Source organism: Kogia breviceps, chromosome 5, assembly GCF_026419965.1.
Source record: "Kogia breviceps isolate mKogBre1 chromosome 5, mKogBre1 haplotype 1, whole genome shotgun sequence".
NCBI classification, from domain to species: domain Eukaryota; kingdom Metazoa; phylum Chordata; class Mammalia; order Artiodactyla; family Physeteridae; genus Kogia; species Kogia breviceps.
Window position 1 is genome coordinate 141,084,689 of NC_081314.1, and position 71,672 is coordinate 141,156,360.

The 71,672-nt window shown below is 49.2% G+C and overlaps 1 protein-coding gene across 1 annotated transcript; it reads right to left on the minus strand.

Annotated features, from left to right (window-relative positions):
- Positions 1 to 1,167: 1,167 nt before the first annotated feature.
- CLDN14 (claudin 14) lies at positions 1,168 to 41,349 on the minus strand. The gene is made up of 2 exons (XM_059064075.2): positions 41,275 to 41,349; positions 1,168 to 2,038 (listed from the first exon to the last, which is right to left on the minus strand). The coding sequence occupies exon 2, from the start codon at positions 1,992 to 1,994 to the stop codon at positions 1,284 to 1,286; it is 711 nt and encodes a 236-aa protein (XP_058920058.1). The 5' UTR covers positions 1,995 to 2,038; positions 41,275 to 41,349; the 3' UTR covers positions 1,168 to 1,283.
- Positions 41,350 to 71,672: the final 30,323 nt, after the last annotated feature.

A 71,672-nucleotide genomic window follows, 5' to 3' on the forward strand; every position in this document is an offset into this window, starting at 1 on the left:
TGCCCGGGAGCCTCCCCTTCTACCTCCCTGATCCCGGGGCCAGAGTCTCACCAGGCGATGCCACGCCAGTAAGCCCAGCCACGTGTGGATGACACTCTGTGGCTCGCTTCCCTGCAGACAGTGACAGATGGAGCCCTGGTGGCCCTATTCTAAGACCCCTTGAGAATGCTGGGGCTTCACGTAACAGACCTCAGACTCCGCCCTTCCACACGGCAGGGTATTTCCTTCCGTGTTCACAGGCTCCCTGGGCTAACGGGAGAGCAGTGTGTGTGTGTGTGTGTGTGTGTGTGTGTGTGTGTGTGTGTGTGTGTGTGTGTGTGTGTGTGTGTGTGTGTGTGTGTGTGTGTGTGATTTAGATCACAGCCCCGAGAACAACATCAGTGTCCTTAACGAGGTCAGGCCTCAACCTGGCCCTCGCAGCAGTTCTTTCCAGCTAAAAGAGCAGTCAGCAGCCCTTGTACCTGCTCTGATGTCAGCTGCCATCATACTTCTGTTCCCAGAATAGAAGCCAGTGACATTCTGTGCTTGGGGTGAGCAGCCTTCCTAACTGGGCCTCTTGCCAATGCCTGGAAAGCCAAGTGAACAGGCGTGTTTCACTTTGCCTTTTTTTTTTTCTTCTGACTTTTGCTGCCTTACTAGTAGGGGCTGACTGCTCACCGGTAGAAAACGACATTGTCCTTCTTTGGTGGTTTATGGCAATTATCTTTTTTTCAAGGAAGCCCTGTGCTTCCTGCCTTGCCTCTGAGATCGTGCCGGGACAGGGCGACAGTTGTTGGTGATGTGGCTTAGGCATCTTTCGGATGAACATCAGCCCCGCCCTCCTCTGATTTTCCTGTCCTGTGTGGGCAGAGCCCGGAGGTGAGCTCACTATGGTTACCAGCATCTTAGCAGACAGAATAAGGGCCTGGAAACAGACACGGATATTGTCAGTTTCAGAGACAACCGCATCCAACAGGTTTATTCCTGGCTTGCAAACAAACCCCACTGACCAAACTCCCAAGTCGCTTTTTATTCAGCTGTCATTAAATCACCCACATAAATACATATAATAAATACAAAAACAGGAAGGATTTTTTTTTTTTTTAGTCTTTGGTATGTAGAGCTTTTCTCCTCATCTTATTTCCCCGCCTTCCCTGCATCCTAAGCCCATTTCCTCAGGTTCACATTATCCCTTTGGACACCAAAGCAGCCCAGAAGTAAACTTGGTGCCCGGACCTTGAAGCGGTCGGCAGCCTGGGTCCCGGCGCCTCCTGGGGGCCTGGGGAGGGACAGGCCGTGGGGACTCACACATAGTCGTTCAGCCTGTACCCGTTGTGCGAGGCCGAGGTGGCCGAGGGGGGGCGGTTGTCCTTGTAGGCGTCGGGCGGCCGGTAGGTGGGCGCGCTGGCCGTGCCGGCCCGGGGCTGAGCCTGGGAGGGCCTGGAGGGCTCCTCCTCCTGGCAGGCCAGGCAGAGCAGCGTGCCGCCGATGAGCGACAGGGACGAGGAGATGAAGCCGAGGTACAGGGCCTGCCCGATCTCGAACTTCATGCCGCTGGGCAGCAGCGGGTTGTAGAAGTTCTGCACCACGTCGTTGGTGGTCCAGGACACGGCCACCATGCAGAGCAGGCCGGCCAGGAGGAAGAGCACGCCGCCCATCACGGCGAACGTGGTCTTGGCGGGGGTGCCCTTGGCGCAGCGCGTGCACTTCATGCCGACCACGGCGCAGGCGCAGGCCACGCCCGACAGCAGGCAGGAGATGACCATGAGCGCGCGCGCCGCCTGCAGGTCGCGGGGCAGCGCCAGCAGCGAGCGGTAGATCTGGCACTGGTAGATGCCCGTGCTGTGCCACACGCACTCCATCCACAGCCCCTTCAGGTAGGACACGGCCGTCAGGATGTTGGTGCCCACGTGCGCCGTGCGGCGCCAGTGCGGCAGGATGGTGGTGATGAGCGTGCCCACCATGCCCAGGAAGCTGAGCAGGAAGCCCAGGAGCTGCACGGAGGCGCTGGCCATGACCTTGCTGGCGGTTGCCGCTCGCTCAGGCGCCCGCAGGAGTCCTAATGAAGCGGGGAGGCGGGGCGGGGGGAGAGGAAACGGGTTAAAGATTATCTCGATGCATTTGTTTCTGCCACCGAAACGGCCATTTCCATAGGCGGTCGGGACCACGATTAACATGTTTTTAAAAATAGTTGCCGAGACTTGATTGGGTGAACGAATAAAGCGGCTCGCCTAAGACGCTTTCCCTGGAAGGCCAGAGCTAGAAGGGGTGAGAGCCGACATCTGGCTGGGCTGGGCTGCGCTTTCCCAGGACCCCAGGGAAGGACACTCCAGAGACCCCACTTCTCTCGGTGTTTACCAACCGCACGTGGGAAGTTTCGTCTTGTGTCTGCCCTCAAACTCTGCTGCGTTTGAATCTCACTTCATTCTGTTTGATCAGTAATCACTAAGGTCGTTAAATCAACAAATGCACTGGCAAGTGTTAAGGCGTGTGCTGCTCAAGACTTAGAAAATAGCTTAGACTGCCTGTCAGGATGAAACATTTTCTGAAAGTGGGAGACTTCCCCATGAGCTCATAGGAGGGGGGTTGGCACCATAGGCGGGTCAGACGCTGCCTTCCAGGATCCCAGATGTGACCTTAGAGATTATCCACTGACGCCAGGGGAGACGAATGACCGAGGTCATCAGCTCCTTCGGTGCTGCAGCCAGGACCACAAACCAATGACCCTCCCCTGCGGGCAGGCTACCTCCTCTCACACCACTCTGAAGAGGGTGGGCTTATCCCAAGACAGGCTGCTACTGAACAATGTAACCGTGGCAAAATCGCAAACACTTCTTGGACCCAGCACGTATGTGGTACGTAGTGCCAGGCGCATCGGGGCTACTCGGGAAATGTTGGGAGGGAGGAAGGAGAGAGTCAGGGAGTGGGGAAGGGAGGAAAGGGGGATGGAAGGGGGGGAGGAAGGAAAGGAAAAAGGGAGGGAGACCAGAACTGCCCGGGTGGACACCACGAGCTCCTCTCTCCTGCCAGGAGTAGAGTAAGGGGCAAAAGAAGAGAATCCCACCCTCTGAGTGACTCGGGGCCTCTTTGTCTTCAAAACAAGGGAGCTGGACTTCATGGCCCCAGAGTGTCTTCTGATTCTGAAGGGAGGAAAAGGGAAGCTTCTCTGCTGGTGCCAAGTCACTTCAGCGGCCCAAACTGGTGAGAGTTCGGAAGGCAAAACCCGCTTCTTCCTTCCTTCTCAGAGCAGTGTTCTGCACTTAAGCGCAGGAAAGCTGCAGGGAGCTAAAGTGGGCCGGGAGGGCGTCGCCCAATGCACATTCTCCTGCGAGCTGTTTTTGGGGGTGCCCCAGGCCCTCTTGGCTTTAATCCTGGGTCCACTGTAAGGAGATCTCCCACTAAATCACGGTGAGGGATTTGGTTAGTAACGGGTGATGCTTCCATTGGAGGCACTGGAGATGATCTTTAGATCTGTCCTGCTTAACAGACAAACGAGATGACAGTGAGACAGCGTGGTGCTGGACAGGACATCAGTGGTCTGTGGGGGGACGAGGTCGGGGGTTTTGCTGATGTTAAAAATGACTGTTTGCTCAGGACCCTGTGCTCTTCACTCACACCTCGAGCCGATCGGCCACATGCGTCTTCCTAAGGCTTTCCTTAGGAAGCCTTCTTCCCTCCATGCAGCAAGCAGTCATTGCAGGTGCTGGGCTGGTGGGGGGCGGGGTAGCGGGGGGAGATCCCACAGTCCCTGCTGCCCAGGGAGGGGCAGGTGTCCTGTGGTCACCGCCGGGCAGGCGGCGGGGCACCAGAGCTGCCGCCACCCACCTCCGGGATGCGCTGGGCACCCGAGCAGAGCTGACACCGAAAGCGCCAATCTACTGGGCCTGACTGATGCTCAGCCCTGGGCTGAGCGCTCGCGCACACCTCCCAGTTTATTGCCCACAGTTACCCAGTGAAGCAGCAGCGGTTACCTCCCCTGTTTTTCACGTGGGGAGACTGGGTGCAGGGGTGAACGTTCTTTTTCTGGCCTGGCTAGTATTTTCCCCGGTTTAATCCTTCCTTTCTGAACGCAGTAGGGCTCAAGTTAGCGTGAGGGCCTAGGGGTGGCGTATCCTGGGGGAGTTGCCCCTCCCCCCGTGAAGATGTCCTTTTACAGTGGTTCAGGTGGCCAGAGTGAGGGACTTTCAGTGCTGAAATTGGGACAGTCCCAGGCAAACCAGGACGGTCGGTTCCTCCAGGGAGGCTGGAGCTGCGGATTTCTCCAGATGGCCTCTGAGATCCTTTCAGTAACGCCTGAAGGCCACCTCCAGCCTGGTGGCCCCGCTGTCTGTCCCTGGCCAGGGCCTTCAGAGGCTCCTCACAGCTCTTGCTTGTCAAGGTCAATCATTAAGCCCACTGAGCCTAAAGAATGTGGCGTAAAAGCTAAGCCTGCTGACCCCATTAGGCTAGGGAAGTGCACCAGAAGTTTATTGGTTGTCTAAATATTTATGGAGAGCAAGGACTGCTAATTTTAGAAACCATTAGGTTGCTATATTTAAACTCCTGCTTGAAGGACTTGCTAATTTAAGAAGCGAATGTTAATGAGCCCCCAACTCCCAGCCCCCAGCCTCCCACCCTTTTCCCCCTAGTTACCAGCAGCTGCTACTGGTGTTAGGTCATAATTCAACTTCCCAGCAACCACTTTTCACTTTGGGGCCATTCGATGGAAAAACAACCTCAAGCGAATGAATCTCCTTGGAAACCACATAAAACTCGTCGCCGATGCTTCGGAAGGAACTTGCCCAAGCATGGCCTCCAGGAGGGCAGCAAGGAGGGTCCAGCTGGCCTGCAGTCGGCTTCGTCCACAGGCTGCCCTTTCCCTGCAGACGTGTGTGTGCTCGTGGAAACATTCGCTAGAGAGATGTGCGTCCAAGACAAATACGGTTCTAAGAATCAGGTTCCAAAAAAGACCTCGACAGGCTGGGTGGGTGGGGCTGCATGGAACAAGGCGACGCATTGCAGGAACGGACTCCGGGCCTTGCGTTTGGGTTCACAGAGCCCCCAAAGCACGCTCCTGGGTGGGCAGTCTGTGGCTGTCACACCTGGGAACAGCATTTAGGGCAGCCCTTCCCAGTGACTGCTTCTCAGGACGCCGTGCTAGCAGGAAGTCTCGTGGCAGACAGAAACGCCAGCTAGGTTGGAGAAAATCGGGTAACTAACGGTAGGACTTCTCATCGCTGGTAATATGCAAACGTAATTGGGAATCTCCCAGAAAAGTCTCGCGTGTGGCATCTCCTAAGCTTAGTGGACTGGACACTTCCTGCCCCGACTTTGCCAAAGGACAGCTTAAAGTCAAATCACTTTGGCAGGTGGACTTAGAGGATGGAAGTCTGTTGCAAGTTTAATGGAGCAATGATGAGATAGGGTTGACTAAAAAAAAAAAGATAATTTTGATTTGGGGGAGGGTTGAACGAGCACAAATACCGCGGCCAGCAAGATGCTCTGGTGTGTCCCCAGTCGAGTCTCTGCAAACCCCAGGGCTGTAAACTAACGTGAAATCTGTGAAAGGCAGCTGTGAAAAGCGCCAGGGCTGCTGTCGCCCCCTCACACTGGATCTGGTTTTATGAGCACCAGATCTGAAAGGCGAGGGGTTTTGTTTGTTTGTTTCTTTGCGGTACGCGGGCCTCTCACTGCTGTGGCCTCTCCCGTTGCGGAGCACAGGCTCCGGACGCGCAGGCTCAGCGGCCATGGCTCACGGGCCCAGCCGCTCCGCGGCACGTGGGATCCTCCCGGACCGGGGCACGAACCCGCGTCCCCTGCATCGGCAGGCGGACTCTCAACCGCTGCGCCACCAGGGAAGCCCCATGAGCTACATGTTTTTAAAGGAAGGAATTCAAAACAAACAAAACAAAACAAAACAAAGAAAATGAGGCAGGAACCCAGAGCACATGGTGGATTTTCTTCCAGGCTGCCTGGACCCCAGCTGTGTCAACCTTGGAGCTTTGCCTCTGAATTAGGCATCATTGCAACAGCAGTGGCCGGTGGGGAGAGCCTCACGGGATGAGGGACAGATGAGTTGTCTGCCCAGCCCCTGCTCCTGCTTCTCTACTAACCCCGTGTCCCTCGGGCCCTACGAGGAAGAGCTCTGCTATGGACTCGGGCGTCCTTTGTCTTTTCCGCGCACACTGCTGACGGGAATGTCAGCCCCGGGGCAGGAGCAGGTCGCACCTTGAGAGACAGGGCCCCAGCCAGGTGTGTGGAAGGTTCTATACCCACAACCACCTGGGCAGAAGAGTTGGATGATTTGGCCTCTCGAACCTCATTTCAGCTTCTGACGAGCCTGCAGTCGGAGTGGATTTAGAGCCGGGTGGGAATGGGCCATCCCACGTACGGCTGCCCCATGGCCTCCTGACACGTGTTGGATCCACCGTGGAGACGGCTTGGACTTTGTTTCCTAGAGCTTTATTGGAAAGGTGAAGAGCTGCCTTTTAAGGAAGATGGTCATTGGACTTTGAAAGAATGCAGAGTTGCCTCAACTTTGATGTTCAGCAATTGAAGAAAATGTCTGGTTCAAAAACTTGTAACGCTGAGAGGGATAGATTGGGAGTTTGGCATTGACATGTATACACTGCTATATTTTAAAAAGATGACCAACGAGGGTCTACTGTCTAGCACTGGGAACTCTGCTCAGTACTCTGTAATAACCTAAATGGGAAAAGAATTTGAAAGAGAATAGATACATGTATATGTATAACTGAATCACTTTGCTGTACACCTGAAACTAACACAATATTATTAATCAACTCTACTCCAATATAAAATAAAAAATTTAACCAAAACCTGTAATGTCCTCCTTGTCACCTCAGTATATCAGTAGTTCAGATATTTCATACATGCTAGACCTTGGGAACTAAGGATAAACTCAAGGGAGATTTGGATTCATCTAAATGAGCTACATTAGCCACACTACCCAACAGGAGAAAAGAAAAAAGGACCTTTATGCTCTATCAGTATAAAATAACTCCAGCCAGTAATTCCTAAATGACATGTTGGATGCTTGTTTCCTTCATAGTGTACAAAGTGAGTGGATCTCTTTCCTAGAAGCTTAGGTATACTCCAGAGGTGCTATTTTAGTACATCTTCTTATACAAATATATAAGAATTATAATAAAAAAGTGATCAAGTAATACCTTGGAAAAACCATTTCATATTCATTGAGGATGGGCTGGACTGTGGGTGTTTTGGCTCTAAAAATGAAGTTTCCTTCATTATTATTCCAAGCTTTCTGGAACTTTCCTTGGGTTATTTTTCAGACTGGCAGGCATCTGTATTTTAAATTTATGAGGACTTCTATGCCATCTACACACGGTGTGGAAAAACCACAGTCTTTCCATAAGAGGCAGAGACCGAATAACTATATAATTAACTTATTACTGCCATGAGAGTTGGGGCTTGCTAATATTATTGGGGAAAACCAAAGTGAGATATCTTGTACAAATCATATAGAAACGACAATTTATAGGTTAAAACTTCCCCTCTATTTTGGATGAGTAAAGAAAAATCTATTTTTCATAACAAGAGCTGGTTTGGGGAAAAGCCTGTGTTAATACCGTATGAAAATCATGGTATGTGGTTAAGTGCTTGCAGAGGCCATTTTCAACTCAACGAGATTGAACAAACTACTGATTTAGTGAAAACTATAAGCTTAAGTTCCCGCGACCATAAAAATTCTAAACCATTTCCCAGGAGGCATTATCTCTCTAATTTCAACTCACCAGAATTTCATTAGAATCCATTAAAAATGCAATAGATCAACATGTTAAAATGACGTGATTGAATTTCATTGAATAAAAAACCCTGGTGCCTTTGCATATGTGTTTTTTCTGACAACATAGTTGTGTAGACTTGCTGTGTTGTTTTCATTTTCAGGGGACAGGTGACTAAAAATCTGCTGTGCAAGAAAAATATTAGAAAAGCAAAAAACACCCCCTAGGGTTGTAGGGTTTTTTTCAAAAGTGTTAAATGATGATTAGGTGACTAATAGTTAAAGTGTTCTCTAGGAAGGCTTTATATAAGGGATGCAATGGGTTGAATTGTGTCTCTCCAAAAATGTATGTTGAGATCATAACCCCTAATGCCTCAGAAAGTGACCTTATCATTTAGAAATAGGGTCACTGCAGAGGTAATTTTTAGTTAAGAGGAGGGCATACTGGAGTAGGGTATAGCGCTAAACCGTTAAGACTGATGTGTTTATGAGAAGACGGCTATGTGAAGACAAAGACACCATATGAAGATGGAGGCAGAGATTGGAATGATGCTGCTACAGGCCAGGGGGTGCCAAGGAGGACCAGGAGCCGCCAGAAGCTAGGAGAGAAGCCCGGAACAGACCCCTCCTCACTGCCCTCAGAAGGAACCAACCCTGCCGACCCCTTGATTTTGGACTTCTGGCCCCTAGAACTGTGAGAGAATACATTTCTATTGTTTTAAGCCACTTAGTTTGTGGTGCTTTGCTACGGCAGCCCTAGTAAACCAGTGCAGGGGATCACTGAATGGTGGCCTAGGGGAGTGCAGAAAAAAACCACTCGTGTCTGAACATGAGAAGAGGGTTCCCTTCCAGAGCAGGCACTGAGCATGGTGTGATGGCTTCACATCTGCCACAGAAAACAGCAAGGCATCGGTCAGCTTCATGTCTGAAAGCGTGGAGGGTAGAATCCAGGGAGAGGGAGAGAACACAGGGAAAGAGGAATTTGGAAGGCCTTCTGTAGCTGTGAAAACTCAAGAGCGAGTGCCAACTATAGACAGTAACCCATACGGTGATCAGATGACTCAGCTTCTCCAGCTTGGAAAAGCGTATGAGTCCACCGATCCCCCAAAGAGTCTGAGGGGCTCAGTTCTCCACTTTGTGTGTAATTGGCTGGGCTGCATCCAGAGACATGGCAGACCTTTTCAGGCTGGATGTCTGGTTTTCTTAAATCAACATGTTTTGGTCTCACAGACCATACAAACCCAAATTTGGGGTGCCGGCAGGTTTGGATAAGGCAACTCAAATGGCTGCCCAGGCTTTCCTTTGGAAATCCACTAGAGCTCAGTGGGACCTCCCTTTAGGACTTACGTCAAAACAGAAATGAAGTAAGTAACAGGACATTGTCTCAGCTGGGCTGGAGACCCCTGTGAATAAGGTAACTATTTGACGGATTTTGTAAGCCTGTGAAAATGATTTATTTGAGCACTGAACTGGGATTCTACAGCAGTGACTAAGAATATGGTGTCAAATGAAAACATAAGACTGAGATTTACAAATGCTAAATCAAATACAGCTAAAAAATGATGTTTAATGCTCATTCTCTGTAAATTCAGCCTTTCAAGCCCAGGTGCACAGAAGCTGTGAGTTATTCATGATAAGAATAAAAACAATCACAGCTAAATGTCCTGAGTGTTTGTGATGTGCCAGCCCTGTGCTAAGTGCTTCCACCGGCGCGAACTTATTTAATCCTTCAACAAATCTACGATGTGTGTGTCGTTGTCCTTGTTTACTGATGGAGGAACTGAGGCTTAGAGAGGTTAAGTAACTTGTCCCAGGTCACACCTGGGCTGAACCAGGGATCCTAATAGGAGAGTCCTGTGATCACCCAGGTAAGAGATGCTGGCAGTGACAAAGGTAGATGCTGAGAAGAGGTTGGTTTCTAGATACATTTGGAGGTGAGACAGGTAGGGTTTGCTGATGGCTTAGCTGTGGGGTGTGAGAGACAGGGGTCAATCATGGCTCCAAGGTCTTGGGCAACTGGAAGAATGGAGTTGCCATTTATTGAGGGTGAAGATAGGGGGAAGTGGGAGATCTGGGTTTGGAGGGTGAGGGCAGACAAGAGGAGTCTTGTTTTAGACATGCTGGGTTGAGATGGCTGTCCCCACCCAGCAGGGGAGGGGGATACTGTGGCTGGATGTATGAGTGCAGAGTTTGGGGAGGGCACAAAAGTGGAGAAGTCCACTTGGGACTCAACAACATAGAGACAGGATCGAGGGAATTCCCTGGCGGTCCAGTGGTTAGGACTTGGTGCTTTCACTGCCGTGGCCCAGGTTCAATCCCTGGTTGGGGAACTAAGATCCTGCGGAAAAAAAAAAAAAAGAGAGAGAGAGAAAGAGACAGGATTGAAAGCTGTGAGACTGGGTAAGAGCCCCTAGGGAGTGAGTGTAGCCTCCTCTGTAGAGGAACAGGTGCCTGGTGACTGATTCCAGGAACCGTCCAACATCAGAGATGGAGGTGATGCGGAGGAACCAGCCATGAGCCACAGGGCGTGGCCGGGAGGGAGGAGACAAGCCAGAGGGAGAGCGGTGAGTGAGGACAGAGATCCAAGTTGGAGGGAGTGTCAAATCATCAGATAAATCACGTCATCTGAGCATGGAAATCATGGTTAGCAACCTGAAGGACATCGGAGACCTTGACCAGCTCAGTTTCAGCAGCATGATGGGAGTGGCTTCAACAGAGAGTCGGGATAGGGGCACAGGACATAATGAGCCCAGAGAATTCCTTCAAAGACTTGGACCATCAAGGGGAACCAGGAGATGAGGAAGCAGTTTGTAGGGTGGGGGCTCTTAATCTGGGGTCCAGGGCCCATAGAATTCAGGGTACCTGTCAACTTGGATAGAAAAAAAAAGTTGCATGATTGATTTCATCAGCTTCTCCCTGAAAAGCCTGTCCTTGTGTTATGAATAAAGGCAGCCACCTACAGCGATCTTCACGGTGCCTGTGAGTTGGTCCCCGACAGGAATCACTCATAGTTTGCATTGCTTTACAGGTGTTGCAGACACCCAGAAAGATCATTTACCATCGTTGCTATTTCAAAACTATGGTAGTTATAAGACCCCTGCTAGGTCTGGTAATGTAATGCATTGATAGAGAAGCACATAAGTTACTATGAACAAAATGATTTTAAAGTATTCCGATAACTGTATTTCAATGTAATTGGCTTCCTTTATAACCCTGCGTATTATTTTATACATTTAAAAGTATTGTTCAGGGACTTGCCTGGTGGTCCAGTGGAAGAGAATCCACCTTCCTATGCAGGGGATGCGGGTTCGATCCCTGGCCAGGGAACTGAGATCCCACATGCCGCGGGGCAACTGAGCCCGTGCGCCACAACTACTGAGCCCGCGTGCTCTAGAGCCCGCGAGCCGCAACTAGAGAGAAGTCTGCAAGCCGCAACGAAGATCCCGCGTGCCACCACTGAGACCCAATGCAGCCAAATAAATAAATAAATGCTAAAATAAATCAATAAAAGCATTGTTTGGAGAAGAGATACATAGGCTTCACTAGATTGCCGACGGGATCCAAGGCAAAACAAACGACAGCCCAGTAAACGACAGCCCCCCCAACAACAAAAGAACAAAAAATAGTTAAGCACGTCGGCCAACAGGCTGTGTGGTCAAGACAGGATCTTTGTTTTGTTCTGTCGCTGATTTGAAGATGAGAGAACCCGAAGCACGTTTGCCTGCCTTTGGAAATGATCTGGTAGGAAGGGAAACGTTGACGATATTGAGGAGAGGTCCTTGAACAGAGCACAGGGCGAACCCGTGCACACACCCGGAGAGGCCAGTTGAGACGGGAGCAGGAAGGAGGCGGACGCGCGGAGCCTGCGGGACGTGGCAGGGGGAGCGCTCGGCGACGTTCTCAGATTGTCCCAGTTTTCTCAGGGAAGGAAGAAGCAGTCTGATGCGTTGAGAAGGAAGAGGGGGCAGAAGGTGTTGAAGGTTTGAGCGGAGAGAGAAGGGATGCTGCGGTCGCCTCGGAGAACGGGAGCTCAGTGCACTAAGACAAGGTCAGCAGGAGATGCCCGTGGGAAGCCAGTGGTCATGAGGCTTCAGTGACCACAAGCCGCTGTACAGCCTTCTCCAGCACGGTCAGCGGGACCGCGTGGCCCCGGAGTGGGCAAAGGGCTGGACTCAGCTCAGTGGGGATCTTTCTAGGAGAAATGGTGAAGGCAGAGTGGAAGGGAGATGGGTGTGTACGCAGAGGGGTGAGTGTAATGGTGGGTGATGCTGCGGAGGAGGGGAGGGAGGACAGGCAGGAATGAGCCGTAAGGACAGGAGATGGTGGCCGGAGACTGGGACACGCGTCACTGTGACCTTGGCGGGCAAAGGTGAGCAGTAGAGTAAGACAGTGGGAAAGGATGGAACCACCGGGGAGGGTGGAAGAAAAGGACCACCGGGGATCTGAAACCACCATGAATTCCTTAGGGCAGTTTGTAATCTGATTGTGTCACTGTTGTTGGAGAGGTTACACCTCCCTGAGGACTGACTTCTTTTCCGCCCGTGAAGGTGAGAGAAAGAGGAGCAGGGCTAGAAAGAGGAGCAGCACACAAGCTGAATGTCTGCTAAGTACCCTCTCCGTCAAGGTCAAGTCAGTCTTGGCCTAGCTCTCAGTTCTGCCCCTTATGACTTTCACCCACCGGACTGCCGTGGGATACACGTACTGTTCCCAGAATTCAGCCTGCAACATCGTTGTTTTCATAAGCCACCCTCTTTCCTGGTCCCCGAACACCCTGTTCTTCTCTGTAGAGCAGGAGAGAAATGCAAGATGGTAGCTTTGCACTTCTGAGGATAGACCCTGAGACAAAGGGGAGAGGAATTATACCAGAACCTATCCGGGAAGCGCACACACTGCGTGCTGGTACGTGTGACCCCAGACAACTCAACAAATAAATTGTGGGCCAGGTCTCTGCAGGAAGGGAGCTTCCTGGTGTGTGTGAGAGGTATGGCTGGACCTCAGCCAGGTGGGAGGCAGCTCTGCTCTGCTTTCACCCTCCTGGTCCCCCAGCTCTGCGAATTCCAGCCAAGGAGCCCGAATTCAGCCGCTGTCTGCTCTCCTATTGCACCAGCATCGCTTGGAGAGCTTTAAAAAGACCCCGATGCCCCAGCCACCCCAGACGGCGCGACTCACTGATTGGGGTGGGGTCTGCACATGGGGGCCCTGGAGCCCCGCTCACACCCCCGGTGACTTGGAGGTACACCCAGGTCTGAGGACCGCTGTCTTAATCGACGTGACTTGTAAAGGTCCTATCAGGAGCTTTAAAAGAGTTTCTGCTCTATTTAAAATAGATAATCAACAAGGACCTACTGTCTAGCACAGGGAACTCCACTCAGGGCTCTGTAATAACCTAAATGGGAAAAGAATTTGAAAGAGAACAGATACACGTATATGTGTCACTGAATCACTCTGCTGTACGCCTGAAACTAACACAACATTGTTAATGGACAATAAAAAAAAAAAAGAAAGAAATACAAAGTTAAATTTACCAAAATCCACGCGCCCCCCCCCCCTCCGAAAAAAAACCCAGCTTGAAACTGTTTGGCCGAGAGTCAGAGTACCAACGTCTGCTCTGCTTGCTGGCTCTGCTGGTTGATTTGGGGCCTTCTCTGGGGTCTCCCAAGGTGGGGGCAGTTATGCTCATCTACTCACAAGCCTTTGCCCTCACCCTGCCTCTACATCAGAACCTCCTCTCCACCCACAAGTCGTACCTGTGCTTGAGCCCCACACCCACCCTTGACCCTGCACCTCCATCTACCCCCATACTTCTTCTTCGACAGCCAAGCATCTAGAAAGAGGCAGTTTCCCTGTTCACCCCTCTGCCATCTGGCTCCTGCCCTCCCAGCCCTTCCCCCTCCACCCAAACCTGTTCTTACCAGCCGGGTCCTCTTTCAGTCCCTCTTGGGCACTCGGCCCACCTCACGCGTTAATATCGGCCAAGAAGTTACCCCACGGGGCATTTATATTTTCCTGGCTGGCCCTTGAAAACAAAACTCTCGCTGGCTCCAAAGAGTGATGCTTGCAGTGGCCAGAACACGGTAGGGGTCAGTGCTGGAGGGAGGCCAGTGCCACTTTGATGTGTGTGTTTTGAGACCGTTTAAGAAGTTTAGAATGAATCGGGTCAGGTCTGAGGTTTCAGCTTGCAGAAGCCCTCATGAGAGCCTTGAAGATGAAACAGTACAAGATGAAAACATGGGGCCCCTTGTTCAAAAATCATTCAGGATTTCAAGATGGCGCCCGCAGAGCACCAAGCCAAGCAGGCGCCCTCCCCAGCCCAGGGCCCCACGCGGCTGCGCAGGTGGCAGGCCCGTGCAGCCCGGACGCTGAGAATTTCCCCCCTTAAACCAAAGAGTACATCTAATTGGAACGTTGAAAGGCGTAAGAGACACTTCTGCAGTGTTCTGCAGAAAGAAAAATATGGTTTCATATGTTTGTTTTTTCTTCATTTAAGTGTAGCCCAGATGCCTCTGTAAATATCTGCCAAGGAGCGGCCTCTGGAAAACAAAGCTATTGCTTTGTTTTGTTTGTCTGCTGTGCCCAAGAGAGGCGGCCAACAGCAACAGGCCTGGTGTTCTCAATCTCAGCTTCCATTTCTCTCTTGCTCCAGGGAAGCTCTAGGTGTGTGGGTGTGGGTGTGTATACACCCAAGTCCGGGGTGAACCGCTGCCTCTGGGGGGCTTGGCTCTTCACCCCGGAGACTCTGTTCATAGCTTCCCTGCACCCTGGCGGGGGACCCCAGCCCCAGGCAGAGAAGAGGATGAGGTATGGGAGTCCCATCTGCTCCCTTCTTGCCTTCAGCCCACGGGGGGAGGGTCTCTTAGGGCAGGCTCGGGGCGCCCTCCCAGCAGATGGCCCCCAGTGGAAAAGTGCTGTGCACGGCTGCCATTGGCCTCCCAGCAGAAAGCCTGTGACTCTGGCAGCTGCTTGTCCTGCAGACAGTGTAAGGACTCGCCCTGGAGTGAGGATTATGAAGATCAGCTGGAGGGAGGAATGCTGGAGTTTAAAAGCGCCAAGAATCACTCCTGAGCTGGCAAGGTTGACTGTCTGAAGTTTTTAAAAAGACATCAGGAGAAGCCTTGAAAATAGGCTTTTAGACTTCTTGTTCTGTGTCATGCAAGATATCCTCTGATCCAAGCAAGACAATGATTTTTTAAAACCAAAAAATTTGATATATTCGATTTTGATGACCTTTAAAAGAAGACTAGGGCTTCTCTGGTGGCGCAGCGGTTGAGAGTCCACCTGCCGATGCGGGGGACGCGGGTTCGAGCCCCGGTCTGGGAAGATCCCACATGCCGCGGAGTGGCTGGGCCCGTGAGCCGTGGCCGCTGAGCCCGCGCGTCCAGAGCCTGTGCTTCGCAACGCGAGAGGCCGCAACAGTGAGAGGCCCGCGTACCACAAAAAAAAAAAAAAAAAAAAAAAAAAAAAAAAGAAGCATTGGTCCTATTATATAGAAGGATAAGTAAAGCACAGTAAGCTTTAGAGATCCGCAAAGCAGACCGAGCCAGATCAGAACGGAGGCTGGCTTCCGGTCAGACTGATTTTTTGGGCAAACAGCTCAGCTGTCTGGGACTCACTTGGCCATCTACATCGTAACAGCTGCTTCCCAGAGCTGTTTAGAAGATGCTAAGATACTATATGTATAAACCTGTAAGCCCTGTAAGGAAGGACACCCAGTAAGGCAAGGTGTGTGCTACTGAAGTTTTATCATTATTAGAGATAAATGTGTTCCGACTCCACTGAAGCCAACCCAGCAGGAGACCAGTAGCTGAGATGCTGGGAGAACTTGATGACAGGGCTGTGCTCTGGTTTCCCAAGACTTTAAACTTAGTGGTTAAGAGATTTTTGGCCTTGGGACTTCCCTGACGGTCCAGTGGTTGAGACCTCACCTTCCAATGCAGGGGGTGGGGGTTTGATCCCTGGTCGGGGAGCTGAGGTCCCGCGTGCCTCGCGGCCAAAACACCAGAAAACATAAAACAGAAGCAGTATTGTAACAAATTCAATGAAGACTTTTTAAAAAAAATGGTCCACATTAAAAAAAAAAAAAATCAAAGAGAGTTTTGGCCTTGAAAACGGCAGGAATTAAATCTCTCGGTGGGACTGTGCAGTCCAAAGCCCTCCTGCTCAGCCGCGGGGGATGCGGGATTCAGGGTAGTTGAAGGATCAACTCACGGATCCGATTGCCTGGGATTTCCCCTCTTCGGTACCACGTTTTACCCTCGTTACGAGAGATCTATCACTTTCCCTCCCCTTCTCCAGTGTTGTTGGGGGGGCGAGGGGGAGGGGGAGGGCTGGGGGCAGGATACGGCTCCCATGTCTGGAGGCTCTGGACCCTCACAGTGCCCAGAGGGGCAGAGACAGCAAGCGCCCCAAGATGACCATCTCCTGACACCCACAGATCCGCTCCTCCCAGCCCAAGGCCCCGCCAGCGATGAAAGAGTCCTGTGCAAATGCTCAGGAACTGGACTCTGTCCCTCCTGCCTCATTAGGAGCCTGGCTGTCCCCATACCTGGTGCTGGGTTCCCCAAAGCCCAGGTGCCCTTCTGTAGGGGGTGATGCCACCCACCTGGGGAAACCCCGCCCGCACACAGACCCCCCACCCCACCCCCCGGACAAACGACAGCCAAGCCCAAACCCTCCCAACTTGTCGCCTTGCCTCACACTCACATGCAGAGGTCCTGGCGACCCAGCTGCCTCGCCAGGTCCCTGGCTGCTCTGGGAACTGGCTGGGCGCCGGGCGGCGTGACCCACGGACTCCCCAGGGACGCTGCCACCCTCCAGTCTTCCCTCTTCCGCCGACTGGAAGCTTCAAGGCCAGGGCACTTGAGAGGCTAGTGACTAGACAGTTACTGGGTCCTTTGGGAAGGGCCTGCGTGGGCACACGTGTCATTTGCTCGGATGAGTTAACCATCCAGCTGCCCCCTGCACGGGTAAGACTGCTAGGCCAAGGCAGACATTCAGGACCGACCAGAAATGCCATCGCTGCCCTTTGGAAAAACGCCCGATACACGTGAGCACCGTCACCTCCTCCCTGAAACACCCTCTGGTGGCTCTCCTGGACAGGACAAAGCCTGCACTGCCCAGCCCGGCCCGCCGGCCCACTCTCTGCGTCCTCGTTCGGCCACCTCCTCGTTCGTGGCCCCCCAGCAGACCGCCCGATCTGATGACGCACACGGCTCCCCGCCTGTTCCCACCCGGCCTGCTCTGAGCCGGTCACCCGGCCCTCGTCTCCATGCTGCTTTGGACTTTTGTGCTATTGAGCAACGCAGAATTTCTCACCCTGCCGGCTGCTGGGGGCCCTGGGCGCAGGCCAGTGAGTTTTGATCAATGTGCAACTGTTTTTTGTTTTGTGTTCTGGCTACAGTTGCAGATATGGGTGGCTGGGTGGGCCCTGGGCACAGGTGGAAAAAGGAACGGGTTGCTAGTAGTTTGAGATGAGAGACATCAATCATGAAGAAGGTGGCTTTGGGGGGACGTTCAAGTATGCCTTGAGAACGCAGCGGGGCTGGGATTGTTATTCTGAAAGTTAGGACTGCTCACGAGGCTGGCCGAGGGAACTGGGCCATGCTGGGATGCCTCCAGCTACTTCCAGTGTGCTGCGGACCGGGCTGGGATCCGGAACGGCTGAGAACCACAATTAACCCGTCACACACATCGGTCCCTTCCCCATCGATTCCATCACGGATGCTCTAAGGGCAGCAGCTCGGCTCCCGAGTTCCTTCCGCAGCTCCTCAATCGGTGCGGCTCTGGTTGGTGCTTAGAAAAAGACACAGTGAAGGAACTCAGGTGTGGGCGAATGGCCCTGGGTGTGGACCCGAGCCTGTCCCCGTGTCCCTGGCAACGGGCTTGGGAAGCCCGAGATGGGAGCATTTTGTCGCTGGGCGTTGGGAGCGGCGGCTCAGAAGTGTCTGTTAAATATCACTGGTTGAGGATTGACAACCCCAATCTACACAGTTTTATTTAGTCTCTTCTCTGGAAATAACTGTCTTAAACAAGATCATCCTTAGTTTGGGGTCATTCATAGGCCCTGATCCTCTTCTATGTAGAGGTTTCCCACTATATCTTATATACTAAAATGCACCCACATTACCTATAATTTTATGCTGGGAGTTTTTGAAATTATTTTTATAATTTTGCTTTTGGGATGATTTGGCTACAAGTCATACATTTGATTCACAACTGCCTTTGATTTCTTGATATTGATTGTGTATTCTTGGGCAGTCTTGTAGAGAGAGTAAATGTAAACCCCCAATTCTGGTAAAATATCATGATATTTTTAGGAATACTGCATTTAACAATGAAGTAGACATAATGTTATGTGTTGTACCCTTTTGTTAAAGCTTGATTTTCTCTGGAACAATTCATTTCTATTCTGGGCTGAAGTGTGAAAGCTCCCACGCCAGTGGCCCTGGCCTGTGGCTCCTGATGGACAAAAGAGCCCTTCCTGGGCCAGAGGACAAAGTCACAGGGACACTCAGTGACTCAATTGAACGATAAAGGTATCGATTCATTTAAAAAATTTTTTTAGTTTTAAAAAAGATATTTTATTTATTTGGCCTTATGGATACAATGGAAGCCAGTAGATATTTCAAATTAAATGGATGGATGGATGGATGGATGGATGGATGGATGGATGGATAGATGCTGCATGAATAGATCATCTTTATTCTATCTCAACTGGCCTTTGAAGCTTGATTTATTTTTTTCATTCCTCATAGAGCCAGGCTAGGGTCTGACACACATTAGGAAGTTGGTAGAAGTTTGTAGAATAATGAATTAGTAAAAGGAATGTTACAATTTTCGGTTACTATTTTGGGTCCCCTTTGATTTGAGACACACACCAGCGACTTGAGTCTGAGTGAGCGGATTCAGCTATCTTGCTGGGATGGAGGCCACTGTAAAACTTGACCTTGCTCAGTTTATTGACAGCATAACCTGTCAGACACACAAGACTTCCATGGAATCCTTTCTGTGTGGTTTCACGTTAACTTTGCAGAGGTCCGACTTTCGGAGAATTCCTGGTATTAATAATAGCAATGATACCAATTGTACTGAACTCATTGTGGGCTGGTTTTCATTTTAAGCACATCACATATGTTTACTAATTTTCTCCTAAAAACAGCCCTTTGCTTTAGGTACTACTATTAACACCTGCCCACCAATTTTATGGATGGCGACATGGAGGCTCTGAGAGGTTAAGTGACCCACTCAAGGTCGTACTAAGTGGTGGAGGTCGGATTTGAACGCAGGCAGACTGACCTCAGCACCTGGGCTCACAACACTACAGAGTTGGCCCTCGCTATCTGTGGGTTCTGTATCAGCAGATTCAATCCACCATGGATCAAAAATATTTGAAAAAAAAATTTCCAGAAAGTTCCAAAATGCAAAACCTGAATTTGCTGTGTGCTGGCAACTATTTACATAGTATTTACATTGTATTAGGTATTATAAGGAATCTAGAGATGATTTCAAGTATACGGGAGGTGGGGATTCCCTGGCGGTTCAGTGGTTAGGACTCTGAGCTCTCGCTGCCCAGGGCCCCAGGGAACTAAGATCCCACAAGCTACGCAGTGTGACCAAAAAATAAATAAAGTATACGGGAGGACGTGCGTAGGTTATATATGCAAATTCTACACTGAGCATCCTCGGATTTTGGTTCAGGGGGGAAGCTGGAACGGTTCCCTGCAGATACCAAGGGACAGCTGTGTGTGTGCCATGCTGAAGACTAGCTGGCAGCTGCAAGCTCTCCTCGAACCCCTGCTACAGCCTGCACAGCTCAGCATCACCCGCCCGTCTGCACGGACAGGTGCATTTGTTTCTGTCTCGGCTCTGCCTCCACCTCAGCTGCGTTCAGGGGGCCTGTGGGGAAGCTGAGTCCCTTGGCGGCTTTGCATGTCACAGCCCTCAGGCCGCACCGTGAGCAGGGAGGCATCGCTCGCTTTCAAACCATGGATCTGCCTTCGTAGGAACTGCCCGGCTGGGCCTGGGACTGTTCCCAACCTTCTGTCTGGGGTCGCAGGGTCTGTGTCCAATGAGGTCCAGAGAGCAACGCTCAGGGCAGCTGCCCCTTCCGAGACCTGTTTGGAGCCACCCGGTGAAGGACAGGGGCATTATTCTCTACTATGTGCAACGAGGGAGCACAGGTCAGCCTGGGAAAGGAAGCCCCCATCTTTGGATAAAAGAACATGAGCTCAGGGTTTGGTGAGGATGTGGCTGAATGAGTTGATGGAAGCACCTTGTCCAGCACAGGGGTCTCCGAAAGACGGTTTCGTCATCCCTTTGTGGAGAGGGCTGTGGTGGGTACCGGCTTGCTAAGGTGCTGGTTTGGGGGCTTGGGAACTTTTGGGGTCCTGGCGTGGATGATGGCCTTATCTGGGGCAGGACCATCTTGGCGGCGGAGACTCCTTCCCTGCCTGCTGTCGGCTTAGGTGGGACGAGAAGCGGGGACCGGTCCAACTGCAACCAACGAAGAAACAACCGACCTCATGGCCGTCCCCGTCCTGCAAGGGGCGGAGGGGGTGGGGACAGGTACCGGGGCAGGGCCGTATCCGTCGCAGGGATGGGTTCTCTCATCTCATCACTGAGGAGGCCTCAGGACTTGCTGACCCGCCAGGTGGGGGAGGGTAAGGGCAAGGCAGACCGTCCATCTCAGACACAGTCTGGATTTAGAATTGGGGGCTTGGACTATTTTGCAAAAAGATATTTTCTTTAGGAAAATACTATGTGGTGGTGGTGGTATGAACTGGGAGATTGGGGTTGACCTAGATACACTAATATGTATAAAATAGAGAACTAATGAGGACCTGCTGTAAAGAAAAATAAATAAAAATCAAAACAAAAGAAAGAAAATTCAGTGGAACTGTCCCAAAGATAAGTGAGGTCAGAAGAGGGTGAGAATCTGATCATTTACAGGTGAGTGTCTGTTAGATTCTGGATTTGAAAGCTCCGTATTTGGGGGTTTCAGAGTGTACTTCCTGACCTAAAGAATGAATTGCAAAATCAGATTTGGAGGAGTATTACTTTTTCTTCAAGCGGGTAGCCTTAAAATTTGGCCAGTATATTAGTTTCTTGGGGCTTCTGTAATAATGGACCACAAACTGGGTGGCTCACAATTACAAAAATTTATTCTGAAGGCCCCAAGTCCAAAATCAAGGTGTTGGCAGGGCCACGATCCCTCTGGGACTCTTGGTAGAGTCCTTCCTGCCTTTTCCAGCTCCTGCTGGCGGCCGGCAATCCTTGTGTTCCTTGTCTGGTAGCTGCACCCCCTCCAATCCGTGCCTCTGTCCTCACATGGCGCTCTCCCTGTGTCTCTCTCTTCACATGGCACTTTTCTAAGGACACCAGTCATATTGGATTAGGGGCCCACCGTCCTCCAGTCTGACCTCATCTTAACTTATTCCATCTGCAAAGACCCTATTTCCATATAGAGTCACATTCACAGGCACCAGTGATTAGAACTTGAACATGTCTTTTTGGGGGGTTCAAAATTCAACCCACAAAAGCTAGTGATATATGTGGCTCACTACTTACTACTATTTCTGTTATGTGGGATGAGACTGTGAGTTTCATCAGGACCAGGAAAATCTCATCTGTCCACAGAGACGTGAATACAGCTTGAATCGACAGAACCAAAGATGCTACGTCAGCAACTGCAGCAGTCAAATGCACTTCCAAATACAATCCAAAAGGAAGATGCTCTCCTAATCCTATGCTTTGTTTTGTTTTCTGACACTGTCCCTTTGGCTGCCTTGGGACACCCTCTCATCCTGAGATAAACGACGACAAAGTGACATTAAAAGGTAAACCAAGTAACCGTCTGGAAATCACACAGCCTACTGTGGAATAATCCCTCATTTCTCATCAACAATCAACTGTAATATGTGCATGTTTCTTGCAATAATCCTTCATAAATGACTAATGTCATGAGTCATTACAATAGTCCAGTTAGAAGGAGGGTCAGATAGAATTTTACTTAGTAAGGACATTTCCAAATAGAGAATAGAAAAGTTAATTGATGGCAAATGTACTTAACAGGCAAAAACAGTGGGGAAATGAATTAAATAGGTTCCAATTTACAGTTTTATTTGCAAAAGTGAGGTATATCTTAGTTCAGGCAGGGCCTCTTTGGGCTGTCAGAGCATAAATATGTTGGCTAATGCTAGTCAGCTGGTATGAGAAGTTTCTAAAATTCAAACAACACACTTGTGAAACAGGACCCCAGTTTGACTTATCTGGTGTCCATAATTGAGCTGACAACAATGTCAGCAACAGACATTTCAACATAATCCTGTGTTTGCTAATTGCTCTTTTGTACTCAGGGCACGGGAAGATTTAACCTGTTGGACGAGACAGATACCAGTAACTTTCCAGCCAAAGAACCAGGGATCATCTGATAAGTGACAACCAAAACATTATGTCTTACACTATAAAGAGGTCAAAAGAATGGAAAGTGGGCACTCAAAGAGCAATCTGTATAGCCAAGTTCATTATTTATAATGAGCCAAAAGACAGAAATAACCCAAACGTCCATCGACGGATAAATGGATAAGCAAAGTGTGGTCTCTCCGTACAATGGAATATTATGTAGCCTTCAAAAGGACTGAAATTCTGATATATGCTACAGTGTGGATGAACTTTGAAGACATCATGCTAAGTGAAATAATGCAGTCACAAGAGGTCAATTATTGTACGGTTCTGCTTATATAAGGTCCCTAGCGTAGTCAGGTTCATAGAAACAGAAAGTAGCAGCGGTGGCCAGGGGCTGAGGGAAGAAAAGCGTGGAGAGTTAGTGTTTAGTGGGTACAGAGTTTCATCTGAGGAAGACGAAAAAGTTCTGGAGATGGATGGGGTGACGCTTACACAGTGTGACTGGACTTAGTGCCACTGAAGTGTACACCTAAAAATGGTTAAAATGGTAAGTTTTATGTTATGAATCTTACCACAATAAAACAAACACACAGAAAACGAGAGAACAAACTGGTCTGACTTTAACCCTTGTGAGTTGGGCCACGCCACCCAGTGGTCTTGGAGCAGCCCATAAGTTTACACGTAAGGAACTTCATTGGAGAAAACAAGTGTTCCCAGATATTAATCCACATAACACTTCCCTCCTATCTCTGGAACCAAGCAGGACCCTATGGGGCTCTCCCAGGACAGACACCCCTCCCCCTTTCCCTCTGCTTTAGCTCCTCTCTGAAGCACCTAGATAACAGTATCTGAGGCACATTTCCTGAGTTGTTTTACAGATGCTACAACCACCACCAAATGGAAGACATTGACTACTTGATGACCACGAGCACGTGGCCCCCGGCCCTGCTGGAGCCTAAGGACGGATAAGGTTAACCCCTGTGACACCACCCTGTCACCTCACCATCAGCCAATCAGAGAAGTGTGCACGTGCTGAACACATAGCCTGTGACTCCCCTCCCTCACCTGGGCTTTAAGAAGACTTCCCTGAAACCCATCGGGGAGTTCTGGCTTTCTGAGCACAAGCCGTCCCGGACTCCTTGTACAGCAGCCCCACAATAAACGCTGCACTTGCCTTCATCGCAACCTGGGTGTCCGTAGGTTGGCTCTACTGTGTGCCAGAGGGTTCGGTACTGCCAAACTTGGTTCGGCAACGTCTCTCTTCTAGCTAATTCTGAGAGCCAAATGCCAAATCCAGATCCTGGCCCACCTAGAAAGATGAACCACTGTCAGAGGATTTAAGGCCACAAGGCTGTGACCTTCCTGCAGCAAATGCTTCCTTCCTCAAGGGCGCACCGTGGCTGCACCGTGGTCACACCGCTCAGCCTGGGGCGGGCAGGCCCAGCAACCCAGAAGGAGGCAGCATGTAGCGGGGATGCCGGCTGCAGGACCCAGTGGGTGGGTAGCATCTCCTGGGGCTGGAGAAGACCACCAGGTCATCCGCCTGCCATTCTGGACAGAGGCCCGGCCAGCCCTGGATTCCTCCTAATCGCTACCCCTTAACACACAGAAAGGGCCCTGCTGCCAGGCGCCACACCTCCGGGGTGCCTCACGCCTTGTAATTTACTAAGTGCCCTTCTACAGACCCTTATTTAATCATGCAGACACCTCAGTGAGGCAGCTATTATCATGGTCAGGCATCTGATCCAGTCCTCACAGCCAGTCAGAGAACGAGCCGGGCCTCTGATCTAAGCCCGCAATTCTCTCCTCCACAAGCTGCTGGCCCAGTGTCACCAACCCTCCCTCCAGCTGTTAGAAAAGCCACTTGGTTTGGTATCAGGGTGATGGTGGCCTCATAGAATGAGTTTGGGAGTGTTCCTCGCTCTGCTATCTTTTGGAAGAGTTTGAGAAGGATAGCCATAATTCAAAAAGAATCATGTACCACAATGTTCACTGCAGCTCTATTTACGATAGCCAGGACATGGAAGCAACCTAAGTGACCATCGACAGATGAATGGAGAAAGAAGAAGTGGCACGTATATACAATGGAATATTACTCAGCCATAAAGAGAAACGAAACTGGGTTATTTGTAGTGAGGTGGATGGACCTGGAGTCTGTCCTACAGAGTGAAGTAAGTCAGAAGGAGAAAAACAAATACTGTATGCTAACACATATATATGGAATCTAAGAAAAAAAATGTCATGAAGAGCCTAGGTGCAGGACGGGAATAAAACACAGACCTACTAGAGCATGGACTTGAGGCTATGGGGAGGGGGAAGGGTAAGCTGTGACGAAGTGAGAGAGTGGCATGGACATACATACACTACCAAACGTAGGGCGGATAGCTATTGGGAAGCAGCCGCATAGCACAGGGAGATCAGCTCGGTGATTTGTGACCACCTAGAGGGGTGGGATAGGGAGGGTGGGAGGGAGACGCAAGAGGGAGGAGATATAGGGATATATGTATATGTATAACTGATTCACTTTGTTATACAGCAGAAATGAACACACCACTGTAAAGCAATTATACTCCAATAAAGATGTTAAAAAAAAAAACTAGCAAGATTTGTAGATGTAGACAAGCATTGTTAAAACAATTCTGAAAAAGAAGAATAAAGTTAGAGTATTCACATAAAAAAAAAAAGAAGAAGAAGAAAAGCCAGTTGTTACAGCAACTGGGTTCAAGGTGGAGCTCTGCAAGCGGGCGTCGAGAACCTCGATCGAGATTCGCTGAATGAACAAGTGTGGATCTCAGCAAAGCTTCCTGAAAGGTCTTTCCTCCACCCCCGAACCTAGCTTACATCCGTCACAGCTGAGGAACCGGGATGACCTGGCCGGGGCCTAGCTTGCAACACCTTCAAAATATCTTGGTTGCCCTCAATCAGGCAGCACATGGATGGGAAATTCAGAGGCTCCTGAGACACATTGCGATTCTATCGGGCCCTTTTCCAACGGGTGAGGAACACTCTTGAATATTCAGTTTGATGAGCCTGGAGGGGCGTTTGTCTGCACTCTCTCCTCGGCCTCTGCTTCCTGCTCCATCCTCTCCCGTTTCCACACACACACGCACACACGCACACACACACAGACCCACACTTTTTCTCGAAATGACTTGGAAGCAGCAAGGCCGAATCTTCCCAATTCCCTGTAACTAAGGTAAAAAAGGAGAATAACTTTGAGCCAGAGAAGCAGCTTCCTTTCCTCACGGGAAACGAGGGGGCTGCAGGTCCTCCACCATTTTCAGTCCCAGAGGCTGGTTGGTGGCTCCCCTGGGCAAAATTATCAGGGCCACACGGGGACCACAGGGCACATTTCCAGTCCCTGAACGAGGGGCCTCCTCACAGCCTCCTTTCTAAGGCCCGTGTCCTAAAACAAGGCGCTTTCATTGCTGTCTTCGGCTCTTAAGAGTCCGGGATCTCCCTCCTCAGCCAGAGGCCTCTTCCATAAAGAGGTTCGCCAGAACACAGACCGTGTGCGTGAAGCTTGCAGAGGCAGGACGGCAGGCAATGTTCTGTCTCAGAGAGTCCACGAAAATAAAGAAGGGGGGCCAATGTCAAACTTAACGCGATCATTTAGATTTCCAAGCGCTTTGGGATCTTTTTCATGTTGGTTTCATGGAAATTTACATTTGCGGTGAAGACTGTTTGCTGCAGGATCTTACTGTGCTGGTGTAGTCCAGCAATAAAACCCGTCTGCCTGAAGTCCTTTTTGGAACCAGAAGGGGTATAAACAAATAAGCAAATGGTCATGGAAGACCAGGGGAAGGCGGACGGCTGTTTCAGAAGGAGTGGGTGTGAATCCAGAGCAAGTGCTAAAGGCCAGTGTTTGCACGAGCTGCTGACCTCCGAAGGGATGTGTCCAGACAGTATGAAAACACAGACGGTATTCAAGGACATAGGGTATGTTTGGGAGGACGGATGAGGAGGAAAAGGCACCACTCTCTTCCCAGGCCCCCGTTTTGTGCTCGGGGTTTTATCACAGGAGTAAGAATGCTACTAGGAAGCGCTAACCCATGAGTCCCTGCAGCGGACTGAATAGAGGCCCCCAGACTCGTGTCCGCTTGGAACCTTATTTGGACACGGTCTTTGCAGAGGTAATTAAGTTCAGATGAGGTCACACTAGATTAGGGTGGGCCCTAAATCTAACGGCTGGTGTCCTTAAAGGGAGAGAAGAGACACACAGAAGAGAAAACCATGTGAAGACGGAGAGAGAGGCTGGGGTGATTGCACCAAGGAATGCTGAGGAATGCCAGGAGCCTGCAGAGTCTGGAAGAGGCAAGGAAGGATTCTCCCCTACAGCCTTCAGAGCCTTCGGGGAGATCGGCCCTGCTGACCCCTTGATTTTGGACTTCTGGCCTCGAGAACTGTGAGAGGATAAAGTTCTGTTGCTTTAAGCCTCCTAGCTTGTGGTCATTTACTATGGCAGCCTCAGGAAACTCATGCAGCCTCCTTTCTGGCCAGGAACGGTTTAGGCTGGAAGGGATTGGGCATATTAGGACCAAGAACGTGGTCCAATCCTTGGCCCCTAAGGTAGGAGCTGAGGTCCAGGGCAGAACTGATCTTGAAGTAATAGTTGTTGAGCTAGTTTTTTGTTGTTGTTGTTTGCTTTCCTTCCACCAGAGGAGAGACGGAGACTCTTCTGGGCTCGAGGAGTAAGAAGACAGCCTCAGAGTGACCTTCAGGGTCAGCTCCACGGACAGGCAGGGTCACCCTAAAAGTCCCAGCTGAGCTGGGGGTCTGCGAGTAGAGACGGCTGCCCCTCTGACTTCCGATGAGGCAGGCCATGGAGGAGAAGTAGCCAGAAGGGCTAGGTTTTGGCTTCTGATCTCCAGTAGAGGTTTTTAACGTCTCCAGCAAGACAGTGTTCTTGAAGGCCAGGCATTGGCGAGAGACGATTTTCAAAATTCCTTTAGCTCCTATTACCATGTACAGATATAGGCGCAGAGATGTGATCTCTGAGGTTCTTATAATCCAGAACACTCAGGACATTGCGTGCAAGTTTCTGCCACGAGGAACAGGGTGGATGAGGGTGGAAGGGAAGCTGAGGAAGGGGAAAAGCCAGTGGTCACACAGTTGGCCCCATTCCCCCCAGACTGAATATTCCAGGTGGGAGCCCAAGGAAGATGAGCTTTTCTCTTGCTCCCTGTTTGGAACCTTGGAGGAGTTGACCCCCATCCCAGCACGGAGGCACGTGGGTGTTGGGGAGCCCGGCGTGGTTGCAGGGAGATGGGGTGAATGCGTGGTACCAGGATTCCTGGATGCCTGCATCTCCTCTGCAGCATGGAGGGGGCCCAGGGATCCTCTTATGTCTCCCACACCAGTGCAGCATGTAACCAAGGTCTGCTGGGAGCCAGTGGCTGTGAGGGGGCCACCTTGGCCAGGGATGGAGTGGACATCCCGCCAGACCTAGGGGATCTCCAAGGTGACTTGGTCACACGTGAGAGCTCCCAAGTCTAGGCCCTCAGACCCTTGCCTTGAGCAGGGACATCAGCTGGATGCCCAAAAGGCCGACCCAGCCCACATGCCTCTGAGTGGATACCTGTCAGCACGCTCACCAGGACCGGCACAGCTGCCTGGCAGAAGGGACCGGTGCAGGGACGGGACAAGACCAGGAGAGCTGTCTCCTCCCCAGAGGGACCAAGAGCTCCCCTGTGCACCGGCTGCCATCTTGGATATGAAGGTGGGGAGGAGAGAACCGCACTGATGAGAGCTGAAGTCTACCAGTAAGTATTTCCTGATGGAGCCTGTTTCCATAGAAGGTGATCGTTTCAACCAGAGGACCCAGAGATAATATGAATGACAAATGACTCCCCTCTGCTACCCGTGGGAGAGGGGCTCACGTGGAAGAGAATGAAGGAAGTTTTGTGGCTCCTGCACTCCTGAACGGTGGAAGTGAGTCTGAGTTCGCACCACCTTGGCCATGGAAGGATGAGGGTTATGGCTGAACTGTGTCCCTCCCAAAATTCCTGTGTTGAAGCCCTAACCCCCAGCAGCCAGAACATGACTGTATTTGGAGATCGGGTCTTTAAAGGGGTGACCAGAGTAAAATGAGATCATATGGGTGGGCACTAATCCAATACGATTGTTGTCCTTAGACACGGGTTACAGAGAGGACACACAGAAGGAAACCATGTGAAGACAGAGGCAGAGATTGGAGGCCTGCTGCCATGAGCCAAGGGACGGAAAGGTCGCCGGCAATAACCAAAAGCTGGAAGAGGCAAGGAGGGACTCTCCCCTAGAGCCTTCAGAGAGGGCGTGGCCCTGCCGACCACTTAATTTTGGACTTTCAGCCTCCACGGCTGTGAGAGAATACATTTCAGTTGTTTTAACTCGCCTAATTTATGGCACTTTGTTACTACAGTCCTAGGAAGCTAAAATACACAACTTTATAGAGATCAAGCTTTCAGAGGGATCTCGCTCCATCTAGGCAGATTTAGAAACATTTCCCCTGAGGGCAAATTCCTCCAGATTTAGACCACGTGGTGAATTGGGGGCACAGGAGGTCACCGGGCACCTCCCCGAGCATCCCTCGCTCCCCCTTCCTGGTTTAAATCATCCGACCTGGAGCCCAAAGAGCAAAGGCTTGAGTCCATTCAGGGCTCCCTCCTGTCTGATGGAGAAGGAATCCGGGGAAGGAAGGACGAGAGATGGCAGAGAACACAGGTTTTCTTTGCTTTCCAACAGGCAGTGGCCCCGAGTCTGTTTTCTTTTCTCTTCCCTTCAAATTGATCTTTCATCTCTCCAATAACTCTTATCTTTCAGCAAACTGAAGCAGGCCCAGCGCGAGCTGTGAAATTACCCAACTTCACAGGTTTTGCACAAATCATCTTAAAGGCCTGACCTAAGCCCAGGAAAGCCGGAACGAGGCCGAGAAATCATTCCTTACTTCACCTGTCACCTTCACTGCCCCCACGGGGGTCCCAACCACCTCGACACACCTGCATGACCCACCCTCCAAGGGCTGAGTTACGAGCTGCGCTCCAGGTCTGCTGCCAGTGGCTTGGATGTTATTTCAGGAGAGCAATGGCTGGGGTGGCCTCGTCAAGGCTGTGGTTTGATTTCCTTTGCTGCTTTCAGGGTCGTTTCGAAGGAAATGGGTGGAAGTGATGGTTCTCCGTGGTGGCGAGTCTTAGTCTTGGCCACTGGAGGCGACGGCACAGGGAGGGGACGCCTTTGTGAGCTGGGAGAAGTGCCAGCAGAGAGAGAAGAAAAACAGTAAAATAACAGTAATAATAATAACGCCTTTTCTCTGGTCCTGGAGGATTCAAAGTTGACCTTTCCTTCTCCATGGAATTTTATGTTACATCTCTTGTCTGGATTTAGCTATTAAAGACCAGTAAAACAGCTGATGGGGAAAATACTTTTGGTAGCAGCTTCGTTGAGCAAAAGAAGAGGCTTCCAGTCTTGAATTGGACACGTGCACTTATGTTCCACGGACACCTCGGGAGTATATGCCGTGACTGAGCACTGTTTTGCGGATGGAAATGTGAAAATGGATGAGATGGAGAGCAAAGCCTTCCTCCGGGCCACCCGGGAAAAGACACAGGCACAGGAAGCAGCTGTAGCGTCCGGCAGCCCCCAGAGAGGTGGGATCACCCCTTAGCAGGGTCCTTCGGCTCCATAAAGAGACGGTAAACTGAGCCTCGGTTGTGCCCTGGGACCCGGCTGGCTGCAACTGTCCGGGCAGTGCCAGCCCTGTGCAAACGTGGGCCTCGTGGGAGCTGAAATCCAACCAGGGCCCCACTGGCCAAGCCTTGTTCCCTCCCCGGGGGTCACATCATTTTCCTCTACGCGGCTTACTCAGCAGGGGCGCTTTTTTGCAATTCAGCCACCTGGACAAAGGTGTCTTTTTGCAATCCATCCTCCTGGATAGGGCACCTTTTTTTCACTTTGCACAGCTTGGGGCACGTGAGTGGCCCTGATCTGACAGAAGAGTGGCCTTTGTGCAGCTGCTTTTAGGAAATTTCACCGAGAGAGGGCGAGAGAGATGATCTCAAGGATGGTAAACCTTGAGAAGTATGCGACCTAACACACTAGTTTGCGGGGGCCAACGAACCCCTCAACTCATGGGAAACTAGCCTTTAGAGTTTTCGTGTGAATGGGGCCATTCTGTCTTCAGCTTTCTCCAATTTTGACTTTATAGGGGAAGTCCAGGACTATAATCTAGTGAGGAAAATGGGGGCACTGTGTTTTCTCTTTGAAACGACCCAATGCCTGCATGGGAAAACAAGGCCTGCTCTTAACAATCATTTGGTACACATAATAACCAGGAAAATCCTTTACGTTCTGGGGGTGGCTCAGAAACCTTGCCTAAGCACTTGGCCACTGTGTAGCTGTTTTGTTTTGCTTTGGTTTGGTTTTGGCAGCATCGTGTGGCATGCAGGATCTTAGTTCCCCGACCAGGGATCGAACCCATGTCCCCTGCATTGGGAGGGTGGAGTCTTAACCACCGGACTGCCGGGGAAGTCCCTCACTGTGATAACTGTGTAGGAAACACATGGAAGAAGGAATCAGAAGATGTGCATGGAATGCAGAGCGGGGCAGCTGCTGTGTCTACCCGCTTCCTCCTCCGAAAACTTCGCCCCGTGTCTGCCTTGGACCATGATGGAGGGAAAGTTAGTGATTGCCAGGCTCCCTGGGGCTCCAGCCCTGTCTCAGCCAACTCTGGGCCAACACCTGGCCATCCTGCGCTCCCTAGAGACCTGTCTTCAGCTTCTTTTCTTCCTCCGGCCCCCTGTATTCGCTTCTTAGGGCCGTCTGACAACGGAGTGGAGTGGGTTACGGCAACAGAAATGTGTCCCCTCACCCTTTAGGAGGCTGGAAGTCCAGAATCAAGGTGTGGGCAGGGCGGGTCCCTTCTTGTGGGTTCAGAGGGAGAATCTGCCCGTGCACCTCTCCAGCTTCTGCTGATAGCCGGCACTCCAGTCTCCACCTCTGCCAGCGTCCTCTGTGTCTGTCTGTGTGTCTTTTCTCCTCTTATAAGGACGCCAGTCAGAGTGGATGAAGAGCCCACTTTTCTTCAGTGCGACCTCATCTCAACTCTGCTGATCACATCTGCAATGGCCCGATGTCCACATAAGGGCACATCCTGAGAGTCTAGGAAGGACATGAACTTGGGGAGGGAGACACTGTTCAACCCAGTACACTCCCATCCTCCACTGACACTGGAACCCATGGAACTCAGTCCCTAGAATCCCGTGGAACTCATCCGTGGAAGCTCCCAGCCTCACAGCTCAGCTGGTCTCTGACTGTGCCTGTCCCCGCAGTGTCTCTTCTTCTCTCCAGAAGAAGCCCTTCTCTTCATATTATGCTCGAAGAAACCCACTTGACCTTTACCTGTTTAACCGTCTAAACTCCCGCACCTGACTCTTCACCCCCCGACCCGCGTCCCCTACTGTCCATGGTGGCTGCCCGTCCCCCCATGTCCTAGACCCGTCCTTCTCTGCTCTCAGTCCGCCCAGCTGCTCTCCTGCTTCTCCTGCCGTCCCCTCCTTCCGGCAGGGCCCATCCCGGTCCTCATAAGGCAGCTTCTGTCCCTCGGAGGGTGGAGCCAGCGCGCAATAGGCCTCAGTCCGCGCTCGCTGCGTTGCATGGGATTCCTGTCTCAGTCCGCGCTTGCTGCATCGCAGGGGATTCCTTTCTCAGTCCGCGCTTGCTGCGTTGCATGGGATTCCTTTCTCAGTCCGCAATTGCTGCATCGCATGGGATTCCTTTCTCAGTCCGCGCTTGCTGCATCGCATGGGATTCCTTTCTCGGTCCGCGCTTGCTGCGTCGCATGGGATTCCTTTCTCAGTCCGCGCTTGCTGCGTCGCATGGGATTCCTTTCTCAGTCCGCGCTTGCTGCGTCGCATGGGATTCCTTTCTCGGTCCGCGCTTGCTGCGTCGCATGGGATTCCTTTCTCAGTCCGCGCTTGCTGCGTTGCATGGGATTCCTTTCTCAGTGCATGGGATTCCTTTCTCAGTCCGCGCTTGCTGCGTCGCAGGGCATTCCTGTCTCAGTCCGCGCTTGCTGCGTCGCATGGGATTCCTGTCTCAGTCCGCTCTTGCTGCGTCGCAGGGGATTCCTTTCTCAGTCCGCGCTTGCTGCATCGCAGGGGATTCCTGTCTCAGTCCGCGCTTGCTGCATCGCGGGGGATTCCTTTCTCAGTCCCCGCTTCCTGCATTGCATGGGATTCCTTGCATCGTTGCCGAGCTCTCTAAGCCGCACGCACATCCCACGTTCCCAGCACCTGAGAGCCTTGACAGCCCGGCAGTTGCCCCACCCCTGACCTGCTCACGGCCTCATCGGTTCGCTGGTGTTTCACTAACAAGCCATCTCTCCAGCTAGATTTTAGGCTTTTTGAACACCAAGACCAGGACCTGTCTTTGCTTTGGTCCTCCTGGCATAATCCAGGGACTGAGAACACTCAATAAGTTTTCACTTCGAACTTGCACAAATGCAGCCATTTTGCTTTATGGGCCTGGGTGTCCACAGAGAATTACTTATTAAGGGTTGAGTCAGTTTGGGACGTTAACACAACACGATCGATTAAATTAGAATTTAATTGTTGTATAGGATGTGTTTAGCGTTTCTAAAGGTGGGCCTTAGGTCTGCCCGTTTCAGAGCCTGCAGGATTGCTTGCTAAAAGGTAGGTTCCAGGGCCCCGACCCAGATCTGTTGATTCGGAATTTTAGGAGGTTGGGTCCGAGAATTGTGTTTTTAGGTCAGCCCTGGCCCCTGTCCCGGTGATTCTTATGCATGGTAAAGTTGAGAATCACTGATCTAGACACGTGGACAATAAATATTGATTCTAGATGGGCTAGCAGAGCTGAAGATAAACTAGTGATTTATTACAGCTCATAGAGCCAGCTGGGGCAAAGCCAAAAATGATTCATTGCTTCCTAGGTGACCAGTTGCTTCAAGGGCCACTGTTGTCTCCCGAGGTACAGTGACATTTCACAAAATCAGGGGCCCGGTAGGAGAATCTGGGGGGTCTTTGGAGTGACCCCGGGGCAGTGCTGAGCCGAGCCACAAACAGAGTGTACCTGTCTTCCCGTGCTGGGTCCCCCCTGCCAGCCCCCTGCCTCAGGCAGAGAATTAGAGCGTGCTGTTCAGTGCTAATGTTTGTCTTGCTTTTGGAAACACCTCAGGGCAACTCAGGATAGGTTTTCAGAGTGGTGTTTGACTTGGCTTGGCTGTAAAGTTCCCCCGTTTTAGTCTGTTTATTGCAAGTTAGCACACGGCCCCGGATGCGGGAGCCTAACACTAGTTCGAACAGAAACCAGGGGGGCAATTGAAATAAAACATGGGGAGGGCTGGAGGGCGCTTCCCCGTGTCCGCTTCTTGGCCTGGAGCTAACCTGAGGTCAGGCTGGGCATTGGGCTTTGCAGCCTCCAGCCCGTGCTGCCCAGTGATGCCTCGGAAGTCTGAGGCACGTCCAGCCACCGCCTGCCCGACACGGGATCTGAAGGGTTATTTCCCAGGAAGGAGATGTATTCCATTTTTAGCTCCTATTTTGCTTACATATTTTCTCATCTTTAAAAAGTTCAACTGACTTTCGATAGCTGGTCCCTCTTGATGTTTGCTCTCAACTTTCAATGTGATGCCACATTACACGTGGGTAATAACCACCAGCACGGTGCCAGCTATTCCATTTACATCGTTTCATTTAATCCGCACAAAGTTCTATGCGCAGGGTATTATTAGATCCCACTTAATGATGAGAAAGCAAACTCGGAGAGATTGAGTGGCCTGAGGTGACCCAGCTATTGAATAGGAAGGGAGCAGGGATACTAGTTCCAAGGATCACGCCTTCTCAGCAACAGGAGGGCTCGCCACTTGGTGATGACCTACCCCAGCCGGAACCTTCTTCCCTTGCCTTGAAGAAGGAACAAACAATGGTTTACTGAGGGCTGAAAGAGTTCACCTAAGTCTAGCTCCTATTTTATTTTTATTTTAATTTTTTTTTGGTGGTATGCGGGCCTCTCACTGTTGTGGCCTCTCCCATTGCGGAGCACAGGCTCCGGACGCGCAGGCTCAGCGGCCATGGCTCACTGGCCCAGCTGCTCCGTGGCATGTGGGATCTTCCCGGACCGGGGCACGAACCCGTGTCCCCTGCATCGGCAGGCGGACTCCCAACCACTGCGCCACCAGGGAAGCCCAAGTCTAGCTCCTATATGCATTAAGCGTATCAGCCCAGTTTATATCAGCAACATGAAAATTGAAGAAAGTTATGGGTTTCTAGTGACATGTCTGCAGGGCATTAAAATACACTATTAATGGGAGTTTCTGTCCATGTCACATTTCTTTTTCACAAAACTGGAAAGCACGATTGAGATTCACTAGTGTGGGTGGTAGAAAGAGTTTGAAATCCAATCAGAACATAAACAGGACCCTTGGGATGTGGCCACCATCCTCGGATCCAGGGAGGGTCGTGCTGGCTGGAGTCTGGGATATTTGGGGCTGAGTGAAACTAAACCGGAACTTGTGGGCTTTAGGGAATGGGCCCGCGAACTCCCAAGTTTCCTGCTTGAAGATCCTTTTCTTATGTTTCCCTTCCGTAGTTTCTGCTGCGCTGACATGGTCACAGCTCTCCTGTCCCAAACCCACAGGGTCACTTTGATCGTCAGAGACTTCAGCCTCTGTTAATCTCTCTTATCAGTAGCCTGGCCTTCGTTCAAGGACCCATGGCTCTCTCCACTTGAAGGGGCACACGGCAGGCTCCCGGTCAGTCACTGGCCCTGGGTAGAGGCTGCTTTTGATGGAAGGAGGAATTGAAGTGAGAATATTTTAGCACTATGCTACTCAGGCCTTGAGAGAACACTCGAGGATAGGAAAAAAGAGTCCTATGAATGAAAAAAAGCCCAGTTATTGATTGAATCCAAGGAACCCCAAAGAGGCTAAGCTATTGTTTAAACATGGATCTCAGTTCCTAGAGGCTGGACGAGGCGGGCTGGAAGGGGTAAACGGTAGTAGGCAGCCTTGAGTATTCTGGGAAACACCATCTTCTGACTTTTTGCAATGAGCTAAAAGGACTAAGAAGAAACCACCATGGATAATAGTAATTGCTGATCTATTTGCTGCCCGTCGTGCGTTTCATATTTACATATTTTAACTCTAATATCTGCAGTAGCTGACGTTGGTGTTATTATCCTAAGTCTGCGTACTGAGAAATAAGAGATTTGACGAGTTCAGTAATTTGTACAGGATTATAAAGTTAGCAATTGGTAGGGCCCAGAAATGAACGAGGTCCTTTCTTCCCTAAGCTGTCTCCCATGAAATACTGTTCTCATCCCTGCTGTGGCCTGATGGGGTATCACATTCTACTACTGCACTAGCCAGAAGGTCAACAGCAATTCTGCCATCCCTGTAGCGTGCTCTGGGGTCAGTCCCGGAATTAGCAGAGCTCACTCTCAGCCAGGAAAAGAGTGTTCCAAGGAAATGATATCTTAGCCTTTTTTTTTTTCCTTTAGTTGGTAGACATTCCTTGAGAGGCTTATGGTATATTAAAGATATATTACTGTGACATCTTATAAATTTTATAGCTACTGTTTTACACTTATTCAGCATTCTTGATCTCACTGTGGTATTCACTTCAAATAATATTTCGTGAGTCAGTGTGTAAGAATCAGATGCAAGTGGTGCATTATCTAATGATACGCTAAATGATGATGTCTTTAGGAAAGAATTTTTCTTGAATACCATGGTTGTAGCGTTATCCAGTATTGCTTTAAAAGTCGATTTTCTTGGCATTCATAATTATGATAGTTATAAGCAATGAGTTGTTTACCATAAAACAAAATACCAAATATTTCTCAACTATTAAAAAAATCCTTATAATCTCAAAAGCATCTGACTTAAATGCAGGAAAAAGTTCTCAGCTCAGGATGCACGTTAGAATTTAAAAGCTTCGGACGCTTTTACAAGCTCCAAATGTGTCGGCCTCACCTTTAGACCAATTAGATAAGATCCCTGAGAGGTGCTGTCTGGCTAGGTATAGTTTAGAAAATTCTGCAGGCAATTCTAAATGTGGCCAGCGTTGAGAACTACTGGGCCTAAGCGATAATGAATTTTTAAATACATGGCGTTAGGCCTGACTAATATCAAAGCATTAATGTATCATAAAGGAGAAAGATCTGCATTATGCTTTACAAGTAAGAGTTTTGAATATAAAGCAATTAAAATATATGTAGTGAATATAATACACGCAATAAGTCAATAAGTTACAGATATAAAGTAGATGTTCAATAACATTACTGAGAAGATGACTGAATGAACATCCTGCAAAGTTTCATATGAAAAATCATATTTTGACCAAACTAAGATGTTATCAATTCTAAGACAGATATCACTGAGAAAGAAAAAGTTTTAATTAAAATGTGATGTGCTATATATTAAAATCCACAACTCAACTTCAGAAATGTTCAAAATGCGAAAAAATCTGAGTCTTATAATTAATGAAATGCAGTACTTAAAAATCATTGTTTTTTAATTTTTCTGCCGGCTACTCCATCTGTTATACCACTAATGTCCACTAGATGCCGCTGTGATCTGCTACTTCAGGTTCCAAAAGGAAATTGGAGAACCAATTTTCTGAGTATTTAAAATTGAAACAGTCTGCCCCTTTAAAGACAAAAGACTTTTAAAATCTCGTATTTTGAGGGGCTGTTGTTCATAATTTCCCTTCTATTAAGATCCATCCTAAGTATCTCACAAGTGTAAAGTTATTTAAAAAGTGAATTGAGACATTTTAAAGGCTTGATAGAAAAAACTATCGCTTCCTTTTTATCCGTACCCTCCGATTTCACATCTCGCCTTTCTGCAGCGGGTTACAGAGAAGGGGCAGTAACACTGATGCGAAGATTGCTGTTTGACGCAAATCAAATGGAAAGTAAAATGTGACGGAACGAATATGATGTCTCTCGGTTTGTAGCCAGCAGATAGATTAGGGGACCCTTCCCACAGGAGTTACTGCTTCCCACACAGGAAAAGCTGGGGATGGGGAGGGGACCGGGCTCAGTGGGGCAGAGCCCTGCGCTTAAACCCCAATGCAGCGTTAACCGTGGGGACTGACCCAGGGCCTCCATGGCTGAAAACCGGGACAACTTCCCTTTTTGGATGAGAATCCCTCTCCCAGCAAAATGATAGAGGCCTTAGGGTGGAAAGGAAGCCTGCAGAAGCTTCTGGAAGTAGGCTTCGAGCAGTGCAACTCACACTGTTCCCCATCTCTCCAGTGAGATGAGAACAGAAACTGGGGGTGAACATTTCAAAACACTTTTACAGCAAAATATCAACAAAGTAATGTTATGTCTGCTACATGTAAGAAAAAGAAATTGGGCTTGGGTTTTGTATGTCTGGTTTTTTATTTCATTTTTCTAGCAATTCAACTTTTCTAATATTTTGCAAAAATATTGGTCCGTAACAGATTGGAAATTTAAAATAAAAAGAGTAGGCCTTCACCCCAGATAGCTTGAGAAGCACTGCAGAAGCCCACCCTGAGCTGCCAGAGGAGGGGACCCCAGAACTATGACCCTACCAAACCCCTTAATCATTTTCTAGTGGACAATACAGGCAGAAAAGGGCCGAAGAACAGGAGCACTTGGATTGTGAAGGATAGGATGACCAGAGAGGTAAAAAGAAATCCTAAAACAGCACACCTTGGGGAGCCCCAGCCTCTGAACCCACAGCTGGCAGCTCACCGCCCCCCCCCCCCCACACACCCTCAGCTCTACAAAGGCTCAGAGACCCTGCATCATCACCCCTGAGCTGGTCCCTTTGTGCAATGCACACACACAGCACATTGACCTTGCGACAAGAGGAACTCAGAGGCTGCAGTGAAAAGAAACTACAAAACCAGTCAGAATTGCCCATATCTTATATATTTAGCTTCAGAAGAGAAACGCAGAGAGAAGTCCATAGTTAAATTCTTCCCTGGCTTAATCCGGCCCAAATCAGCTGGCTCTGATGGAAGGGAGGCTTAATGCACCGTCCATGTCCATTTATGGATAATTGACTTGGCCATTTTGCTTCTCCAAACACTGCCCTGGTGCACTATCATACTCTCGGCGTCTTTTTTGGAAAGCAATTTGGTAATAATTATCGAGGCGTAAATTGTGACTACTCTTTAACCCAGCTGTAGAAATTCATCCTACAGTTATACTCTTAAAGCATGCAAAGACACACAATACAATATCCAATACTCATTGACTCTTTGTAGGAGGAAAAAAAACACAACTCGATAAAAGCGAAATGTCCTTGATAAGAGACTAGCTAACGGATAGCATCCATAAACTGGACTAGGACACCCCATTGAAAGAGTAAATGCTTCTCAAGGAGGAAGCAAGTTGAAGTCCAGTGGGTACGGTATGATCCTATTTGCGTAAGAAAGCAGCACATGCGCTTTGATCATGCAGAGAATACTTCCGAGGCTGTATCTGTCCACGGGGGTCACCTCTGGGAAGTGGAGCTAAGGGTTGAGACTAGGGAGAAGCACTTTCATTTCTACTATCACGCTCTTTTATGTGGTTTCGTTTTTTCCAGTAAAAATACGTATTAATTTAACATGGAACAAAGTGTCTATCGCAGACTATCAAGAGCTACAAGAAACGGCAACAGACATCAATCAGCCAAAGATATATCCTGAAACGAGGGGTTGCATAAAACAGTCATGCCCTAAAGGTCAGGAGAAATTGGCTGACATCGGCAAAGAAGAAACCACAACTCTTAGACTGTTCTCACCCATGACTGGTGAATATTTTTAGCAACAGGCAATATCAGCCCGAGGGGCTGCATAAAACCCAGCAGACCCCGTGGCAGGGGACCCAAGGCTCGAAGGCATCATGGCCACCACCAGGTGACAAAACCCAGAGACAACTGCTCGAGGATTTAATTACTATGTGGAAATGGAACGGGATTGGGGTTGGTTAACTAAATTAAAAAATGGGTTGCCCGGCCCGCTTCACAAATAGAGGGAGTGTGTCGGCTACCGGCAATGCTGTTACCATTTGCAAAAGGGACACGCGCACTTCTTGTTTGTTTCTACCTTGCACAGTGCCGATTCATTCTGATAACACTGGTCTCAGAAATACTTACCTTAAAAGTTACATGTAATTACTACACACACACACCCCCCCACACGCTCCGTACTCGCAGGATAACAGCTAGGAGGGAGGATCCCATTCCGCCTCAGGGCCTTCAGCCCTGCGCTCCTGGCTAACGAGTATTTTCAGTGCTCTCCCGGGGTGAGTGTGTTCTGCAACACACACTGCTTACTCTGCTTGGGGCTTGCTTTCTGCCACTTCTTTCATGTTCCAGCTAACAGTTTTGAGCCCTAGTTCCAAGGAAAAGGTGTTCAGGGGATTTTTCTGCGCTTGCCTCAGAGGACGAAGGAAGACCATTATGCTGGATGTCAGAAAGCCAGTTTCCAGGCAGCTCAAGTTGCCTTCATGGAAGTGGTGGAGGAAGCAGAGGGTGAAGGTCAGAGAGCTCCTGGGGACAGATGAAGTCCTCTGCAATTGTAATGAGCACCCCAAGCAGCCCCGTGGGCCTGGGAGAGATGAGCAAGGGCATGTGAAGGGGGTGCCAAGGCAGAAGCCAGAATTAACCTTCTCAAGACCCGAGAGCAATCCTTCCCAACTTCTGTGCACCTTCTATGTCATGGCCAGGCCGACATACACTGGGGGGCCCGGGGTTGCCAGGAGTGGTGCGCAGGGGGTGGGCAGGCACAGAGCCCCCCGCCACAGACACACCAGAGCACTCAGGCCTCCCAGTGCCCTTTTGGAGAGAAACCACATTTCCTTTTAGCCCTGGGGTGGGGGTTGGGGGGCGGAAGCGCAACTGCTGCAGCGTCACTGAAAACAGTAGCAAGACAGAGAGACAACAGTCTTTTCCAGATCTGCCTTGAGGGAAAATAGAGGGGGAAAGGGAAGGAATACTTGAAGAGGACCTGGAATGAAGGATTCTGAGGGGCCTGTGTGGGACAGTGTCTTCTGAGACAGGTGGGTACCCTTAACTGTGGGGCTTCTGTTTTGCAGAGCGGGGCGGGGGGGGCTGCAAATCTGGGGCCAGAAACGAATTCCCTGGAGGTGGGGAACAGGCTGAGACTCCCTCCTTAGGACCTCTTCTCCTGTTGGGCCCTTCCTTATTTTATTTAGAGGACTCAGCCTTTTCCTCCAAGTAAATATTGAACAACTATTTTAAAACCACCCATTTAAGTGGCAAATTGTTATCCAGTCTCCAGCTGGCCCCGGGGCACTGCTGCTACGCTTCCCGCCTTTCGCCCTGACTTCCTTGGCGGAGCGGGAGGAGCTCCTGCCCTGTGCCTGAAGGCACTTCCGGTGTCGGCCATCTTGGCTCAGGCCGGAAGTCCACGCGGAGAGAGGCCTGCGGCCCTACTTTCTGCTACGCTCGGAGAAAGGTAGATGTTTGGGTGTGGTGTTTCCCACTCGGAAGCAGGAGTTGGAATGGGGTGGATTTATTTAGACCCAGAGAAAGGGAGCCGTGCTGAGTTGCCTGAGGTCCGTTGAGGGTCTCCCATGAAGAAGACAGTATGGTCAGGGCCGAGTCGCTGTGGAGGGGAGGCCTGCCCTACCATGCAGAACTTTCCTCCCAGGTCCAGAGTGTCTTCTCTTGAGGAAGGCAGTAGTCACTCCCTCAGAGGCACTGGTTTTAGATTAACACCTTAGAAACCAAACATCTGTTTACGATCACCTACACAACCTGTCTATCCCCACAGAACCTACAGACTCAGGGCCCTACTGTAGACATACTGCATCTGGGTCTCACGAGAGATGTCTGGCCTTTGCTAGAGGGAATGGTCTGAACGATCACAGCCCAGTTGTATCCAGGGCTCAACTGGATTCTTGGCCTCCTCATCCTCAAACGTGGTGAGCACGGCTCCAGGCTCAGGCCCAGCAAGCACTGAGCTTCCCAGGACATTCTCCTACCAGCCAGACTGGAAATACCGGAAAAGCAAAGGTAGCTGCCCTGAGAGGCAGTGCTGGTATTTTCTTTCCTTTTGGCCAGTTTGGTTTTAACTAGAAACTGGAATAATAATTATAATGATACATGTTTACAGATTTTAACTAATTAATCCCTTGGAGTCCTCTTTCGGTGGGGAAAGCATTCTACGCACCTCATACATCAGGAAAACAGGGCCATGTGATTTGGCTGGGCCGGGTGGTCACTGGTGTCAATACACGAGCGGAGGCCTGGACTCCAGCAGTTCTTGACTTCTTGGCCTGAGTCCAGATTGCTCGGCCTCGCAGCCCCTAGAAAGGCAACACATGAGAAATTGAAGCAGACCAGACCATAAACTAACAGGAGCAGTTGGCTCTAGTTAGGAGGGCGGGCCCTGTGGCCTTGCCTGTGTCTGTTTCTCTTGGAGAGACAGGCTTGGAGAGGAGGAAAAAGCCATTTCTCCAGGCCTGTTTTGCCCACCTTTAATTACCAGTTAAAACAAAACCGTCTGTAGAGGAAACGCCCCTTGAAAGAAAACCCAAGTTGCTGTGAAGGTTTCATCTTTCCCTTTTGAATCCCAAGGTCTGCAGGCATGTAATCCAATGTCGGCCTGAAAAAAAAAAATTTGTCTACAGAAACACCCACACGGGGTGTTGGGGACCCCAGTGCCCGGGCATGGGGGTGGAGCCTGCATGGGAACCCTCAGCCAGATCCCTCCAGTTGGGCTCTGAGCTGCTTATTATGAACCCTCTTCACCCCTTTTAACAAGAGGTATCTAGGTTTTCTCCTGATTCTGTCTTCTCTATCTGCCAGCAATATTTTTCTCAACAAATTAGGGTGAGGTAGGGGGTGTGGGTGAAGAGAGAAAGGTAAACAAGGTCTTCGATGGCCATGGCTATTTCAAGGAAAGGGTGGTGGTAGGAACACAGAGGGAGGTGGGCTGGGAACCTTTCAACCTCAACAGCTGAAGACACATCTAGAAGCACCCAAGCTGGCAAAGAAATCCAGGCTGTGTCCCCAGAGAAAATTGCTTGTTTAAAAAATAAGTGAACAGGCATGGTCAAGCATGATCCTCTCAGAGTGTATCAAGACAGATAACCAGCCCCGTTTGGAAGCCTTACTCTCTCAGTGGACTCCCCCTCCAAACCCATAATAGGCATTTATTTAGTCTCAATCTCATATGGCCTTGTATCATTGTCCAGTTTTTCATATGTGGATGCCCTCTTTCCCCAATTCAATTGTAGACTTCTTAGCGGTTGGGACCAGAGTTTTCATAATCAATAGTAATTAAAATGATTGATCCAGAAGTTTCCCCTTGTGTGTTATCAGCTGAGGGACATAAACTAATTTCAGTCTCATTTCTATTGCTTAATTTCCTTTCATCGTTCCAGGTTTCCTGCTAAGGTCCAAATTTTGAGAGTGCTCTCCAGTGCAACAGTACATCTGGGAGACATGTGTTTCTTTTCTTTGCTCATTCACAATGGTAATTTTTTCGGCTACTACAGGAAGCTCAGCAGATTCAGAAGTACAAGGAGCCCTACCAAAGCCCAAGATGATATTCACTGATGCTATCAGCAGGTCTGAATGCCAACATCTGCTTCGAGAGTGATTGCTCAGAGAAGTTCACCCAGTCCTAAATTTGGTTGATCTGTTTTGAGGTGATAGCCTCATATTGAAGTAATTTCTCCCCACCAAAGGGTCTAGAATAGGTTCAGTTGTAACCAATTTTATGTAGTCGTGACTGCCTCGAGAAACCTGGAAAAGGTTATTAAGAGTGTGTGTCTAGGCATATGGATAGCAGTTCCAGCTCAACCGTCTGTGAACACCATTAGCAGCCCTTGAAACGGTTCTCCAGGAAGTGCAGGCTGTTAATAACTCTGCCCTGATGCTCCTATGTGAGCCGAACAGCGTATAACTTTGCAAGTAGCCCAAGTGCTCTGAATTGGCAACCTGCCAGGGAGACTGCAATGAACCCAGAAAACATTGCCAACGGAAAGCGGAAAATTATCAACTCTCCCTGGTCAGAAGATTGACTGGTCACTGTCGATAGACAAAAGAGTGACAAACTGATAGATTATGGAGGCGTGTCTCTTCTACTGGCTCAGAAAAGGGCTCCACCTCGAGCAGTCAGAAGCGCTAAGACAACTCTTTAAGTGGCAAGAGAGAGAAGCTTTCTTTCCATCAGTGACTATTCATTGACTTTCACTTTGTAGGAAAATATTGTGTTAAGTGCTTGGAGGTAGAAACACCCTCAGGATGTTTATAATCTAGCTCGGGGATAAGATACAAGATTGAAAAGCTATTAATACGTCTTTTGCTACCTGAAAATTATTGACCAGAGACGTTTCAATATTCATTTACATAACAAATCGCAGGCCACAGGCATTAGTTGCTGCCAAAATCCCCCGATCAATAATGAGTTAAGGGGCTTCCCTGGTGGCGCAGTGGTTGGGAGTCCGCCTGCCGATGCAGGGGACGCGGGTTCGTGCCCCCGTCGGGGAAGATCCCACATGCTGAGGACCGGCTCGGCCCGTGAGCCATGGCCACTGGGCCTGCGCGTCCGGAGCCTGTGCTCCGCAGCGGGAGAGGCCACAGCAGTGAGAGGCCCGTGTACCACAAAAAAAAAGAAAAAATAATAATAATTAGTTAAAATGCAAAGCAATGGAATATCCACCTATGGGATAATATTCTGCCACTGAATTGAATGAAGTAAATCTGTAAGTACTGAGAGCTAAGTGGAAAAAGGCTGGTAGCTGAACAAAATACCATCTATGTAAAAAATAAAGCAAAGTGTCTATATGTGTATGAACGTACACATATATGCAAATGCATAAAGGGGACAGGAAGAGGACAGGCCAAAATAGAGACAGTTTCCTTCTGAGGAGGAAAGTGAGATTCGGGAAGGCTGTAAAGGACTCTTTTCATATTTTTACTCAACATACTTCTGTAGTGAATAAATTATTTAGGACAAGAAAATATCTATATATTTTTTACATAAAAAAAGGGAAAGTGAAAAATATAACAAAGCAAGTACACGATAGATACCTGACTACACCAAAGGTAATCATGTGGTCCCATCCCTCTGCAGTGATTCCTTGAGCTTAATCACGTGATATAGTCCTGGCCAATGGGATTTAAGGAGATATCCAGGGGGCTGCTGGGTAAAGCTTCCCTGCTCTTAAAAGGAGGAATGCAGACAAGAAAAGCACATCTTCTCCCTTCCGCTGGATACCATAGTGTCTGGATGTGGTGCCTAGCAGTGCAGCAGCCATTTTGTTCCTTGGGGAGCTACCCAGGGGACCAAGCCAAACTTTGAGAATGCTGCTATAAAGATGGAAAAACCTGAGTCTTTGAAGACCTTATGGAGCCACTGAATCAACCTACCCCAGAGCTGCTCTACCCTGGGACTTCTGCTCAGTGAGAGGGCACATTGTTCTTTCTGTTGAGGTGGGATCATCTGTTACTTGCAGCCCAATGCATCCTAACTGACATAGCAGTCAGCAGGAGCCTCATCTGATTATGAGGTCTCAAGCTCCTTGGGCACATCTAGGGGCATCTTTGGGTCCTAGGACCATGCCTCCTGGGCACCAGGATATACTCCAGAATGGAGAAGAGGTCATGAGCCTTGTGGCTGGAAGGAGAGAGGGAGCTTTGGGGAGGCAGGGAACCCATCCCGTGACAGGGGCACTCATTCCCCTGGCATCTCGGGGGGGGAGAGCTGGGCGGCAGGTGTGGGGTAGGAGGTTATCAGACAAGTGGCTCCTCAGTCTAGACCTTGGGCATTTGATACGAGCCCCTAACAGAGGCAGGAGCTGCACTTGGGAGGTCAGAAGAGCCATCACAACCTCCGGCTATTTGGAGGGAACATTTTCTTCCCCTGGAGTAGGAAGCCCCAGCTTCTACACCTTAGCAGCCTCCTGAGGGCTAGAACCAGCGTGCGCTGGGGCAGCACTGCCCCGAGCAGAGCCGCAGCCTCGCCGAGCTGAGTGTGGGCTGCAGGGGCCGCGACCAGCAGAGCCCCGTGTGGGCGGCAGTGGAGTCGCAGCAGTTTGGAGGTGGCTCCACGCCGCCTTGCAGTGGGGAGGAGGCGAGAAAGCCCGGGAGACGGCCGCCTGCAGTGTTCCCAGAATCCTCCACGAATTTCCCCACAAGTGGTGATGCTTTTGACTGGTCTGTAGCGGAGTCTACCTGAATTAAACTCCGGGGACCGCAAATTGCTATTGATGTAAAATGTTCTAAGCTGGAGTTTGAACACTGCATTGTTGGTGCTGAGTCCGTGAAGGCAGAACAGGGAAATGAAGTCTGACTTATCGTGGTTGCCTGGGAGAGCAACGGGGAGAGTGAGAGACAGAGACGGACAGAGACAGAGACAGAGACAGATAGAGAGACAGAGACTGACAGAAACAGAGACAGAGAGAGACCCGGGGAGAGAGAGGGAGAAGGACCGAGTAATTTCTCATTTAACCTGATCCTAAAGCGGTGGGTGGCTGGTCTCCACGTGGGCTCTGAACACCAGCCCTCGCATGCAGATATCTGTTTCCTTTCCCAGTCTCACCTCCAGCTTGAAATCAATCACCCCACTCACTTCTTAGAGTGAAGTCAAGGAAGGCTTACTCTTAAATCATAAACTCTAAGAGGGGGCTAAAAAAACAAAACAAAACAAAACCAGCACCAGGTTTTGAACTAATCTGTGGAACTTAAAAGTGACATGAGAGTGCTTCAGGGGCTGCAAACACACAACTCAAATCTCATTTAAAAACTTTCCTGATTCACACGGGAAACAAGACAAAATCAAAAAACAGGAAACAAGTGTTGGTAGGGATGTGGAGAAATTGGAACCCTTGGACATTGCTGGTGTATAAAATGTATACATTTTATATATATAATATATAGTATATATATATACTATATACTATATATATAGTATATATATAGTATATATATAGTATATATATACTATATATACTATATACTATAGTATATATAGTATATATATATAGTATATACTATATACTATATATATAGTATACTATATATATATAGTATAAAATGGTACAGCTTCTATGGAGAACAGTATGAAGATTCCTCGAAAAAATTAAACATAAGGTTTAGCAATTCCACTCCTAGATAATATATATCGTAAAGAATTGAAAGCAAGGACTCAAAACAGATACAAACAACCATGTTCACAGCAGCATTAGTCACAAAAGCCAAAAGCCGAAAACAACCCAAGTGTCCGCTGATAGATGAATGGCTGAACGCAATGTGTTCTATGCATACAATGGAATATTATTCAGGCTTAAAAAGGAATAAAGCTCTGATACAACAACATGGCGGAACCCTGAAAACATTATGCTAAGTGAAGTAAGCCAGTCACAAGTGACAAATACTATATGATTCCACGTGTATGAGGTATAGCTAGAATTGTCAAATTCATAGAGACATAAAGAGGGTAGTGGTTGCCGGGGGAGGGGGGAATAGGTTAGGGTTTCATGCCTACAAAGTTTCGGTTTGGGATGGTGAAAAGTCTGGAAAATGGATAGTGGTGATGTTACACAATATGAATGTACTTAATGTCACTGAATTCCACACTTAAAAATGATTACGGGGCTTCCCTGGTGGCGCAGTGGTTGAGAGTCCGCCTGCCGATGCAGGGGACGCGGGTTCGTGCCCCGGTCCGGGAAGATCCCACGTGCCGCGGAGCGGCTGGGCCCGTGAGCCATGGCCTCTGAGCCTGCGCGTCCGGAGCCTGTGCTCCGTGACGGGACAGGCCACAACAGTGAGAGGCCCGCGTACCCCCCAAAAAACAAAACAAAACAAAAAAAGATTAAAATGATAAGTTTTATGTTACATTTATTTTACCACAATTTAAAAAATATTAACAAAATTCTAATTACCAAAAAACTGTAATAAAAACATCATAAACTTTCAGATGCTCAAATACACGTGAATTGTTCAGACATGGGAGACCACCTGTGTGTTAAATTGGGCTTCCTTTTGCTTTCTCTTTGTGCTGGCCTGGGAATCAAGCTTCTTCCAGCATTTCTCTGAGGGATCTGCATTTATTTATTGCTAATGTGTCAGGGGCCCGAAGCTTCTATCTCCTGCATTGATCTTTTAAAAGTTCCGACTTGCCTTTATCCAGTTATGTAAAATTGTGGGAGCTATAACCTTCTCACAGCCATAGGAGCCCGTTGTGTAAAACCACCTTGTGACGTGCCCAACCACGAGACTGCATTTGTCATTTATTCAAAGTTTTTGACGCCTCTTGTCTGACTTCTATATTTATGAGTAAGAATACAAACCACCATTAGATATCATCGGTGGCTCTGCTTTGGAAGAGAAACTTCCCTCTCTCTCCTTTTTCAATCATCTGGACAGTTTAATCAAAGAGCATCTCGACACAGCCCTCTGGAGCTTCCCCTTGATTTTTTAAAAAATAATTTATTTATTTTTGGTTGTGTTGGGTCTTCGTTGCTGCGCGGGCTTTCTCTAGTTATGGTGAGCGGGGGCTACTCTTTGTTGCAGTGCACGGGCTTCTCACTGCGGTGGCTTCTCTTGTTGCGGAGCATGGGCTCTAGGCGCGCGGGCTTCAGTAACTGTGGCACGTGGGCTCAGGAGTTGTGGTGAACGGGCTTAGTTGCTCCGCGGCATGTGGGATCTTCCCGGACCGGGGCTTGAACCCGTGTCCCCTTCATTGGCAGGCAGATTCTTAACCACTGTGCCACCAGGAAAGTTCTCCCCTTGATTTTTGTATCCATCAAAATATACAAATGTTATCCATTTGAACTCATAAAATAAAACTTTACTAATAAAATACTACATTTGTTTCAAACATTGGGGTTTCTCTAAGATTCAAATTCCAAGTTTCTGCTGATAAAAATAAAGTTTGAAAAGCACTGTATTTGATCAATTCCCATTTCATTCAATTCAATGAACATTTATTGAAGCCTTCATTCCATTCTTAGGTGAACACACAGTGAGTTCATGGGGCATAAAAGTAAAAGTTAAATTCAGATTGCCTGCAAGCTAAGAATGGTTCTCACATTTTAAATGGTTGGGGAAAAGTCTAGAATAATATTTCATGGCACATGAAAAATTATATTCCAATTTCAGTGTCTGTAAATAAAGTTTTATTGGAACACAGCCACATTCATTCATTTATGTATGTTGTCTGTGGCTGGTTTTGCAGTACCAGTGCAGAGTTGAGTAGTTCTGATGAAGACCATGTAATCCCAAAGCCTAGAATATTTGCTATCTGGCCCTTCACAGAAAAAGTTTAGATTAGACAACGGCTGTATCCACGTGAAGTGTGAACATCAAGACCTACCATTCTTCTTGATGTTGCTAACATTTCTGCAATGTTACCACTTAGTCCATCTCAATCAGTGGTCCTCCAGCCTGGGCAGGAGATGCCCCGAGGGGACGTTCAGAAATGTGTGGGCACAACTTTTATCGTTACAATGATGGGGACATCATGGGTGTTGAGTGGACAGGGACTAAAGACATTAAACATCCCACAGTGGATGGGACATCCCTGCACAGTGGAGAATTGTTCTGCCTCAAACATCAATGGCACATCCGTTGAGAAACAGTAACCAGACAATTACTGTGATGATTAATTTTATGTATTGACTTGATTGGGCCATGGAGCCCAGATATTTGGTCAAATGTTATTCTGGATGTGTCTGTGCAGGTGTGTGTTGGATGAGATTAACATTTAAATCAGTGGACTTTGAGTAAAGCAGATTGCTCTGTATCATGGGGGCGGGCCTCACCCAATCAGTTGAAGGCCTTAATAGAACAAAGACTGACCTCCCTGATCAAGAAGGACTTTTGCCAGCAGACGGCCTTTGGACTTGAACTGCAACTCCCCCCTGAGTCTCCAGCCTGATGGCCTATCCTGTAGATTTGGGACTTGTCAAGCCTCTGCAGTCATGTGAGCCAATCAAGTCCTTAAAATAAATGTGTGTGTGTGTGTTTATACACACACATCTTGTGGGTTCTGTTTCTGACTAATACAGTTACCCCAATTTTTCCGCTTCTGGTCTGAAAGTGGTTTTCAGTCTACCTAGTCCTGTGCTTTGCAAATTTCACCTCTTTTTCAAAATTCAAAATTTCAAAAATTTCAAAAAATGATATGACATTGCAAATTTCATCTTATCAAATGATAAAAAACTCTTTCATACTCCTGCTCCCAGGACTTTAATTCAACAATGAAGGGTTTAATTGAATACCAGTGCCGCATTTGGTAGATGCATTTAGGGAGTAAGGCAAAGATAAAATATAGTCTCTGTCCACATTTATCCAAAATCTGGGGAAGACTGACAGGTACACGGTTAATACCAGACCAGCACCGAGAAGCCTCTTCACAGGGGTACAATTTGGGGCTTGAGGAAGTGCTTCTCATAGGAAAAGATCATAACTGCAACCAATGCAACTTTGACACTGACAAAACCGATTTTCTTTTTTCCTTTTCCTTTCTGGGCTATTTCTCTCGCAGTCACTATAAGGAAAAGCCATGAGCTTCTCTGGTTTCCCACCAAGTCCAGTAAGAGACAAGCCCTGGGTCCAAATTCTGATCTCTGGACTCTACCAGCTTTATACCATGAGGATCTCTCCCCAACTCAGCTGCTGGGAAGGAAGATTCTAACCACACTGGTTACACATCCCATTTCTATCCGGGTGTGGCAGCTTCTCCCTTACTTCCAACCACTCGGTTCAGTACTTATACCAGAGTTCACCGGGTACAGTGTCGTAGGAGGAGGTGATTCAGCTGTAAGAACCACAGACATCAGAGATGGTGTTGCAGTCTCCTAGGGCTGCCGTCACCAATGACCACAAACTGGGGGGCTTAAAACAACCGTTACAGTAAATCCCCTACATACGAACGAGTTCCATTCCGAGAGCACATTTGTAAGTCCAATTTGTTCGTAAGTCCAACAAAGTTCGCCTAGGTACCCAACTAACACAGTAGGTTATGTAGTACTGTACTGTAATAGGTTTATAATATTTTCCACACAAATAATACATAAAAAATAGAACATTTGTAACCTTACAGTACAGTACCTTGAAAAGTACAGTAGTACGGTCCAACAGCTGGCGTGCAGGGGCTGGCATCGAGTGCACAGGCAAGAAGAGTTACTGACTGCAGGAGGGGGAGGAGGTGGGCGATGGTAGAGCTGAAGGGTCGTCAGCAATAGGAGACGGAGGGCAAGCTGCGATGTCACTCACGCCTGACGCTGATGGAACGCGTGCTCGCGTCTTTGAAAGTTTGCAACTTGAAGGTTGGTTCGTATGTAGGGGACTTGCTGTATTTGCTCACAGTTCTGGAGGCTGGAAGTCTGCAATCAAGGTGGCAGCATGGCCACTCCTCTAAAGGCTCTAGGGGAGGAGTCTTCCTCGCCTCCTCCAGCTTCCTTGGCACGCCTTGGCTGGTAGACACATCACTCCGATGTCTGCTTCCGTCTTCATGAGGCCGTCTTTCCTCCGTGTGTCTGTGAGTCCAAATTTCCCTCTTCTTTTAAGGACACCAGTCAATGGATTAGGACCCACCCGACTCCGGCATGACCTCATCTTAATTCTACCTGCAAAGACCCTGTTACCAAACAAGGTTGCAATCGCAGGTTGTGATCGGGGAGACACCAGTCAACTCACAAGAGCTGCAGACTCCACACGTCCTAACGACCCACCAGAAGCCACGATGACCCCAAGTAAAACATCTCTTTCCAAGGCCTGTTCAGCCCACATGGTGCCATCACAGGAGCCTCCCGTGGCCCTCGGGCAGGGAATGGAAAACAAGTTGTGCATTTTTCTTAGACGTTTGGCCGGAGAGAGCTGGTATGTCTCTTACAACACTACCCTCTTCTCCGTCCTCCCCCTGGATGAGGCTTTGCAGAGCGACTCTTGCGGGATCGCGGGAGGCCGGGCGCTGTGGTCTGAGCAGCAGCTCACTTCCGTTTTCGAGCTGCGCAGAGCAGAACGCCCAACGTGGCAGTGGCCAGACTTGGGGGAAGGCCAGACTTTCCTGAAAAGCTGCCATTTCAGAAGGGAAGAGAAAAGTCCACCTTTTGGGGGGATAGGCGCTGAGTAGCAAAGATTTAAAAACTTGGCTATGACCACAAAATGTCTGAAAGCAGAGGCTGTTTTGTAAAGATCAGCTTCTTCTTAAACCACCAGGCCATGCAACAGGCTCTTGGCAGCATCTGAGCTATGCCATGGAAGCGGCTGGCGGCTGGCTTTGGGAGCTGCAGGGGGTATCACATGGCCCCTTCTGGTACCCGCTTGGAGAAGGATGGAGAGGGAGAAAAGAACAAAGGCAGTGGGTGGGTGGGAACCTTTTCTAAAGGTGGTTTCCCTCCTTTCCCAGCTCACTGATACACAGGAGAGGAGAGCTCGGTGGCCTGTCGAGTATCTATTTAGGACACACATACCATACTGTAACCAGAGCCACACAACCTCTACTTCTGTATGTTCTCATGGCCAAGACACACATTTTCACAACATTCCAAGAAAATCCTGAAATCGAGTCCTGTAAATGGGGTGGAATTTTTTTGGCCAAGGAAATACTCTTCCACGCCTCAGAGGTGCATCTGTGTGGGCAGATGTCTTGGGGGCAACGCAGGGAGGCCTAAAGCTGGTAGTCACTGCTGGGGGTGGAGCGGGGGGGCGGGGGCTGGAATGCTGACTGGAGAGAACGATTCAGCCCTGATGCTGAGACAGTGCTGGGCCGGGGCCCCAGGCTGGCTGATGGGGGGGGCAGCAGGGTAAGGGCTCAGGGATGCATCTGTCACCCCAGTTCCCCGGCCCTTACTTCTCAAGGGAACCGGCAGCAGTGTTGTGATTTCCCAACTAAAAAAATCATGTTGGAGAATATTTAGTGTTTTGTTTTGGGGGTTTTGTTGCGGCACGCGGGCCTCTCACTGCTGTGGCCTCTCCCGTTGCGGAGCACAGGCTCCGGACGCGCAGGCTCAGCGGCCACGGCTCACGGGCCCAGCCGCTCCGCGGCACGTGGGAACTTCCCGGATCGGGGCACGAACCCGCGTCCCCTGCATCGGCAGGCGGACTCTCAACCACTGCGCCACCAGGGAAGCCCTATTTAGTGTTTTATTAAAGCTCTTAGGCTTTAGAATGTTCTATCAATAGTGAAATGTCAGCTAAAAAATCCCTATCAAGTTATTATAGGAAATTTATTTGTGCCTTAAACTTTAAAAATAAAGGCCTGCACCTCCCAGCAAAATCTCTGCATTCCTCCTGTGGCATAATACATTATCTTAGAGTCCCAAACTAAGATAATGGCGGGCTCACTGGCACCTACACTTATTAGAAAATTCATCTTCTTTTCACGTCCAATATAATCAAGTCAGCCACACCCCACACTCAGCCAGCCTGGCCAATTCCAGACCCCACTCTATACGAGAACATGTGTAATTACCCTGGTGGGCTCAGAGCCTGTCTTGAAATAAAGCGCATCAGGACCACAGGGGAGTGACTCAAACCCGAACTGTGCATCCTGGCTTGGCACACGTGCGTCCTTCCTGTCCTCACTTATTAACTCGGGGAGACACTGAGAGCTCCCCAGGATGGGGTGAGGGCTTTGCAAACATTCCTGCCCCAAGGCCAGCAAAGGCAAATGCGGGAGAAGCCGGGCCCTGCACTCCCCCTCCCCAGCCCAGCCCCTTTGGAGACAGAAATGCAGCCCTGACCATGCCGGCTGCCCTGGATTTCACCAATTCCATGCGATGGCATCTGGAGGACGCTGTGATATATGGTCCCTTCCAGAGAACAGGATACAGATGCGCGGGGGAAGGTAACCCGAGAACAGTGCAAGAAGATGCCCTGTCCCCCGGAGTTCCACACATAAATTACAAACCACAATTTCCAATTTGAAGGGAAGTATTGTCATTTCTCTCTTTTGCAAACTTTGGCCTTTTGGACTCGAGGGAAGTTTGAGAGGAGTGTAGCTTTTACCCTGAGATAACTTTTTCCCATTCCATTTCAATCATCTGCTAGGTCCCCGACAAACAGGGTGTGTGCTGGTCTCGGTGTCTACGTCGTGAGCAGCGAGGACCTTGCCTCTACCGCCCCGGCACCGCCAGCCACAGATCCCTGGTGTTCGTGCATGATCCTCCTGGGAGCAGAGGAGTTTGCTAAGGAAAAGGGGGAGATGAGATGGTACACACATACGAGATGGTGTGGGCAGACACCCATGTCATTGCAGAGACCAAGCCTGAGACCAACCAGGGCAGTCGGCGTGGACCATCCCCCTCCCCACCCTGTTCCGTCCGGTGTCACTCACTGTCCTGAATGTACCCTCTCCCTGCTCGATGCTTGCACCCTCCCAGCTCCAGGGAGCAAGGCCCGAACCTGAGCACACCCAGTATACCCTCATGTGAGGGCTACAGTCTCTATCACCCTCTGTGTGTATTTCTTTTCATTGCCTTTGTACAGAGCAAACGGATGGCTTCAGATAATAGGTTGGTTTCCTGCACATCTTGCAGGAAATCAGGTTTTGGAAAACACAGATCCATCTCTTGAAACTTCATCTGGACACAGATAAATGGTGTGTGTGCGCGCGTGTGTGCCAAAAGGAACATTCTCTTTTTTTTTTTTGCGGTACGCGGGCCTCTCACTGTTGTGGCCTCTCCCGTTGCGGAGCACAGGCTCCGGACGCGCAGGCTGAGCGGCCATGGCTCACGGGCCCAGCCGCCTCGCGGTATGTGGGATCTTCCCGGACCGGGGCACGAACCCGCGTCCCCTGCATCGGCAGGCGGACTCTCAACCACGGCGCCGCCAGGGAAGCCCCCAAAAGGAACATTCTTAAGCCCCATTGTTTAGATATCTGTGTTCACCCAAACTTTTGCAAACGAGGGACTGAACTCGGGACTTAAACTTTAATGATTTAGAAAATAATCTAGGAAGTTTCCCAGTTTAGGTGGAAAGTGGATTAGGCACCGTCCCAAATGACAAATGGGAAGGGACGTCGCCACCACTCGCTTGCTTGCTCTGAGATGCTGCAATCCTGCTGCCCCGGGAGCATTACGTCCAGGACAGTCGAGTGGTGGCAGGACAGGATGGGGAGGCACGTGACCTCAACACCGGGGCCTGACCGCCCTCCACAGGCAGAAGAAATCCTCCTGGAGCTCCATCCCCCCCCCCCACTTCCTCAGCACTGCAAGCTGCCGGCAACATTCATCTGCCTTGAATTTTACCCTGCGCGGGGGAAATAGGAGAGCCAGTTACGGTGAGGACTAGGCTCCCCTCCCTTCAGGGGAGGCGTCACATGACCGTGGTGGAGGCCCAGCAGCCAGGGGAATGGTCTGCCTGAGGCCATGCAATAGCCAGGATCACATACCCAGAACCTGCTGGACCTGGGCCCACTAGGGCGAATGCAGCCACTTGGCGTTCAAATGTCACATTCTGGTGCAGCCACGGGCCACTTTCTGGCAGGACCGGTAGGCGCTTGGTAGGACGGGAAACAGGACCCGTGTGGAGACGCCCTGTCCCTGGTCGTCTGCACCGGGCTGTGACCCACAGCAGGACTGGAACTAGGACCCGGGGTGAGTGAGGGTCCGGGACGCCCATCTTTCCCCAGGTCACTGTGGTGCGCGCCGGGGACGCAAGGCACAGATGCAAGGGGCCCTCGCTTTGGCCCTCCCTGGGCTGCTGGGCCATCTTGACTCACGCCCTCGGAGTCCTGGGCCCTTTGAGAGCCTTCCTCATCTCCCGCTGCCCTCGGAAGCTGCTCTGCAGACCTTATACAGCTGCGCAGGACCCTCCACCTACACGCAGGAGCTCTGTGAAATATGCCGGTCAGTCACCTCCCTCCCACGGAGAGTCAACGCCAGGCCCTCCCTGGCAGGGCTGCCCAGACCACTCGAGAATCAATTAAGCGCTGACTCCTAGCCAAGGCCCGATCCTGTGACCTCAAGAGAAATATGAGACGGAGAGACCCTGATGTCAAAGGCATGTGGTTGTGCACAGAGACGGAACTGAAGTGCACAGAATGAGTAGCTGCTGGTCTGCTGAAATATGCTAGGGGGAGTTGGGGGGACAGGAGAGACTGGTGGGCTTCATGGAGGAGGCGAACACTGAGCTGAGCCTTGAAGGATGAAGACATTGAAACTAAGGGTGGGGAGAGAGGAGGCTCTGGGGCTGGAGGAGCAGCACAGGGAGTCTCTGGAGGGGGTCAGAGAATGGCGAGGAGCCCCCAGGCCAAGGCAGGGGAGGCAGGGAACAACGCAGAAACGGGCATGAGGCCAGACTGAGGGGGAGACTTGGCAGAAGCTTTGAACGGCGACTTCCTGAGCAGACAACCGACAGGCTGGGAAGGGTCGGGCCTGGTCTGGCAGCCACACGTGGGGTGCCCAGAGCAAAGCAGACAAGAGCAGATGCCCTCGGGGTGGAATCGGGCCCTGCTGATGAGGTGTCACCCACAAGATCCCCAGAATGACGCCCAGCTGCACACTGTTCTGCACGTGGAGGGTCAGGCCCTTGGAAGGTGTGGGGAGCCCCTGGCATCATCAGTTTCCTTACTGGGAACTGTCTGCTGCTAAAGGGTTGCCGCATCTTGAAAACGTGAGCCGGGGCCGCTCCCTGTGCCCCGCCCCACTTCCACTGTGGGCCCCCAGAGCATGGCCGGTGGGCCAGAGGGAAGCAACATCACGAGGGGAAAGGAATGTTTCTTTTGGCCCGTGCAGCGCCCCCTTCTGACCTTTCCTCTCCTCAGTGCTGCCCCTTCCACTCGGGTACCCAGAAGCCTCCTCTTCTTTTCTTCTTCTCAGAATCACAGATTTCAGGGCTGGAAGGAAGCTCTGTGGGATCACCTGGCCCAGGGGCCAGCAAACTCTTACTGTAACGGGCCACACAGTACAAATGTTAGGCTTTGCTGGTCACACAGTCTCTGTTACAACTGCTTAACCTGCCCTTGTAGTGTGAAAGCAGCCATGATGACACAGAAGCGAAGGGCATAGCTGTGTTCCAATAAAACTTTATTTACAAAAACAGGCGGAGGGCTGGGTCTGGCCCACGGTCCTGGCCTGCCGCCCCTGATCCAGCGTTCACTCTCATTTCACAGATGGTGAAGCTGAGCCCTAGAGAAATGGACTGACTTGACCAAAGCCTCAGAGATCTGAAAGTCCAGAGGGACCCGCTGGGATGTTCGTGTTTTCACTGAGGTAGAAAAAATAAAAACAGATGAAGGACTTTATTATTATTTTTTTTCGGTGTGTTCATTCAAACCAACTTTAAGTTGATGAACGCACCACACTCGTGAGGTTGGCCTGAGCGGTCATACCTGAGACAGACTTCACCCCAGTTTGATTTTAACTAATCTCTCCTCTGGGTCTGATCATCACCTACTGAGTAGTACAATCCAGCTCACCTCCAAAGTCAGACAGGCTCCTTCCGTGCGTGGCGGGGCCAATCCGCCGACCTCCTGAGACATGGGCCATTGGTGGACAGAACCTCGGCTCTGAGGACCACCAGAGAGGCACTGGGTTTCCCCGCGCTCCAGGTAAGAGTCCCTTATTATCGTCACTGTCACCTACAGGGACCGTGCACCCCAAATAAGAGGAAAGCAAACACTTTAAAAGGGAAAACTTGGGGATCCGTATTCAACAGGCAATGCATAGATGGTCCAACACACGAAGCTGAACTGTCCTTCCTTTCGGACGTGATAATTTCATCTATTTGGACCACCCTGTCAGCATGTCAGACGTAAAATATTACACGTGGAATAATGAAAAATTGCCAACATCTCACCACCATCTTTTGATTAATGGGTAGCTCCTCAGAGATTGATCAGTTTGTTTGATTTTGTTACTTGGAGTGACTGATGGCTATTTTTAAAAATACTTAGCTTTAGAGTTACCCAACATGAGATAATTTTCATATGCCTTGTGTAGCCCCATCCAGAATAATTGGACTTTATTGCCTTCCTTCCATGCATGAACTGAAGTTCCCTGGAGAAGCAAAACAGATTCGGACTTTGTTGCTTTAATATTTCCATGTAGATCAGCTGCCGTATTCATAGAGAGGCTTTGACCAGATGGCCAGCCAGCCTTGTAGTGACATTTCCCATTTCCCGTCTATTACTCACCGATGGAAAATAATGTGACGTGAATTCCCCATTTTGGGTAATATGTGGTTATATCCTGTTGTACCTGCACTGAAGATAAATGACTTATCATGCAATAATTTCTTCAATCTCTAGGGAGAAAATAGGAGAAAAAGCAGTTCACCATATTTGGCAGGAAAAAGTAATCGTCACTGCTTAGGCATTTACCAGGACATCTCAATTTAATTTCCTAATTTCTTTTTTTTCCCTCATTGCTTATTTTTTCTGTGACTTGGAGCGGGGGCGGGGGCGGCACTTATTTTTGCTGCTTAAAACATTTAAGCTCAGGTTTTAGAAGGGATCCTCAGACACCTGGTTTTTGTCGCATCACTGGGACATCTCTTTTCCAGACACTGGTCTGACGCAGAGCTGAGAGAGCAAAGATCAGTGGAAAAAAGTCCAGTTTTATCATTTAAACCGATTCGAACGGGCCGGCACAAGTTTTTGCCTTTTAAAATATTAGTTTTTACTCTTCGCTGTTTGACACAATTTTGTCAATATCGTAAGATCAGCTTTGGTTTTCAACTTCTCTCGCCTCAACCCCAGGAGGTAAATTTTTTTAGTTATCACTCCCTTTAACTATTGCTCAAGATGAGTAACTAATAATGATAAACTTACTCATAAAGAATATAGAATTAAAACTAACATTTCCTCCATCTTTAACATGTGCCAGGCAATGCGCTAAGAGTATTCCACACTTAAGTCACGTAATTGCCACCACTGTCCTTTGAGGCAAGTACTGTTGATATTATTTACCATCATTTTCCAGGTGAGGCAAGGGAAGCTGGAGAGGAACCTAACTGCCCAGGTCCCACAGGCTTGAGTGGGATTTGAACCCACAAATCTGATTTCAAGCTTTTAACCTATGTGCATTGGGAAGCCAAGTGCTACGCAGCTCTTCTTCCTGGAACATTTCAACCTTTCCCTACTCAGAAAGAAGGCAACTCAGTTACTCCCTCGTTTCTGCTCTTCCCCCTGGGCTGCAGGTCTCTTCCTGGCTGCTTCTCGCTGGAGAGCTGAGCTGGGATTCCTTCCCCATCAGCTGATCCTGAAGAATGTGGGTCCCCCGAGCTGTCCATCCATGCAGGGGGCATCTGTCCCTGTCCTGTCCTGGAGATGAGTGATTCACCCTGGGACCCAGGGTGGCTGCTGGCAAATGGATTTTGCTCAGTGAAATAACCTGCATGTTGGAGACGGCAGAAGGTTCTGGAAGCGGTGGAAGGTTCTGGAAACGGCTTCCGCTCTCCTTCTCTTCCCCCATCTCTGCCACAGGCAGAATGTGCTCCAGAGTGAGCCTCAGCGTTGCCATGGCCCTGCATCCATCTAGCCCAAAGAGAACGCAAGCCAGGCTGCGGCTGAGAGCAACCCTCGACAACAGAACTCAAACAAAGAAGGTCACCTGCCGGAGTTTACGCCGTTAGTAACGCAAGCCTTTTACAGACTCATTTGTATTCATCCAGACGGCTGTTTTGGCTAGAAAGAAATGCTTCCTCCTCACTAGAATTACAAATAATTTGAGTAGAAAGCTCCAGCCAAGACGTATTAATCATGTTTGAAAGGATGTATCTTTTCAAACAAAGGGTTTTCTTAAATAGAAAAAAACTCCCTGATACGTACTTATGTCTAATAGTGGTTGCTAACTCAGAATGCACAGCTTGCTTTGTTTCCTCATCTCATTCCCACCTCCCCTGCAGGTGAAAAATTCAAATCCTTATCCCGTATATGCACGCCTGTAATCACAATCTTCGTTGGTAACTTGCGTGAGGTTCTGAGAAATCAGCAACTATGGAGATTTTCCCATAATATTTCCCCTTATCTATTTTTTAAGATAAACTTTTATTGGAGTATAGTTGATTTACAATGTTGTGCTAGTTTCAGGTGTACAACAAAGTGAAGAAGCAGTTATATGTATACATATATCCACCTTTTTTTTTTTTAGATTCTTTTCCCATATAGGCCATAACAGAGTATAGAGTAAAGTTCCCTGTGCTATACAGCAGGTTCTTATTAGCTATCTATTTTATATATAGTAGTGTGTATAGGTCAATCCCAATCTCCCAATTTATCCCTTCTCCCTTATCCCCTGGTGACCATAAGCTTTGTTTTCTACATTCGTGACCCTACTTCTGTTTTGTAAGTAAGTTCATTTGTACCCTTCTTTTAAGATTCCACATATAAGTGATATTGTATGATATTTGTCTTTCTGTGTCTGACTTACTTTAATATTTCTCCTTATCTCTTATTTGTATTTGTTAATCTAAAAAATTAGCATCACCTGATATGTGAAATATGAGATCTAGAAATTTTCCCATAATATTTTTCTTATTTATATTTGTTAGCCTAAAAAAATTAGCATTACCCGACATCTGAAATACATATAAAGACATGCTTTATGCAGAGCAAAATACTGCTGTACAGTTTTGATATTATGTTAGTGTCTGAGCCATGCCAGGTAACTGTTCCCTTCCCATGGACCCAGCATAATAAGTACCTGAGAGGGCGAGTCCCAGGGAGGTGGGTTTTGATAGGAAGATTTAAAAGGTTAGCACTGCCTTATTAGTTTACGCTGCACCCTGCATTTCAGTTAAAGATTAAGTCTGCATCGGGCTTTTGTTCAAAGGCAGGTTTGGGAGGGATGTGGAATTTTTTTTTTTTTTTTTTTTAAACAAACCCTCCTAGATAGAGTCGGGTTTATCTTTAACAGGAGCGGAAACCCTGTGAGAACTGCTTTGCTGATTCCATTTCAGCCGCAGACTGTTCTGCAAATGAAGAAGCAGCCTTCAATCTCCCTAATGAAAAAGTGTATCGGGGGCTCTGAGGGGACTACCCACCATTGCATGGTGATCCTGGCCACGGGAGGGTCTGCGGCAGGCAGCCCTGCCTTCTCCCTCCCTCACCTGATGGGGCAGTTCCCTCCCACATGCCCGGCCTCGGGCAGGCCAGCCCACCTTTACAAGCACCTACTGTGTGCCAGACCTTGCATATATGGCTGCAGGGGTCAATAAACGTAAACACCCTCCTAGCCTTCACAGAGGTAATTTGGAGAGGAGACAGCATAGACACAAACACTGATTAGGTTAGGTTAGGGTTAGGTTAATTATAATTAAGAGAAGTCCATGTGACGATAAAAACGTAAGTAAAATCCAAGTGATAACACATACAAATGTAGGTGACAGAGTGAGAGGGAAGGAGGAATTCTGAGAGGTGCAGGGGCAGGGAGAGCCCCCAGCGCCGCTGATGGCTGACAGCTTTGAAGGGGGCGCCCTTTCAAACAGTGGGAGGAGATTATGTTTTCAACGCACCTGGTGAAGTCAAGGAAGACAGCCTGGACGAGGGGAGATGGGAGACCAGAGCAAACCTTCCAACAGCCCAAATAAAGAAATAAGGGCTAAATCTATACGCATGAACATGGAAAGATCTCCAAGACAGACTGTTGACTGAAAAGTCAAGATGTGAAACAACTTACATTAAAAAAAAAAAAAGAAAGACACACTAAAAACAATACAATATGTATTTTAGGGGTATATATGAGAGCCCCTGGCTGTAAATGCACTTTCTTTTTTTTTTTTTGCGGTATGCGAGCCTCTCACCGTTGTGGCCTCTCCCGTCGTGGAGCACAGGCTCCGGACGCGCAGGCTCAGCGGCCACGGCTCACGGGCCCAGCCGCTCCGTGGCATGTGGGATCTTCCCGGACCGGGGCACGAACCCGTGTCCCCTGCATCGGCAGGCGGACTCTCAACCACGGTGCCACCAGGGAAGCCCTGTAAATGCATTTTTAAAAGGTCTCTATTATGTATGTATCCCAAAACAATAACAGTCTCTAGGAGAAGCAGGAGGGAATTAGGATTGGACCGTGGGGTGTCTGAGTGGACTGTAGTTTTTCCCTGTAATGTTTGTTTTTCTTTGCAATTAAGGAGAATATATTCTGTAATACCTACACAATTAGAATATACTTTTAAAAAAATTAAATCAATAATCTGTTTACTTTTCATTATAACACATAGCACTTACAGATATTACATTATGTCCATCTACGTCTAGGTTTGGTATTCCTAAGTCAAGTGGATTCTGGAAAAACAGAATTACTGATCCATAAAACCTCGAGTTCACAGAGTCTAATTCCCTTCTTTTACAAATGAGGAAACGTGGGTTTCTTGGGGTCTTTTTATTTATAAGCCCAGGAAGAAGTAGGTAGAATAATTCATGGAAAAGTCCTTGTTGCCTTTAAGTCCTCCAGGCAGCCATGAAAACTACATCAAAATGCTTTTTTTCCACCAAAATTCATTTGCCCAGCCACAAAAGCCATTTTCTCTGAAAAGCGTTGTTCGAGTACAAGGCTTGAGTGTTAACATACTAGCAATTGGGTCAGGAGTCAGCAGGATACGTTCTGCCCAGAAGCCACCATGTGACCTTGACATAAGCCAACCTCAGCGTCTCCGTCCCAGCGCCCGGGATTTTCTGAGCCCTCAGGGGCTACCATTAGTCCATTCATGGCAAGGATGGGTGGGGAGGACCTTTATCTGTGAGGATAAAATGCTAGCCTTCAAAAAAATGTGCTTCAAACTTATTTCAAAAGTGAGCTTCTAATCTAACCTTGCATGTGGTGGAGCTGAAAAACACAAGGGCTCCTCTGGAGAATTTGGTGAGAAAGAGAAATCAGTACTTTGACTAAAGAAAATATTTAAGTTATGATCAGAACTATATTTGTCTAGAAATAAAAAAGGGCTTTCCCCCCTTAAATATTCACAGCTGGCTCTCTGACCATATAAAGTTACCATGCTGCCGGATGACTCAACTCCCCGCATCTGTACTGGTGATTGACGTACTGTATTCAGGGCTATCGAACTCTTTGAGTCACAACACCCCTGTTTGATTAAGGTTTATTTTACTAGCACCAAGAGACTCACACGTTTAACATCTGTGGTGCTGCTCCTGAAATTCCGAGCCATAAAACAAGTACATTCAGCATGGTCTGCAATTCCAGAGCATAGCAACCAACTGTCCAGAAAACGCATTCGGAGGGCCTGGTCGGTAATGGAGCGGGGCTTATCTCAGGCGAGACTGCACATCCGGCCGCGCCTTCCCCAGGCAAGCATGGGAAGAAGGAAGCTGGGGCGCCGGAGTCCAGCTGGGCAGAGAGGGACGGGGAGGGCCCTGCCATTGGCCCTGCAGTGGGATGCTCCCAGAGTGCACTTCACCCTTAGGTACCGGAGTACTGAGATGGGGCACGACCCACTCCTACCTCGTGCACTGAGGCCGTGGGTGAAGATGTTCGCAGCTTACAGTCGTGGACTCAGCTCTGTGTCCAGCACGGGGGAGAGTTCAGTCAGGGCCACCTGTCTCTGGAGTATCACGGAGTCTTTAAAGATGATGGTTCCAGGGGCTTCCCTGGGGCTTCCCTGGTGGCGCAGTGGTTGAGAGTCCGCCTGCTGATGCAGGGGACGCGGGTTCGTGCCCCGGTCCGGGAGGATCCCACGTGCCGTGGAGCGGCTGGGCCCGTGAGCCATGGCCGCTGGGCCTGCGCGTCCGGAGCCTGTGCTCCGCAACGGGAGAGGCCACAGCGGTGAGAGGCCCGCGTACCGCAAAAAAAAAAAAAAAAAAAAAAAGAAAAAAATGATGGTTCCATAGACATTGAGCCATCATGGAAAAATACTGACGGTCAGACTAAGCCAGACAAAGAGCAAAAGAAATCAGGACAGCAGCAACACTATGGTAATAAATGGGTAAAACCTGACACGCACATGTAACCCAGGGCCAGAGGCGAACACAGCAAAAGAGTAGTAGTTCAACTTGCTAGGGTGAGTGTTTCTTTCAAAAAAAGTTTCCATTCTATTAATGGAAATGCATAATTTTATATTATATTATTGGAAGTTATACTGATGAAAATTAATCCTCTAAAGACACAATCCCTGCTTTTTAGCAAACCCAAAGTCCTGGGGGAGGCGTGGGTGTGACGTAGGAATACAGCACCAAGTCAACCGTGAGAAGGCTTATGATAGAAACACAGGACAGCCCCCCAGGGGGAGCTAGAGCAAGATCGTGAACTTCAAAGCGCTTTGACGAGCACAGGATGATATAAACATATGGCTTCCGGGCAACTCACAGGACCACATCTTCCAGTGCGGCTGCCACCCAGAGGTCCCGCTTCTAACTGAATATACATGGTGCGTTAGGTGCAAATGCATTAGAGAGAGACGGGTCTCGAGAGCGCTATCCCACCACGACAACCCACAGACCCCTTCGCGGCCAAGTGCAGGTATGGCGACGCCTGCCCAACGTCCTACACCAGGAGCGAGCAGCCTCTAATTTAGCGGCCATCGCCAGCCCCAGTGTCCCGTTTTCATGATGCCACCCAGCTCTGGGTTCCTTCATGCTACGGCCCGTGTCCTCGTCCCTCTCCCAACACTTACATTTTAATAACATGATACAACTTTAGACGGGCTGGCTGCACCTCAGCCAGTCACAGCAAGAGGAAATGCCATCACTTTCCCCCGCCGATGACGGCAGAATTGAACCATCCCAAGCCAGGAAGCGTAGCAGGAAGCCATGCTCTCATTGTATATATAATTATAGCCATAGAAGTGTGATCTATGTAGGGTGAAAAGGAGGGGCGGAACGATAGACTGTCCAAAAATAGGGCAGCGGTTAATTAAATGGCAGTGCATCCATTCAATGGAAAATCACTTATCTATTTTTAAAAAATGACGTTGTAAAGGCGATGCAGTGATAGAAAAAAAGCACATGATACAAGATGAAGTGAGAAAAGATACCGTACAAAATTATATACAAATTATGATAATAAATATAAAAAATATCTTTAAAGGCTAGAAAGGAATACAAATATAGGTGTGTTTACACATATACATCTAAGTATAAATACATGTATAATCACAAGCTGTACTGTGGAAGGGAATTAACACATGCACTGACAGAGAACGGACAGTCTCCCTGCGCAAGTGCCCGAGTTGATTTTCAGAAGCGGTGGGATCATGGGGTTTTTTTTTCCTCTACTGCCAAAAATTTTTATGACGTCGCATATAATATGTAATTGCAAAATTACCATGTGAGAGAGCGTGCACTTTGTTTGCTGGCAGACACTTTCCAAAGTTCAAATGGACAAACTAAACCGCACAGGTTTTGAGGGGCACCTCTGGCATCTAGCTCACCCTGGTGGCCTGGTTGGAGGTGGGAGTAGGAAGGCCTCAAGGGGGTCAGCCTGAGGCCCTCCCTCCTCACGAGGACTGGAGAACGGGAGCCCAGCCTCACTGTTAAAGCTTCTCGAAACATTTTCCCAGGGACGGAGGGAAGCAGCATGGCTGTGCTGTTCAGACCTCTGGTTGGGCACTCAAGCAGAAGGAAAAAAATTTATCAGAAAATCTTGGCGGAGCTTGTAAATTAAGCTGTGGCTACCTCTGCGCCCAGGTTGTCAGATGTCGGGGGGTGGGGGGCTGTCCATCTTGGGGAACCCACAGCTAGGCTTTCAGCTTCATCCCAGGGGGCCAGCCTTACGCTTGCTATGTTTCTGCCCCCAGAGTGCAGCTGGGATGGAGGGTCCAGCTGAGACCCGCCTGCCCCTGAGGGCCTGTCGCGGGGTGGCCAGCAGAGACAGTAGGGGATTGAGGACAAGAGTCAGGGCCGGGCAACTGACCCATCCTCAGGGCGTGCCAACTCCCTCCTTGTATTAGGTTAGATGCAGACATCAATGTACCTAGACTGAACTCACTTTAAAAAATGACTACAGTGAGTTATATTTTAATGCTGTGTCCCCGGCTTTGACTGTCTGTATTACAGAAGCAGCTCAATGAAGAATATTCCTGAATCATTTTATGGAGCTATTAAAGGAGCTGCTTCTCATTACTTTGTTTGATGTCATTTGTCTAAGGATCTATGGGACAAATTATTTTTATAAATCTAGGGTGAGTAAAGCTCATATCTCCTAAAGATGATTCTTTTAACTTTTTTTTTTTCATTTGTGCTTTGGCAGCCAGAAACTCAAAGTTAAATCTCGCGTCTCGTCATACTAACAACACTAATATATGTTTATGGCATATTGGCCCCCTCTTTCCCCTCCATCATCCTTCTACATACTAAAAACATTTTCTTTTATTCAACAGACTTTCTATTTCACTGTAAATGGCCTTCAATTCTTTCTAGGAGGAGACAGTTTATAAATAAACCTGCATATAGCATCCTATGTTGAGGAAATTGACCATTGGCAGAGACCCAGCTATGTACATGAAACAAGGTTGTTAATCTTATTTAACCAAACACAAATCCACAGCCAGGACAAATCCAGAATATGCCTTTCTATACAACAACTGGAGCAGGCAGTTCAAAAGTCAAAGCCATAATAAAAAAGGCTGAGAGACTGTTCTAGATTGAGAGAGACATAGCAATCAACAGGCTGACCTTTGATTGGATCCTGGTTCAAGAAAAAAAAGAAAAAACAGCTATAAAAAACATTTTTGATGCAATTGGGAAATTTTGAATATGAACTGGATAGTAGATGATGTTAAAGTGAATTTTAATAGGTATGTTAATGGTATTGTGGATAGATAGGGAAACGTTTTTCAGAGAGTGAACTATTTATTGTGAAGTGTCATGATTGTTTACAATGTGCTTTTAAATGGACAAGAAAAATGAAACAAAACGTGTGTGTGAGGGCTTCCCTGGTGGCGCAGTGGTTGAGAATCCGCCTGCCGATGCAGGAGACACGGGTTCGTGCCCTGGTCCGGGAAGATCCCACATGCCGCGGAGCAACTAAGCCCGTGAGCCATGGCCGCTAGGCCTGCGTGTCCGGAGCCTGTGCTCCGCAGCGGGAGAGGCCACAACAGTGAGAGGCCCGCGTACCGCAAAAAAAAAAAAAAAACACAAAACAAAACAAAACAAAAAAGTGTGTGTGAGTGTGTATTACGCAGAGAGAGAACAAATATGGCAAAATGTAAACAATTGCTAGCTACAGGCAGACAGTTCATTGTACTAATTCCTTGATCTTTGCTGTGTGTTGGAAAACTTTTGCAGTATGTTAGGCAGAGATATACAAAACTCCAACACTTATAGATCAACCAAAGATGTTTTAAACCCGGTGGCAAATCCTTTTCTGGAACCCCAGCTGTACCCCAAACTTAAACAATTGGGGCAAACATTAAGGGGGATTCAAGGAACACTCATAAATTTAGCAAGAAAAAGGGAAAATCACCACCACTACAGTGTCCCCATTGTCACAGCGTGGAGGACAGGTCGTGGGTCTCTCGGGTGGTCCAATAAGACACATGCATCAGAATCAGGATGCTCCAGTTCCAAAGAAGCTATTTCTATTAAAACCTATTTACTTCCACAGTCTGCATGGACAGGTTTATGTCATATGTGCAACCCAGCCAGAACCAAGACATTCATGGACCTAGAACTGTGGCCATCACCCAAACCCAAATATGGAAAGAAACAGAAGCAGGAGGAAGCCCCTGGCACCTGCCCACCAGCACCACCTTAAAGGCTGCAAAAGTCCCAGTTGGGTCCCTCCCAGTTCCACCCCACACACAGAGGGTAGCTGACCTGTGAAACTCTCCGAGCCGAGCTTTTAACCACGGATTTGGAGCCAGACACCTTACGTTGATCCCACTGCAAACTGATATCAGTCTCTGTTGCTACTCATATCAATCTAAGGGATGCCGAGAATGAGCTTTGAATCATTTATTCATCTGTTCAAGAACATCTGTTGAGGGCACTTCCCTGGTGGCGCAGTGGTTAAGAATCCGCCTGCCAGTGCAGGGGACACGGGTTCAATCCCTGGTCCGGGAAGATCCCACATGCCGCGGAACAACCAAGCCCGTGCGCCACAAGTACTGAGACTGCACGCCACAGCTACTGAAGCCCGCGCGCCTAGAGCCCGTGCTCCGCAACAAGAGAAGCCACTGCCGTGAGAAGCCCGTGCACTGCAATGAAGAGTAGCCCCCGCTGGCTGCAACTAGAAGAAGCCCACGCACAGCAATAAAGACCCAACACAGCCAAAAATAAACTACGAATAAAATATTAATTTAAAAAAATCCCTTGAGCACCTACTATGTGCCAGCACCTACTATGTGGCAGATGAGAACACACACTTGTGAATAAATCAGATAAGGTTCTTGTACTCATGGTGTCTAAGGTCTAGTGGGAAACATAAGTAATGAAATAAGCAAACAAATGTGTGTGTTTATATGTATTTTATAAATACATCTAAAAACAATTGATTTGTTCTCAAAAGAAAATACACGGGGTCCAGTTGAATGATGGCTTTTATCTCTCCCACTGATGTTGGACATTGGGTAGCACCACCCCCTGAAATCCCATCCCTTTCTGCATGAACGAGAGCAGGGGGGGCAGAGAGGTTCAAGAGGGTGTCTCTGTGGAAGGGACTTGAGGTCGAGTCCTAGAGGAGGGGAAGGAGGGAGTCAGCGCAGGTGAGAGCTGGGGGACGAGGGGGCCAGGTGCAGATGCCACGTGAGGTGGGCCAGGTTGGGTGGAGGAGAATGACCCAAAATGCACCTGGTGAGATGACATCAGGTCAGACTTCGTAGGTGGCACTAAGCAGCTTTGCATTTATTCTAAGTGGATGGAGGGCCACTGAATCATTTTAAGCAGTGAATGGACATGACGTGACTTAGGTTTTATTTATTTTTAAATTTTTATTTACGTTTACTTACTTATTTTTGGTTGCATTGGGTCTTAGTTGCTGCGCACGGCCTTTCTCTAGTTGTGGTGAGTGGGGGCTACTCTTTGTTGCGGTGCGCAGGCTTCTCATTGCAGTGGCTTCTCTTGTTGCTGAACATGGGCTCTAGGCTTCAGTAGTTGTGGCATGCAGCCTTAGTAGTTGTGGCTCGCGGGCTCTAGAGCGCAGGTTCAGTAGTTGTGGTGCACGGGCTTAGTTGCTCCACGGCATGTGGAATCTTCCCGGACGAGGGCTCGAACCCGTGTCCCCTGCATTGGCAGGTGGATTCTTAACCACTGCGCCACCAAGGAAACCTGTGACTTGTTTTAAAACACTATCCTGCGGCAAGTTGATTACAAGTGGGCAAGAGGGTAAGCTGTTGCTGTAGTTCTGGTGAGACATATATTCCTCAAACGAGGATGGTGGGGTAGGAGAGAAGTGGATAGAATTGACAAGCTTTGCTAATGGGCCAAGAAGGGAAACAGGGTGGCTTCTAGATTTTTGGTTTAAGCAAATGCTGGTACCAGTTAGGGAGAGAGGGACAATTTGAAGTGAACAGACTGGTGTAGAGAATATTGAAGTGAACAGTTTAGACAGAGCTTTTCATCTTCTAAAGAATACTTCCTCCCTTGTGGTCAATTAATCAGGCTGGTACTTGTTGAGGGTTCACCATGCACTGAGCTCTTCACGTTTACCTTGACCATATATTTTTTCAAAGATTATTTGAAAGGACTTGCATTAAAAGTCACAAGTAAAAAAAAAACTATTGAAAAGGTATGTGTGTGTGTGAAAGTACAGGAGCCAAGTAACAAAAGGATGGAAATAATCATATCTGAGTCTTAATTCTAAAAGAATCTGCTTTGATTGCAAACACAAACTTAGCTCTCAGCTTCCCAGCGGCCAAAGAAAAAAGGGAAATGTGAGTTGTAGAGGTCATTGTGTAATAAATAACAGGAAGCTTTCTGGCTTATGTGGAGAAATAAAACTATGTTTATTCTCTAAAGCATTTTTATCACTACGTAGCTTCTCTAAGGACCAATGATCAATATGGCAAAAATTTTGTCAATAACAATTTTTTTTGGGGGGGGCGTGCCACACAGCATGCAGGACATTAGACCGGGGATGGAACCCGTGCCCCCTGCAGTGGAAGTGCAGAGTCTTACCCACTGGACCACCAGGAAAGCCCTCAAAAACAAATTAACACAAAATACAAAGACTTTCTATATAAAAGCTAAAAGACAGCCCAAATGCCCAGTAGTGTGTGCCACAGGGGGCATTGGCCAAGGGCACAGGTCTTTGGTTTTGTTTTTAATGGTGTCACTGTGATGGTTATTTTGGTATCCACTGATTTAAGTAGTTTCTTTTGTCTTAGGATGTACATCTTTTGTGAGTTTCTCTCTCTGAAGTGCGTGTGTGTGTGTGTGTGTGTGTGTGTGTGTGTGTGTGTGTGTGTGTACCTTCTGAGAGTTAGTTGCAGACTTTCTAAGACGTTTTAATAAACCTCACACACTCCCCCTCCTCTCCCCCATCAGAAAAATTCCAACATCACTTGCTTTGGGAGAGCAAGCCTCACACAAGTTTCCAGGCCTTTTCCATATCGTAAGGGAAATAAAGACGCATGAACTCCTTGTTTCTGTCCTTTGCTCAACTGGCCGCCCTGTGACAGCCAGGGAGCCCCCTCTGACATCACAGCCTACTTCTTGGGGCACCCCGGTGACTGTGAGCTCCTTGGGGCCAGCCTGAACCAGATTCCATTCTAAATGACCCGAGGCTGGGAGAGAGAAAAGCCGCCCCCCCCCCCCCCGCCTCCCCCGGCTGAGTTGGACGCACACAGGAGGTGCCTGGGATGGCCAAGCCCCTGGCACCCAACTCACCCCTCCTGGGCGGCTTCACCCCGGCTCATGGCCGTTCATGGGTCTGCAGCTGGGTACGGTGGCGCCCCGTTCCCTCCTCGGAAGCGGTCGTGAGCCCCGGGGCGATCCCGGAGCGCTGGGGCCTCAACGGCCCGCAGGTGGCCCTGCACGCGCGCGGCCGGGTATGAATAATTGACTAATTGAGGCTGCGGAGTGGAATTACCGCTGCGGCCACACCTGCCCTGCGGCTGCCGCTGCCGCCACCCTGGAGAACACGGCTGTCTTCCGAAGACGCCCTTGACCGCTCGGCAAAGTGCACTGTCTTCTGGCTGGGAACGCATTTGCATACTGCATTTCAGGTTCACAGGTGTGCGCGTAACAGGGAGGATGCATGAGCACAGCCTGGCGGGAGGGGTGTGAAAACGGCCCCCCCACACCGCAAGCGAGGGCCAAGGACCCATGTGCTGGGGCTGGAGTTGCCCTCTGGGGTGGAGGGAGCCCCAGCTTCCAAACTGAGGCGCTCGGAGGGCGACTGGCTGCTTCTCTAGTCTCTGCCTTTTTTTCATTCGTTTAAAAAAGTTTTTTTAGGTGTGGACCATTTTCAAAGTCTTTATTGAATATGTTACAATATTGCTTCTGTTTTATGTTTTGGTTTTTTGGCCCTGAGCCATGTGGGATCTTAGCTCCCCGACCAGGGGTAGAACACCCTCACCCCCTGCATTGGAAGGGGAAGTCTCAACCACTGGACCGCCAGGGAAGTACCTTTTATTTATTTTTTCCCCAACAGGTATTCATTGAGCATCTACTATGCACCAGGGTTGTGTTGGGAGTGGGGGAGGATACAGCCGACAACAAAACAAGTCCCTGCTTTCATGGAGCCTCCATGTGGTGGGGAAGGGAGACAAGCAATAAAGAAATAACATCGTGCGGGGTGGTGATAAGAGCAATTAGCCAGAAAAGGCAAGGAGAGTGATGGGAAGTTATTCAAGATGCTGAAGAGATACTCCTCTCCAGCTCCTCTCATATTCTTACTGTCATTTAATAACTATGTTATTATTTGCTGACAGAACTTACCAAGCATTATGATAAGTGCTTTAATATATATATACATATTTTTTTCCCACTCCTTTCCAAATATGTGATGAGGCCAAAAATAACCTGATATGCATAAAAGCGCTTTGAAAAGTAAAGGAACACCCCCATTACACGGTGTGACTCCTTGTTCTTGCCTGAATTTCTAGTTGATTCCTAAGGCGGGCAAGAAAATGCATGACGATTGGGACTGTTTACTAGGTGAGGAAACGAAATCACCCAAGGGTCCCCAAGATGCCAGCAGACAGGTGTCCCGCCTGCTATGCTGAGCTGCACCTGCTCTGGCTGCGATGCTAGTAGCCAGGGGACCCAGTGGGTGACACCCGAGAAGACAATGGTCACACCAGCTCCTGACTCCGGCCAACCAGGTTTCCATTACAGGGGTGCTGCCTACCGGCCGGGTGGGCAGTGGGTGCCCTCCAGGAACCAGTGGGAGATGGGCAGCAGGATCACACCATGCCCGGGTCAGGTCTTGCAGTGGGCCCTCCTCTGCTTCCATCCACGTCTGTTCATGAGACGGGCGGTGCTGGGGACAGTGGCCTTTTCTCGGAGTCAGGGGAGTCCGGGAATCAAGCCCCTTAGTGCAGAACCAGGGATCAGCCAAGACTCCCGAGCACCTCGACCCCATCCACGGGGCGGGTAAGGCTGGATTCGGGGCGTCCTAGAAATCTTAGCACCCCCGACATGAGAACAAAGTCCTCCCAGGACCCAGGAAGTCATTCCTGCCCCACCACCTGACGGTTTCCATAGGAGGATTAAGAGGAGTTGGAGTTGGGATTTGGAAAGAGCAGCGCGTTTGAAGCTTCGGAGCGTTTGGCCTTTCC

Excerpts from the sequence above, each read along its gene's own strand:
- CLDN14 (XM_059064075.2), bottom strand. The coding sequence starts at position 1,994 with ATGGCCAGCGCCTCCGTGCAGCTCCTGGGCTTCCTGCTCAGCTTCCTG.